General features: G+C 37.2%; 4 protein-coding genes across 5 annotated transcripts in view; 1 reads left to right on the top strand and 3 right to left on the bottom strand.

Moving 5' to 3' along the window:
• Nucleotides 1-5546, top strand: part of LOC121729085 (sorting nexin-25) — a 23159-nt gene extending 17613 nt beyond the window's left edge. Inside the window, exons 16-17 of the mRNA XM_042117472.1 lie at nucleotides 2129-2277; nucleotides 5089-5546. Of these exons, the coding sequence (XP_041973406.1) occupies nucleotides 2129-2277; nucleotides 5089-5145 (206 nt within the window). The 3' untranslated portion in view covers nucleotides 5146-5546. The remainder of the gene's footprint in view (nucleotides 1-2128; nucleotides 2278-5088) is intronic.
• Nucleotides 2606-4605, bottom strand: LOC121729164 (vesicle-associated membrane protein 7-like). Its single transcript, XM_042117588.1, has 4 exons — nucleotides 4356-4605; nucleotides 3817-3997; nucleotides 2931-2989; nucleotides 2606-2839 (listed from the first exon to the last, which is right to left on the bottom strand). The coding sequence occupies exons 1-4, from the start codon at nucleotides 4554-4556 to the stop codon at nucleotides 2657-2659; spliced, it is 624 nt and encodes a 207-aa protein (XP_041973522.1). The 5' UTR covers nucleotides 4557-4605; the 3' UTR covers nucleotides 2606-2656.
• Nucleotides 5547-13757: 8211 nt separating the features above from the next.
• Nucleotides 13758-50537, bottom strand: LOC121729162 (low-density lipoprotein receptor-related protein 4). Of its 2 annotated transcripts, XM_042117586.1 has the most exons (36): nucleotides 50404-50537; nucleotides 41307-41465; nucleotides 40058-40222; nucleotides 39171-39280; nucleotides 38335-38539; nucleotides 37758-37887; nucleotides 32410-32516; nucleotides 31794-31953; nucleotides 31228-31378; nucleotides 30150-30460; nucleotides 29794-29980; nucleotides 29517-29670; nucleotides 29156-29365; nucleotides 28772-28953; nucleotides 27633-27796; nucleotides 26482-26619; nucleotides 25636-25741; nucleotides 24871-25021; nucleotides 24231-24392; nucleotides 23340-23555; nucleotides 22850-23039; nucleotides 22559-22649; nucleotides 21947-22109; nucleotides 20009-20142; nucleotides 19849-19936; nucleotides 19642-19747; nucleotides 19237-19540; nucleotides 18656-18984; nucleotides 18445-18568; nucleotides 18282-18376; nucleotides 17965-18208; nucleotides 17423-17681; nucleotides 16431-16546; nucleotides 16025-16100; nucleotides 15538-15698; nucleotides 13767-14834 (listed from the first exon to the last, which is right to left on the bottom strand). In XM_042117586.1, the coding sequence occupies exons 2-36, from the start codon at nucleotides 41389-41391 to the stop codon at nucleotides 14691-14693; spliced, it is 5718 nt and encodes a 1905-aa protein (XP_041973520.1). In that variant the 5' UTR covers nucleotides 41392-41465; nucleotides 50404-50537; the 3' UTR covers nucleotides 13767-14690. The 2 variants fall into 2 exon arrangements, with proteins under 2 accessions (XP_041973519.1, XP_041973520.1); XM_042117585.1 differs by lacking the exon at nucleotides 16025-16100 and having other exon boundaries at nucleotides 13758-14834; nucleotides 16355-16546.
• Nucleotides 50538-54106: 3569 nt separating this feature from the next.
• LOC121729163 (gamma-aminobutyric acid receptor subunit beta-like) lies at nucleotides 54107-70182 on the bottom strand. The gene is made up of 11 exons (XM_042117587.1): nucleotides 69987-70182; nucleotides 67414-67514; nucleotides 63904-63971; nucleotides 61942-62087; nucleotides 61334-61491; nucleotides 60746-60861; nucleotides 57286-57454; nucleotides 56687-56781; nucleotides 56165-56315; nucleotides 55088-55270; nucleotides 54107-54341 (listed from the first exon to the last, which is right to left on the bottom strand). The coding sequence occupies exons 1-11, from the start codon at nucleotides 70070-70072 to the stop codon at nucleotides 54163-54165; spliced, it is 1452 nt and encodes a 483-aa protein (XP_041973521.1). The 5' UTR covers nucleotides 70073-70182; the 3' UTR covers nucleotides 54107-54162.
• Between the last annotated feature and the right edge of the window lie 1907 nt (nucleotides 70183-72089).

Here is a 72089-nt window from a genome sequence, read left to right as displayed (position 1 = left end):
TCGTCTTGGACTGATTCATCGCTAATCCCACCTCGAGGCTTGCCTTGCTTAGGTCTTGAAGCATATTTTGCAACTCCAAGGCTGTAGGTGCGAAAAGGATTATGTCATCGGCAAACCGAAGGTTCGTCAGCCTCCTGTTTCCGACCACAACACCTCCCGCCTCCCATAGGTCTGCCAGATTTCGGAATACCTCTTCGAGGACACTTGTAAAGAGTTTGGGAGAGAGCGGGTCTCCTTGTTTAACCCCCTTGAGAACTAGGAATGCTGGACCAGTGTTATTTAATTTTATATTAGCGGAACTGTGATTGTAAATTATTTTTAAAATATTTATATACGTAGTATCTATGTTCTGGTTGTGAAGGGCTTGAAATATGGCAGTGTGTTTAATATTGTCAAAAGCTTTGGTATAATCGATGAATGCCAGATATAGAGGTTTGTTGTATTCCGAGTATTTCTCAAGGAGTTGATTTATTGTTTGAAGGTGGTCTGTTGTGGAGAAACTGTGGCGAAATCCGGCTTGCTCTACTGGTTGGTGTTGGTCTAGTTTGTGATCTATGCGGTTGAGTATAACTTTTATAAAGGCTTTGTACAAGTGAGAGACTAAACTGATAGGGCGATAATTATTTATATTATTCTTTTCACCTTTTTTGTGTAGGAGTATTATATTGGAATGTAGCATTTTGTTGGGGAATTTTCCGGATCTAAGGATTGTATTGAAAAGATTAGTTATATTATATGGAAGCAGAGTGGGAGAACCAATTTTGAGCATTTCAGAACTGATACCGTCCTCTCCAGGGCTGCGGTTGTATGGCATACTACGTAAAACTATTTTCACTTCTGATTCTGTAATAGGAGGGATTGATTCTGAACATTCGTAGTTTAGTGGGCTGTATTCGGTTTCCGCGATATCAAAATAAAGCTGTTTGTAAAATGTTGTAGCTATTTCCATGATTTTGTTCCTGTTACTGTGTATTTTTCCTTTGCTGTCTTTAAGGCTATTTATCCAAGTTTTTCCTTTTGTGGTTCCCTGTTTTAGAATTCTCAATGATGAATTATTTTTTAATTGTTTTTGGACTACGTGGGTGTTAAGTTTCCTAAGGTCTTTTCTTATGCTACGCTTAACTTTTCTATCAAATTCCCTATATTCCTTGGATCCTGTTATCAGGGTGTCAGTTACGGAGTAGGGAAGCTACCTAACAAAAATTAATCGATAATTTAAAAATATCGAATCACTTCGTAAAGGAATTGCAATCGAAATTATCGATTTCGTCAGTACGAATGCAATGCCGGCACCACTGAAATGTCAGTACATTTCAGTGGTGCCGGCGCGGCGATTTAAGATGGCCGCTCTTTTTTATCGATTTGATTTCGATTCAACAGTGTCAATCTCTATTGACATAGGTTCCGTTTCATGCATCTGACATTTTTCAAATGTTTTCGTAACAATAATTTTATACTCCTATTTCACAGTTAATAATATAATTTTATACTAATAAGTTAGCATTTAGCAATTCATTTTTATTCATTTACAATTATAGGAAACATTTGTTTTTGTAGATGGAATATAATTTATTACATTTTGTTTTTTTTGTTTTCTCGTAAAAAAAACCGTAGCAAGGAATATGAGAACTGTCACCCATATATTTATTTACCTTCGTATTTAATTGCCCAATAAAAAGATGTTTGGAAGAAAATAAAATATTCACAACGCACTATATGAGACACGTAGACACCCAAAAGGTACCGTTGCGATCTTTGCCGCGGCTAACCGCGACTGACAAAAATTCAAATAAAATGCCACTTTCTGACACAGGCTATAAGGTCTCATTTTGCTTCACGCCACTAGCTTTTACGCCACAAGCGGCGGCAGCAAGGATCGCTTCACAATTATTAATGTCAGTAGAAAATGAAGCCTAATATTATAATAGAAAACGAAGGCCTATGTCATAAAGTCGCATTTTATTTGATTTTTTTTCCGGTCGCGGCTAGCCGCGGCAAAGATCGGAAAAACACTTTTAGTTGCGCGTTCATAAATCTAGCGAGCGTCGTGAATCTGTTGCGTATCCGCCGCAGTCAAACATCTTATAAACGGCATCGACAAATATGTTTAAACCCTTTTTTTGCGTAGAGCGTCGTCGCTTGGCGGCGGCGGCGGCGCTGCGGGAGGCGGTGTTAGCTGCGCTGGCGTCGCTGGTGGGGGCGCACGCGGCGGCGCGCGGCGCTCACAAGCTGCACGCCACGCTCATGAACACCACGCACAACAAGCAGCTGTGTTATGTGAGTACAGACCGGCCCCCTACAGGTTAGACTGCACTAAGCGACACTACGCGACACTTCATATTCTACGGAGGTAGGTTTGACGTTATATGTGGCGTAGCGTTGCTGCCGCATAGTGCGGCTTTACTTCATATAATTTCATACAAATATGTAGTATTTGGCCGTTGCGTGTCCCGTCGCTGTGTTGTAGTGTCGCTTAGTGCGAACTCACCTTTATAAACATTAACTTTTCAATATACAATTTAAAAAGTTCTAATGTCCTTCTAAAGTAAACTTTACAAACAGTTAAATAAAACAGACATAAAATAAACTTTTTATTTCGTTAATAAAAATATATTTACAGTCTTTCTATGATAAGTGATAACCAATCTATTAATTTCTATAGCAAATCTAATTTGATTATAAAATACAGTATCGTCAGGAGTACTATCGACAAGGGCAGTGGTGATTTCAAAATGCAGATGATTATTATTAATACGCTTAATACAACTATTATTTTAATATTAATTTTGTTTAGAGTTATGATTACTTTTTTCGGTGTCGAACTCGAATTTGAGATTATCTGAAAAAAAAACGGATTTTTATTGCATAAGTCTACAAGGGTACAAAACCTAGACATCAGAATAATAATATTAAAATGTTAAAATGCTTACCGGGTATTCTAAGGTATGTTTTGATTCTACGTATAAGATTTTTTCTCCGAGTATAACTTCTGTAAAAGGACAGAAAGATAGCTGGTTAAAAAATATATATATCTAATATGTAAGTAAAATTAGCTTGGCTTTGATCTAAACTCTAAAGTCTATGCCTTATTAGCTGCCTTTAAGAAATAAGACACTCACTATCCCATTTTTACTAATATATATAATTTAACATTTTTATGAATACATCCGATTATTATTTATCCAATCTTGCTGTCTCTTTTTGTTCGTTAAAAAAGTTGCTAACAGAGAGAGAGAGAGACGGACAGCGGATGTGTGTGGTGTTTATAAATAAAGGAGCTTAAGTAGGAAATTAGTATTATATAATAGTAGACTAATTTGTCATTGATCGTTTCGATATTTTGTAAATGAGTTGATTTTTTATGGGAATTTCTTCTTGCTTTCATACCTTCTCATCTAACTTCTTTCATGTCACGTCTGAGATGTGCAAGAGACACCGCACTCTTATACATTATTGTTTAGTTAACTTTAATATGGTAAAAGTAATGGTCCAAAAATGTATGAATCCAGAGTCGATTTTGACAAATCGGGTACCAATAGCTTTATTACAATGCACAATTTACCCCACCAAAAAATATGCCCATAACCAGGTTCAACATAAGTTCATTAAATCCCTAGTTATATTTGTTACTGTCCTATGATTACTATTATTATTTATATCGCTGTCGAAAAAACAAATGGTAATAATAACAATTTATTCATGAATTTTCCATATACACGTTAGCCTATAATAACTCTTATACCTCATGGATATGGGCATCATTTTTAGGTGGGGTAGATTGTGTATTATAATAAAGCTATCGATACTCAAACTTACCGCTCGGCGCAACTCCTATCGTGTTCAATTCGTCTAATTCTCCTTTTCTTATGACGATAGTGCTATAGTCCTCATTGTATCTGTACATCTCGCTCGCCAGTTCGCGGGTGAAATTTAAACAATTCCTATATTTTCGTTTTATTTCGTTCAGAAATAGGAATGCTCTTGAACGTTGACACGTCTGAAAGTTAAAGGTTTTTTTTTTATCTTCGTATACATCTGATACTTAAATTTAAATCAGACAATCTTTCTAGGCAGTGTCTGTAAGAATTCCCATGAATTCTATTAAGGACGTAGACGTAGAACAGAAAAAACTAAGTGTATAGTTTAGTTAAACTTTTGAGAAACACTGAAGTTTAAAGTTATTTAAGTTTTTTCTTGGTCTCCAAAATTCTTTATTTTAGTGTTATAAAACTGTTTTAATAAATCTACAAAGTAAAATGCTTGTCATACGTATACCTAATTCAAGTAACGAAAAAATATATTAAGTACTTACTAGAAAGTGTTAGAAAATAAAGTAAGTAGGTAATAAAACTTACGTTGTCCGTAATACAAATAAATAAATGTTTACTTCGCGACACACAGTGTATTAGATATCGGCCATGCGAGTAAGTCATTTTAACATCACCACTGACTTTTGATACCAAAGTTTCAGCTATCTCGACAAAATTGCCATCACAATTTGCATAACTGCACTCTATATTTTTGTTATAACCGACTGCACCGAATAGAATGGGCATTTTGTTCACATATTTTGCTCGAGTGTGAATCAACTGTCGCTATAACACTCTGCCCACTAAAATTCTTCCGTAAGCTTGCATGTGATCTAAAATTAGTTGTAATGCCGACGCTAGTCTTTCCGCCAAACCTGTCATTTCCGAAATCCAATTAATTTTGTCTTAGTAAATATAGCGCGCGTCGACGTGATCAAATGAACATAATTTTTTACGAGCTCTTCGCCATGTGTTTTATGATCGTTTAATTACTAGTTAATTAGTTTATTATTTAATTTAGAGTGTAATGGTATTTTGTGTTAAATATTATTTCGCAAATAACGTTATGTAGCTGCTATACATAAATTATATTTATTACTCCAGAATAAATGAATATATTAATATTTGTTTTTTTTTTAAATTAAGATGAATTATTTGTGATAACCGATAACTAAATATTGTTAGGAAGTGAGCTATTTATTTGTTACACGAAAAAAAATTTTTTTTTTATTTGAATTATATCGATCACTCAATATAAAAAATATATATTTTCTTTCAGGAGCTCTTCGAAATCGTCCTGTTGGAAGTATTTCCTGAACTGAAACGTTATCAATAAACTTTTGTAGCACGATTTACACTCGATCGGCCTGCAGAACCAAGGATGATTTTATCTTGCGACAGCAGAGCGACAGATGTTTACAGCAAATGTTGAGCAATATCTGCTGTTTACCCAAAATTTTCCTGTACCTAATTTTTGACAGACAGCAGATAAAATTATCGCCTGTTGTATTGCTGTTGCAAGATGGTAAGTGTGATAATTGGTCACAACTGTGCTTATTACAATAGTCTGTTTTTTAGCCAACGTTTCGCGGTTTCTAACGTTTTTTTAATTGAAGTTGATCTCTTAGACGTCAAAATATTAGCAAATCAACAATGATGTTGAATAAACTCTTGTCAAAAACCTTATAAACCGAGCATTAAATATTTTTTTTATAATTTTTATGTATGGTATATATTGTATGGGCCTACGTAGCCTGATTTAAATAAATAAATTAATTAATTAAAGACCACTTATACTCAATGTATAATAGCTCACTTTCTGCCGGTCGGACGAGTGTGATGGACGCATTAGATATGACAATAGATATACTTACAGGGACTCACCAATGATTTTGTTTCTTTGATCTCGCTTTAGAGGCTCCTTAGCTAATTATTTCTAAGGTACAGTAATGGTCTTTATTCAATATCCATGACAAAAATAAATAATATGCAATACAATAGTAAAAAATGTTGGAGCTTTTTAAAAATAGTTACTTATTATCTACATTATTTGTAGCCAATATACACATACTCTTACTAATAAAAAGATCCATACTCTGCATAGAGACCTTAATATAATTATACAATACGTGGGAGAGCCATGCTTCGGCACGAATGGGCCGGCTCGACCGGAGAAGTACCACGTTCTCACCGAAAACCGGCGTGAAAAAGCGCTTGCGCTGTTTCACGCCGAGTGAGTGAGTTTACCGGAAGCCCAATCCCCTACCCTATTCCCTTCCCTACCCTCCTCTATTCCCTTCCCTTCCCATCCCTACCCTCCCCTATTACCCTATTCCCTCTTAAAAGGCCGGCAACGCACCTGCGACGGAAGTTGCTTTCCACCAGGTGACCCGTTTGCTCGTTTGCCCCCTTCTTTCATATAAAAAAAAATGTTCTGGCTTTGTTTGACAAGATTAAATCACAATAATATTATTATCATAATATTATATTATACATACAGGCATTTAATATTTTTATTATCTGATACATATTATATTTAAAACATATCCATGACCCAGGAACATTATTGTGCTGTTGGTGGGATTCGAACTACCGACCCCCTTGACTCTTGAGCTACCACACGCTTAACCATTGAGCCACAGATGAAAGAGGCCGACAAAACACTGTGTAGCCATAACTGCATGCACAATGCAGATTGCACATGGATCTTTCTATAAGCAAGGGAGACAAAAAAAAATATTCGTAATCTAAGATGTATTACTGTACTGTGTATTTATTTGAGTTACTACTTAATAACATCTATTTATGATGTGATGTCATTCCATGTTTTGCATATTAAGGAGTAGTTTTTATTTTTCTTCCCCGTAATTTTATACTATATTAGCCCCCTTAAAAAATGAAAATATTTACAGTGACTAACTATAGTCTGCTTGTCTCTGTCTGCCGTTCTGGAAAAGTCGCATGACAGATAAAAACAGCGGACTTGACGTAGTTAAACGCTGCGAAATATCTTTATTAGGTAAAGGGAAATAGTATTACTATACGTCTGTTTATAGGGTATGGGTTGCATTGATTAATTTTTTAAATTATTGTTAAAATCTTGCGTTGTGAATTATGCTGTATTAATGTAAGGTTTGATAAAATCAAACAAGAATAATAAATAATTTAGGAATATGATCTGCTACATAATATGTAGAGTTGTCTCTAATTTTGTCAGTCTACAACAAAACTTTGTAGAGGATGATATTTTCGCCTATTTATCTCAATACAAGCAGTTGGTAAAGTTATGCCCAAGCTATATCAATTGATTTTACCAAACCTTTTAGATAATTGAAGACTTCAATGGATGAAGTGGCTAACCATCTGAAAATTTTCGTATTTTTGCCATAAATGGAGGTTTTAGGACCGGAAAATGATTTGAGAAAAAAGTGAATTTCATGTACTATCAGAGAAGTTGATTCCTATGCAGATGGCAGACCTAAGTAATTTGGTCGCGTTAAGTCATACCCATCCGACAGATCACAACTTATATTGAAATGACATATTCCGGCCAAATGACGTAGGTCCGTCAACTGCATAGGAATCAATTTCCTCGATGGTACTTATAGCCAGATGTATCAGGCAGGTGATGAAGAAGGTAAGTTACGAGGTTTTTTCAAATTATAAGGGAAGAAATGATTAAGTAATTGCCCTTATGTTATAAAATGTTAGTTATCCACTTTACCCACTGACGTCTTCAATTGCTGTTGAATATTGATGTGCCAACAAAAAGCTCTCTAAATGAAAATCTGACATTCCTCGATATATTCTTGTACCTGAACTGAAATTAATTGTGTATAAATTGACTTGACAAAATTATTAATATTGAAACAATTGCACAAAGAAAATTAGAATTGTATAAAATTGGTGACAAAAATCTATTAGTAAGTGTTTAATATAATTATCGAAACGATACGTATTTCTGTACACAATAAATAACATAAAAACGAAAGTTGTAAAAATGATCTTCTATATTTTTAAAACACATTTTACAAGATTTACCAGACAAAAGTGAATGTTAAAAAAAAATCAAATCATTTTTAAATTTTAAATTTATTTAAAATTTATGTTTTTATGTTTCAGTTGAAAGACTTTGTTAAAGATCTGAATCCCTCAGACTCTGGAGCAGTGATTTCCAAAGTGGGATAGGTTCCATGGCTTGTTGGGGTTCCGCAAAAATAATGTTTTTAGTAGTTTTATATTTTTAATGATAACGCTTTTTAAAGTAATGTTTTTTAAACTAGAAAGTTATTTTTATCGTATCTCTCTTTGTACATTCCATGTTAGGGTGGTACATTCCATGTTAGGAATACACACATTGAAAACTGTTCTAGGGTTCTTAAAGGTTTAGAAATCCCTGCTCTAAAGGGACTTTAATATAATTGTATATGTATGCGGCTTAAAATCTTATGGCTAATCCAGTGAAAACGCTTTAATTTTGTAGTTGAAAGCCCCCAGTTTGTATGGAGTCCTTTATCTGCTATGTTTCTTATTACCACCTATTAGGTACAGGTTAAGCCCCAATTTCACTAACGACTGTTAAAATTAACGCTCGAATTAGTATCACGTTACCACTTACCTCTTTCGTTTTTCTTATGAATGAAAGAGAAGACAGGACATCTTAACAAGCTGTTAACACTAACAGACGTTGGTGAAATTGGGGCCAAAGCTGGTACTGCAGCTATGTTTCATGAACATCGATTTTCGAACGGGGCCTAGACAAAATCTAGTCGAGACATATTATGTATTAGAATAAAGTTTCTTACTTAAATGTCGTGTAGAGATGTTGTTTTATGCCGCAGTAGGAAAATACTTGTATCAAGACTTAAGAGTCCGGGTGCCATCGTCACACAAACGTAATACCAAGATAATTTCCCATACGAGAATATTTACCATATTTGAGTTATTATTCAGCTTAAGATAGTAATTACCTAGGTTCCTGTACAAAGATTCACTGCAAAATATTTGATTTATTTCGATGGCACTCGGACTTTTTAATAATATATTACCTTTTACTTCTCTGGCCTAATGTATTTTATTTTTGTATGATTATTGAGAACTGTCCAGTAATTTATTTGATTGTAGCCTAATGATGTTACGTAGTGTTATTCACTAATTAAATTATTATTTTAAGTTAGATTATAATAGGACTATTTTAAAAAATATATTTCTCGGTACAGTGTGAAAAACCTTTTAATATTATTTTAGAAGTGCCATGTTGTTAAAGTTATGTTATTTTGTTACGTCTTGTTTTGTATAAGAATTAGGACTTCAAAGTTGCTTTTGAATGTGTACTTACATGTAAATAATGCTTATTTATTTGTATATTTTGCTTTGAATCGATGTTCATTACTGTAAACTTAGTTACGTAATATAATACAGAAGCTATTTTGTTACAAAATCTTAAAAATAGAACGACTAAAGTAGAAGAATGCCATCACCCTAGTATAGAATGTTCTGTAACTAAAATTATGAATAATCTTATTGTAATAATAGCAGACTCAAAAGTGCTGTAGAAAAATGCTACTAGTTTTGTATAGAACAATCAGATGCTACTTGATATGTAATTTAATTGCAAACATTTTGTATCACATAGAGCAGGGTTTCTCAAACTTTCGGCTCCACAAACCCCTGTTAAATTTGCAGGTGACAGCGAACCCTTTACTTATATTGAAATCCGCCCCCTCCTCTTTAGAAAGGGGAATTCACCGCTTTGCGTGAGAGTTCGAAATACTCTGCCTGTCTAGCTGCCCAAAAATCTATCAATGACATCCTTTTGAAATCAGTTTGAAGAGTTTCATTAACGGACATATCTAATAATGACTCCTGTTGCCACCATTACGTAAATCTTGTCGCGAACCCCCTGCCGTAGAATGGCGAACCCCTAGGGGTTCGCGTACCCCACTTTGAGCAACCCTGACATAGAGGAAGCTTTGGAAGTTTAATTTATAACCAAAGGGGTTCAAAAATATTGAAAATTGGTTGGGAACCTCTGCCCTTACTTATGTAGGCATAATATTATTGTCTGCATTAATAAGAAACAAATATGAGAAAATTAATTATTAAAAATAACAAAAATATGGAAATATTAAAAGTTATTATATTTCATTTTCTTCGTAATGAAATAAAACATAATAATATGATACATGGCAACATTAAAAAAACTGATATGAAAGTATAAAATACATTTTAAAATTGAAGAACGCACAAAATTTATAGAAAGCAATTTATTGAAGCAAATAGGTCGTCTAAAAACTTATAAAATCTGAAAGCACAATGTTATTATGTAGAACTTTTTATCTGTACTTTTCAATAAGGTACTGGGGCCAGACCAATTTCAAAACGCCGTTTCTCTTTGGTGTAGCCCCGGTATAATATAGCCGGTTCACTGAACGCGTAGAAATTCGGCCATTGACCTATCGCTACTTGTATCTTTTACTCGCGCATAATTTTAAGACACTTATGTAGATATTTTGTTGATTTTTTTCTTTATATATTTGTCTTGCGTGCAGAATAATTTATATACCTATTTCGTTCATTACCTATGTAGAATATAGGCACTTACATTATAAGAGAAATGTTTTATTTTATACTTTAGTACGTTGTACGTATAAGTGTTATATATTTAAAGTTATAAGTGTTAACTGGATGTATATTTCGTCTTGCGTAATCTATCTTATAACGCCGAAACTCTTGAATATAATAATATATACAACTGATTAACTTTTTTTTATTAAAAGTTATCCTTACGAGTTACGAACTATAAATAAATAGCTTGTTAAGACTTCGAAAAAGATTTAATTGAAGTTATCCAGAGTCTAGCTAAACTTTACTCCAGTAAGTCATCAGAAGTTAAGATGGATCAATTTTATCAAAATAGCTGTTGAGATTTACTTTAAAAAAGTTTTTTATCTAAGAGAGGAAGAAATAAAACTCCGATACATTCAAATAGTTTCTATTTTAAGTTATCAGTACAATAATAAAACGGACAACAGTTAGAACACCTTTAGGAGGAAAAAAGATGTAAAAACCGTTTATATTTATCTTACCGCTAGTATTATATCAAATAAAAATATCAAATCAATACTAACTTTTCCGATTTGGCACTCAAATATAATAATGCTTATAAAATAATATAATATGTGCGCGCTGAGCACCATATATTCGGCAAAATGAATAGTATCCGTCCTAGCAAACTCTATCACAGCACCCGTCCTCCTCTTACACACTACAAAACCATCCCACGAAATGAACAAGCCAATATTACATATTGTGTCCTATTTACACTTAAAATAAATTCATCTAGTGTATAGAAAATAAATATAAATCCTCCGCTATGTAAAAATCTGCCTTAGAACTAATATAAAACGTCTTAAAATGTCTAAAACGACCCTCTTTACTTCGCCCAGCAATGGAATCTTGTTTAAGGCGACACAAAATAAGTTTACCGAGGTAGACTACCACGAACATAAGCTACGAGACCCTCTCGAGACAAACTAGAACCAACCATACATACATGTTGTATTCAAAATGATCCTAGCTCGAAGATTTCAAGCGGGGCGGAAAATTACTATAAATCTATTATACCTACAACATTATGCCTATAGCAGGCCTGTCCCACTCGCGCCTTTAGGTATCGAACTGTAAGTACCCCTTTAAAGGGGCAGATCACAAGCGAGCGAGGACGCGCGCGCAAGATTTTTTTCGTCGCATATATCTACGTACTGATTTAACCGCTGTGACAGAATCATTATTAATCTGATAAATATGAACATTGAACAATTGAAAAAAGTCAAAGAAATATTTCAATAAAGTAATTTAAGACTTTAAAATACAAAAAAAGATAAAAAAAATACACAAACATAGCAAATAAACCAATTTGTTACAAACAAACCGCATACTACACATAAATAAACACAAGTTACTATGTTTAAGTTGTAAAAAATTCCTGACCAGCTCTTACACTATAATCGAATATAAAACTATTATAAAATATACGTTGGGTTACTAAAATTTGATTGTTACTATAAAAAAGTTTGCTATTAGTAGCTATAGTAATTAAAAGAAGATTATTTTATTTTCTAAAAGGTGACAATCTTGATTTCGTCAGAAAGGGTACCTCTTACGCGATAGAAAGAGAGCTATAATTGTAGGCACCTAGCACTGCGCGGTCGGAATTTGAACTTTATGGCATCGCAGCAAGAGTTGTTATTTTTTTAAACGGGTTTCACGAGTTGGACTTCTGTTGGTACTACTAATATACATATATTCTGTGCCTATAGTCCAAACGACGAGACAAGTAATTTCATATTCTATCATTTGTATGTGTCATGTGACTAGCCTCGTGATTTGGACTGTAGGTAAAATTTTAAATTGTGTAAATGAAATCTATTAAAAACTATTTTTTTTTTGAAAATTATAAAATATGGAATAATTTCATATACATATAAGTTTTTGTCAGTTAGAATGAAAACAATCATTGTTCAACGACGCATAAGGTATTTATGTAGGTAGGTATTTTGTAACTTCCTTAGGCCCGGCTCTATTTTTTTAATTTTATGAATGAAATAATATTATACTCATGTTTACTCGCAGAAAGTACTAATTTATGTGTCTTACAAAAACTATATAAGTACTAAGTACAAATTTTATATCGATGACGAAAAATACTATACTTTACTACCTAACTAAAATAACTTAAAAATAACGTGAGATCCAGCGATTTTCCGTCGATTCCTGACCTAACTCTACCTTAGATATACACCCTGTCTTAACGTTCATAGGAAAACAATTCTTGGACCAAACGAATAACAAATCCATAGATATATCAATAGAAGTAGTAACAATCACGTAACATTGAGATAACATTCAAATTAAGTGACCGATAAAATATATTACTTATTAGTTATACTTTGAATGACAGTGATATGAATATTGTCGAGATTTTCATATATTTTAGTAATATAAAGATTTTGAATGTCACTAACAAAAATAACTTTAGAATAAATACATTTTTATATTTCTGTGCGGACGAAAAGTAAATTTCGCAACGTTCGCTTCGCATAATTTTGTATATTTTTGTAAAATCGTAAAATCATTAGTGTAACAGATCAACAGTAGAAAAAAATATTTACATTGCAGATGACACGATTACAACTAATTATTTACACTTGATATTTTATTGTCACCATACAATGGTGAGTTACGACTAGGTGAGACTAAGAAAAAATAGTTCACACTTCAGAACATACAATCTTCCATCGACAGAAGTAAAGAGGTAGGAACACCGTCCATACGAAATAAATATTACCGCGTAATTATTTCCGTGAATATAATATATTCTAACAACGGCTGGGCCCCCCGGTCGAGAGCCACGCCTGGAGGGCCAGCGATATACAAAAATAATACAAAGATATATCTTAACCCTACGGTGTTTGTTATTATCTGACTCTAGGACGCCCTAGACACCTCGTAACGACGAAAGCGAGTAACACTGACGGGCCCGCGGGGGGCCGATACGGCACAGGGACAGATGTATAAAATACATATATGTACAAATACGTTTCATCTATAGTCTATATCTATAACTTTACCTGTTGACTGATTTGATCGTTCCGGTCTATGAGTAGCTCAGTTGTAACTCATGTATGATATAGCGATACCCACTCAATTCGCGTTACGACCCGACGCTACGTTAGCATAAACTTTACCGCCCCGGCCAATTTTATCGGAAGTTTTGAAAACTATTCCCGGGGCTAGTTTTGGGACCGACGCGGATTTTCGTTCGAGTTCGTCCATTTCTACCATGATGTCCACCATCGTCACTCGTGATACCGACAAATTTTAAAATTACGACATCTATCTAAACAAACATATTTTCATCTTTTGGAATTGACTGAGTGTTGTCTTCGTCGCTCGCGTGCTATACCGGCCATACTTACCCCACTGCTCTAGTAGGGTTATTGGAGTTCGCTATGCGAGCAAATATTATGATGGTGCGATTTCAGTACTCGTAGACTTTTAGTCGAGTGCCTTGGGACATATCCGTATCGTAGACACTCGCGGTGTCGTGTCGGTAGCGTTTGCTATGCGCAGGTTCAGGGTCCGAAATGGTCGCTTTCCGTATTCTTATTATGAAACATCATATTTTAAATCTTAGAGAATATACTGATGTTGCATATTATGAATTGAACGAGTCCGAAATCGGCCGTTTCAGACCTGCCGGTCATTTATAGTGTCATTAGTCGATCTAATCTAAACGAAGACCTACTTTAGCTACCAGCGCTAAATAACGATTAATATTTGTTTGGAGACATCACGTCAGGCTAAATATAATGTGGTATATTCGACACGATAATTATTTCAACAATAATATTAGTATAACTTGTGCGCACCGAAAATTGTATCTAGAGTTATTCTATGCAAACAACACAACTGCACTCACTCAAAGTACATAATACCTTCTTGCAATCATTACCAGTTAATGAATAATTATATTCTCATACGATATTCGATAGGGAATGGGTTCTCTTCACAACAAAATATACTAAAACTATTAAATGCGATAGCGCGTAATTTTTTCATAAACATACTGAGATTCAATAATTACTTTTCAGATTCACACGAAAGTCAATCACTTAACTATTGCGAAGACCGGTATGCGTTGAGCAATTAATGTCAGACTATTATTAAATATCACGAACATGCTCTTTGATATAGTCTAATTAAAAATATAGCCCACATACACAATAACCATCTCCCACTCTAGCCGGGCGACCTATGTCGCGTCTACGCTTTTGCTCTCAGTTGTCTCGTAACAAATATTAACCAGTAGGTTCGAATTTAAGCGAACGGGTGTAGGGTCACAGCTTCGAAGTCGTCGTTCCTCGGGCGGGCGGGGGCGGATATAGTGACCCCGTGCGGCGGGGGCGGCGGCGGGGGCAGCAGGCTGGTGCCCTCCTGCATGTACACGTTCGTTACCCGACCCTGCAAAAATTTAGTAGGTACTATCAGTCATCAGAGAAGTTGATTCCTAGGCAGATGCCGGACGTGATCGACTAAGAGCTGACGATCAAATCGGTCATGTGGCTTCAGCTGTATTGAAACTCCGTTAGCTACTTCCCTGAACAACTCTTTCTGATAATCTGCGTGCTGGCAGACCGTGGGCGGTGGGTGTGGGTGTAGTGGGGTGGGGAAAAAAGTGGCTGTGACATACGGACGGACAGACAGACAGACATGACGAATCTATAAGGGTTCCGTTTTTTGCCATTTGGCTACGGAACCCTAAAAATGGAATTGTAAACATGTAGTAAGTCAATGAAAAAAACACTTTGAAATCTAGAATCTAGATGCTAGATTCTCGTATTAGTTGACTGTGAACTTTCGTTGACTAGCAACGCTGATAGAGTAACTTTTTAAATTTTTGTGTACTTAAATCAAGTTCGTCAATGACGTCGGGGCGCGTGCCCATACAAGACAAAAAAAAAACTCTTTCAGTGCTGCTTCTTTCACACACCCTAAAGTTTTGCTACACCCTGTATTCTTTCTTTTATAAAATAAGGGGGCAAACCAGCAAACGGGTCGACTGATGGATGGCTACTACCGTCATCCATGTACACACGCAACGTTAGAAGAGCTGCAGGTGCGTTTGCAGGTCGTATTGGTCTAGACAGGACGAAGGGAGTCCTACCTGGCTCTTGTCGTATTTGAATATCCCCTGGAAGCGCGGTCTGCGCTCGTCCTGTCCCGCGGCGCACGTGTAGTTGGGGTTGTGGAACGATATGTGTCCCTCGCGCTCCAGCTCGTAGTCCTCATTCTTTAGCGCTCCGCCGGTGCCCTTGCGCATTTTCACTGGGAAATACACGTAGAGTCAGGTGAAGTTTAAATAGCTGTTTATTATGGCTTTGGGCAGAGATTAAATAAGCTCTAGGCTAAGTTACACAGGCAAGAGCTATTATGTAAAGATACATTTCGCATCACAACCGCCATAACACTTAGCGATGCGTCATGACGAATCCCTAGGGCTATAACATCTAACTTCGACGACGACGGTGGACGTGCTGACGAGTGTAATGAGGCTGGAGATGCCGCCGTGTGTGGGGAAGGTGGGCGCGGGCGGCGCATCTGAACCTACGTTACCACTTACCAGGTTTGAAAACAGATGATGAGATACTCACGGCAGCACAACACGATGACGGCGGCGGCGACTACGATGGCGGTGGACACGCTGACGAGGATGATGACGCTGGAGATGTTGCTGTGCGTGGGGAAGGTGATGAGATACTCACGGCAGCACAACACGATGACGGTGGCGGCTACGACGGCGGTGGACACGTTGACGAGGATGATGAGGCTGGAGATGCCGCTGTGTGTGGGGAAGGTGATGAGATACTCACGGCAGCACAACACGATGACGGTGGCGGCGACTACGATGGCGATGGACACGCTGACGAGTATGATGAGGCTGGAGATGCCGCTGTGTGTGGGGAAGGTGATGAGATACTCACGGCAGCACAACACGATGACGGTGGCGGCGACTACAATGGCGGTGGACACGCTGACGAGGATGATGACGCTGGAGATGTTGCGGTGCGTGGGGAAGGTGGGCGCGGGCGGCGGCGGCGTCACGTCGCTGTCCGCGTAGTCGTAGAACGACGGATAGTGAGGCGGCATCTGGAGGTCCACTTGGAGTTTCGGTGCTGGAAGAGACGTTGTATTAGTCGTGGCAATTATGGGATGAGGGGTCCAGACCATTAAAACTCTTATCTTGTAGATTGGAGGTATTAATGCTCTGAATGCTACCCTATCGTCCGCTTTAAGGACGCTATCACAAAAATTACGACAAAAATTAGCAGGTCAGTACGAATATCGACGTTAAGGACATTAAAATAACATTCAATATCAGCGTGCCTTGTACAGTGGCGGTTGCGACGCTCGCCGCTTTCTTGATAGGTCGAAAACGTACGAAGAAATTTGAGAGCGTTTCTCATTTTTCTTATAAATGGAAATGTTATTTATTTTTACATAAAATATTTAGCTCTTCGTATAGGGGACTAAATAAGCAACAATTTTTTTGTATATTTATTTTCCTTAGTTCAGTGTATTTAGCTATAATGGTACCTAATCAAACCCAATTTTTTTAATCTTTTGCGATTATTGTGATGGTTAAAACGTATTTATGTGAAAATTTTGTATGCGGCTATAAATTTTTTATGGTATAGACGTGGAGATGAATATATTATCTTTCATTTGAAACCAAAATATCCTTGCAGTGTGACTCCTAATTCTTTAAAATGGTACCTGAAAATCGCTGATATTTTTGAAAAAATGTGATAGCATCCTTAAGAATCCCAATAAGTTATACTTATTACAATTTTCATCATATTTTGGGCTCTTGTTCACCACGCTATCTGCTTGCTGACTTTTAACACTTAAAACAAGAACAGCCGTGCCAAAAGCAATGCAATAGGACGATTTGATATTGAAGAATACCGTTTTTACGTTGAATTTGTAAAGATTTAAAAGAATAGAACGGTCTTTAAAAGGTACTTAGTCTTCAGGGTTTAAACACTTACATTTTGAGCAAACTTTATCATCCTGGACGTCTGGACATTCGCAGACGTAGTCGTGTCCCCGGAACAGACATAGATGCGAGCATCCCCCGTTGTCCTCCTTGCACGGGTTCCATCCGTGCTGCTTCTCCGCTGACACAGCCTTGATCTCCATAGCCATCTCCAGGTCCGTTCGAATAGCCGTCACATTCTTCCCCGTTCTCTTATCGGCTCGCATCACTGACTTCTTGTACCAGTCCGTCCAGTAGATGTAATCTTTGAACTGTGAATGACAGATTTTTTTAGAATTCTCACAAAACTTTTTTTGTGTCTGGTCACCTAAGACACAGAAATTTTGCGTTTGATCTTTCGCTTCTTTCCTTTTTCACTTGCGCGCGAATAGGTATCTCACTTCCACATGTTTGTGGCAGAAGTGCATATTAAAGCGATATGAAGCTATGTAGGTAGTTAAGGTAAATGATTGATAGTTTACAGTTCGGTGACGTTATAATTTCATTATGTGCAGTATAAAATATTCTTTCAATGTTCCATATTTCTAAACTTACCTGCGTCATACCAAATGGATTCTTAGCATCAGGTACCAGTTGGACTCTATGTTGTCCGTTGAGGTCTGCAGTGTCAATTCTGTCCTTTAGTGCGTCAGTCCAGTAAAGTCGGCGATCTTTGTAGTCGATGGTGATTCCGTTGGGGAAGCCCAGATCGTGGTCAACGATTATTTTTCGGTTTCCTCCGTCAAGCGTAGCGCGCTCGATGTTTGGACTTTCTCCCCAATCGCTCCAGTAAAGGTATCTGCATGAAATGATTTGGTTAGAAATTATCTCAGCAACAATTATTTCTTATACTACACAAAGATATAACTTACGCTTTCGCCGGGAACAGCGCTAATGCTCTTGGCTCAGAGAGACCTGATATCAACGTTTTTCTACAAGATCCATCTAAGCGTGCCACTTCAACCACCTGTGAAAACAAGGGACTTAGTAAGCAGGCCGATACAGCAGTGCTATAACATAAAAAATTAAACATGCCTTAAATTCGTTGTCAGTCCAGTAAATATTGTTCGCGATCCAGTCCACGCCCAAGCCGTTTGGAGTGTCGAGCCTATGGTTCATGATCACTTTGGTTTCAGTCATATTCTCCATATTAATTGACCTGAAATTACAAGGCTCACATGAATAAAATTCTTCATAGTATTTAATCAAATATTACTCTTTACACCATGCATGCTTTAGGGTCTACCTTATTTCGTTATTATTGACGTCCGTGAAGAATATCAACTTGCGCTCCCAATGGTAATCAACGGCAATGGAGTTTTGGATGTTTTTCAAAGGCAGCGTGATATCCCACTGCTCCGGAGTATCGAGGGAGATCATCGCTACGCTTCCCTTAGTGGCAAAAACTAGGAAGTTGTCCGGATGTTTCTTACAGATTTTAGGGTGAGGTTCCGTTTGGTTCTCGAATAGGAGTCCAGTTGGGCACGCGCACGTGTAGCCGCGAGGGGAGCGCAAACAAAGGTGGGAGCATCCGCCATTGTTTTTACTGCACACCCCTTCCAGATATTGATCACCCTATTCAAACAAGGTATAAACATTACTTTCTGTTTGTCTAATTCACTTTAAAATATATGAAGTAAAAACATCCAATTATTGTCACTTTAAGACTTCCTATTATAATAGGAAGTCTTATCAATCATTAGCAAGATCAAGAGATTAGATAGATCAAGTCATTAGCATTCATAGTATTTTCAATAAAAAATCTAAGGTGCCAAAGATAGGATGACTGCCAATGATGGGATAGTTTCCTCTACGATATATAAATACCTGAATTGCCCGTATGTCCATCAGTCCTTCGAGATTTTCTCGTATCACCAGCTGATCCTTGCCATTCGTCTTGTCCGCTCTGTGCAGCGCCTTCGTCTTCCAATCAGTCCAGTAAATATGCTGGCCAACGATCACAATTCCGTACGGGTACGGAACTTGGCTGAGGATCGTCTGACGGTCGTGACCGTTGAAATCCGAACTCTCTATCGTCAGAACCTTAGCATCATTCCAATACAGACGATCTTTGATCCGGTCTATTGCTAGTCCGTTCGGCCATTTTATATTGGTGTCGACTATAATTCGCCTATAACATTAAAATAATATGAATTGTACTTACAAATCTAATAAGTCATTCAGGTCCTCTGTTCATTACCGCATTAACAGATATTCAAATTGTTTCGTTACCTGTTCTGTCCATCCATATCAGCTCTTTCAATCTTGGCTGACGTGCCCCAGTCCGACCAAAACATATACCCATGCTCGTAATGCAGCGCAATGGCTCGAGGAGAATCTAAAAAAATAATAAACCGGTATAAATACCTCTAATTCTCTATTTCTACAAATAATATAATATGTTTATTAAAATAAGATTTGTAATTTTGAAAAGTGTACCTAGTCCAGTCCAAACTAAAACTTTTCTGTTGGAACCATCCAACTCGGCAACCTCTATGCTGTTACGTCCTCCATCCGTCCAGTAGATCTAAAGAAGAAATATTAATTATTTAAAATTACTTTTCGAGTGTCTGATAAAAATCCTTTGCAGAAATCGTACCTTTCTTCCAGCTGAATCTATGACAAGTCCATCGGCCGTGTGAAGACCTTTTCCTATTATTGTCTCAATGTTCTTGCCGTCCTTAGTCGCTCGTTGAATCTTCCTTTCGCCGGTATCCGTCCAGTAGATGAGACCTGTAATTAGGACAAGTTTAGACTTGATGCTAGCAATATATATATTTTTTTATGAAATAAGGGAGCAAACGAGCACGACCTGATGGAAAGCAACATCCGTCGCCTATTTATTTATTTATTTATTTATTAAAGATATACCAACAACACATTGCGGCAACATTCATAATTAAAATCTACTACAGCTATGATAAGATCTAACGCAATAGTCTATTACAGGTATATACAGCTTGAACAAAGATTCTCCGTATTTAAGATAAAAGAAAATTAAAAACTTAAGAGTAAATTCATGCTTAAAAAATTAACCCTATTAATACGATTAGTTTACAATCAGTTTATATAAAGATAATAACAATTGGTCAATGATAAAAGTTAATAATTCTAATAAAAAGTCATAGGATAAAAATGAGTTTTAACATGATAGCAAATAATTTAAATCAAATCAAATTAAATTAATTTAGATTAAAATTAAATTAAGTCAAATGAAATCAAATTAAATTAAATCAAATTAAGTTAAATACATAATTGGGATAGTCAAGCGTTACAATTTTTTTTTTTTTTTTTTTTTTTTTTTATTATAAAATTGGGGCCGTCTATAGACTGTTCGTCCATATCCTTTTTTTGTTATTTTATTATTTAGATTTTTCGCACCAAGGATAATTGAAATAATATTATGAATTTTAATTAATTGTGGTCCATCACGCCATGGACACTTTTTTTTTTTTTTTTATATATATATATGTGTATATGTATATTTAATAGAATAGAGTATAATATGTTATACATATAATAAATAAATATATACATTTATTGTTTTATAAATTGCATAATAATAATATTAATGTTTTGAACGGTGAGGTCCCAGTCGGTGTGGCGGCCAGTAGATCCGACATTTTCCGATTTCCTTAGATTTTATGCTGCTCCACCCTTTGCCTTTAGATGTTGTGACATTGGCTTGGTGGAGAGGGGTCACTCAAGCTGGGTGGAGTTTCTAGGTTGTTAAAAAGACATCGTTCTGTGTCGAATCTACCCGCCATGTGGCTTAGGACTTTATCGTTCCTGTCTTTTATAGCCATTTTTATATTATAATCTCTTATGTGTTCGGTTGACACCTCCGTGGCTCTTTTTATGAAGCTTGCCACAGCGTCTCCATCAGTGTCAGTGTAATAGACACAGGTGTTAGTGTGCCGGGATATGGCTACAACTGCATGAGGAACGCTGTCATGGATTGCCAGCTTTCGGGACTTGGTCTGTATGATGATCACCGAGGGACTCGTTAATCCCTGAGCTTCATGGATTGTGAGGACGCGAGAGTCCGTTCCCGATCCATAGCGTTACAATTATTAGAGGACAACGTACATTTAACATTATTACTAAACTTTACAACTAGATGACAAACTACATTTAACTTAAACATATGTACAAATAATTATTAATAATCACAAAACTCAAAACCTATGGACACTCGCAGCATCAGAAGAGCTGCAAGTGCGTTGCCGGCCTTTTAAGAGGGAATAGGGTAATAGGAGAGGGAAGGGAAGGGAATAGGGGAGGACAGGGAAGGGAATAGAATAGGGGATTGGGCCTCCGGTAAACTCACTCACTCGGCGAAACACAGCGCAAGCGCTGTTTCACGACGGTTTTCTGTGAGAACGTGGTATTTCTCCGGTCGAGCCGACCCATTCGTGCCGAAGCATGGCTCTCCCGCGTATAAATATATATTACAGCGCTACCAATATGTTCAGTTCTTCTTTCCATGCATTTCATATTCAGTTACTATCTTTAAAATATATGGTTTATTTGGTACCTGTTCTTTGGTCGACGTCTACTCCGAGAGCATTTTTCAACGACGGCAGAGGTAAAACCACGTCAACAAGGTATGGGACGTCCAATGACACTATTCGGATGTCGATGCGATGAGCGAATATTAGGAAGTTTACCGGACCGTTAGCACATGTTTTTCCATCCTTCTGCAAAGGCAAATTATGTGTAATATATTTTAAAAAGTACAAGTAAAAAAACGCTTAAAAGCCAACAAACACAATAAAAACTCAGATCACAAGAAAAAACATCCGAATAATTAATTCATAGGTATAATATGGCAGACATACGTTTTGTTAGATTAGGTTATGTTAGTCAAGTCAATGTTATTCGTGATCTGTTGGACTGTTCTTGGGTTTGGCATAACTTAACCGAAATACGTAGGACCGCCATCACATGAATCAACTTCGCTAGTAGTACAAAAAATTGGAGTGAAACCTAATATAACAAAACAAAAATTTTGAAAATCGGTTCACAAACGGCGGAGTAATCGTTGAACATACATAAAAAAAAATATCCACAGCCGAACGCATAACCTCCTCGTTTTTGGAAGTCGGTTAAAAAATGAGCTTTAATTAAAACCATTCGATTTACTTACTCCTAGTTTTATTCCGATAGGACACGCGCAGGTTCTGCCATTAGGCTTCAGAAGACAAAGATGAGAACACCCACCGTTGTTGTTACTACATCTGTAAATCATTTGAATTATTATTGACCAAGCTGAAGATCATAGGGCTAATTTCTAACAACAATGAGGCTGTTCATTTTAAAATTTACTTATGTGTTCTAATGATTTTCTAAGATTTCGCCAATAGGGATTTTTTTCGCGAATCACTTTGATAACTTTGCGAAAAATCCATCAGTGTCAAAATCAAAAAATGCTACCTACCGATTACTTCCGCCTTTTCTCTCTCTGTGGAAGACCCTGACGTCCATCAGACCTTCCACCCCCGCGCCAAGAGTTCTCCGGTTCTTGCCTGTGTGCTTATTAGCTGCCTGGATGGAGAGGCCATCCCAGTCCGTCCAGAAAACTTCATCCCCGTATAGATCCAGGCCAAATGGATGCGGTAAGTGTTGATCTGATAAAGTATGAATAATGTTTTAAGGAAAGTTGTCTATTAATGACCTTGAAGACTTATTCGTGCTTTGGACCCAAGCCCAACTGCAATATTTACAACTAGAGAAAAGACATGAAATGAAGAAGAGTTCACTAGTATGTTAAAAAGTAATTCAAAATTATACAGTTCCAAACTAACTTTAAATTTCGAAGCGAAACTCGTGTCATTTTGTTTCAAAATTCGAAAAAGGAATGTTTATCTCATAACTTGTTCTTTTTACGCTGTAGTCAATTATTTTAATTCGTCTTCTCTATTGCCTACCTATCAGAACGGTTCGTCCAGTTCCATCTAAGTTTGCGTATTCAATAGTTCTGTTTCCTCCATCGGTCCAATAGATGCGGTTGTTGGCCAGGTCCAGGGCAAGTCCATTAGGCCAGACCATGTCTCCGAAGAGAAGCTTCTTCCTGTTGCCTCCGTCCATGTCAGCGCGCTCGATGCACGGAGACGCTCCCCAGTCGGACCAATACATTAGACCACCTGTATGAAATAATAGGATAAGTAACTAAGGGGCTGTTTAAGTAAGTGTTGTAACTTGTAAGGGGCAGATAGAGTATGGAGTATCTGTCAGATAAATTGTGGATAGCCTATCCGGAACTTATCAGTAAGTGGCGAAACAGGCCCTGCAGGTATTGGTAAAATTTGCTACACAGTAGTATAATGTGTGTCGTAACCAAGATAAAGAGCCTCAATAGCACAATATTAAAATGGGTAAGGTTATCTTCATACTAGTCGCCCGCATGCGTGTGTGATTTCAGATAACTTGAGAGAGAAAACAATTCTTTATATTATACCACATCGAGCGTCAGTGCCGAATTTACTTTTTCTTATGAGTGTAGGCCACTTTATTTTCGCCGAACCATGTACGAAATCTGCTGGCCTCCTAGGAGGCTGCCGCCCCCCCTTAGGATGCTGCCGTCCCTAGGCTGCGTCCTATACGGTCTATTTACAAATCCAGGGCTGTCGAGCGTGTAAAACTTACTTTTAAACACCGAGCGAGTTTGATTTCAAGGACACTCGGTACTCTACTGTATCTACATATTTATAGTTTCACTATTTTATTGTTATATTGTATTTACCTTACGTAAATATCTCATTATTTATTGGAACTCGCGCACTGTATCGGGTAAACAAAATTGTAAGTCATGTCTGTACCTTTAGGATCGACGACGATGTCCCTCGGTTTGTCGATGTTGTCCCATGCCAGTAGCGTCCTCATGGAGCCGTCGACGTTGGCCACCTCAATCCTGTTGGTGCCAGCATCAGTCCAGTAGAGTTTATTCGTCAGCCAGTCGTAAGCCAGACCAGCTGGGGATACTGTGACAAAAAAAATGTTCATATAATTATATTTCGGACACACATGACCATTAAAAATACAAACCTAATGTAACACGATGCATTGAATTTATAATTTCAAAAGGAAAGAGCAAAAAATGACGCCTAATATTATAGTTACGGGGCGGAATAAAAAACAAGAATTGAATTTTGCTGAGGGTAGTGGGTACAGAAGACACCTTTTTACTATTTCGGGAAGAGGTATAGATGATAGTAGGTATAGATGTAGTAGCTAGCTAGGCGATCTGCTTGTCTAATATGCTATAATCATATTTATCGTGTCACAGTGTTTGTTGCTAAACTTCTCCGAAACGGCTGTACCAATTTGATGTGTGTGCTTATCGGGTGGGACCGGCAAGCAAATATTTTTCGTATTTTCCGAATAAACGTATCTGGCAAAACAACGTTGCCGGATCAGTTAGCATCCTAAAACTTACGAGTACTAAACCAAAATGCATACTTAAGTTGGAGCTGATGATGACTCGTTCTTCGGAACCATTGAGGAAAGCTCTGTTGATGGTATCCTTCTCCACGTCAGTCCAGAATATGGAGTTGGAGTTGTGGTCCCAGTCCAAAGCGACCGCTGATTTTATATTCTCAACGGGAATCACCTGAAACGTACAATAAATTCAAAGAAATGCTTGAATATCTCGAGAAGAAGCTACTGCATGCCTTAGTGCCTTATCGCACTGGCGATTAGCGAGCGATTTGAAAGCGACGCGACTGCGCAGCGCACACGCCGCGATTGCGCGGCGTGCACGTCGCGACAGCGCAGCGTCGTCGCGGCGTGGCGTGGACGCCATTTTGTACACTCGTCTACACAGATTATTATTATATATAGTAGACTCGTCTAGGGAGTGACGTCAGAATCCATTTTGCCGCTGAGTGTCCAAAACGCCGAAGGCAAGCTGCATGCACGCCGCGCAATCGCGGCGTCATCGCGGCGTGTGCGCTGCGCAGTCGCGTCGCTTTCTAATCACCAGTGTGATAAGGCCCTTAAGGCTTTCCGCGTATCCGCGATCTCAGAAATCGTTCAAGTGTTTTCAAGAAACAATACAAATTGATTTCGAGTAAATACATGCACGTACGATTTACTATAATTTTTGTATTTTTCTTTAGTTGTATTTTGTATTTCGCAAATATGTGAACCGATCTCTAGAATTAGTCAACCTAGAACCTAATAAGTAGAGCGTACTTTTATAGACAAGAGCAACCAGGTACTTACCATATCGAGAGAATCCATTTGATTTCTTGCGTGCAGTTGCTTCAATCGAATGTCTTTTCTCCTTGCATACAGCAGAAGTTTCTCTGGGGTTTCTTCGCATGAGTGTCTAAACCAATGAAAAATACATTACTATTTGAGGTGCACTTACTATTGTTGCGGTATTCAGCTTCATTTGGACCATTTGGACACTAAACCTACAACTTTGTCTGAAATTAGATAGATATACATCAACACCTATAATAATAATCATAGTTCTTATATCAATCCAGAGATAACACACGTTGTAGGTATTATACTTTTATCATGTCATTAGACTGCACTATTTCAAGTCCTCTCATATCCCCCGGCTAAGCACACATAAGTATGACACGGGACACCCCTCACTTACTAAACTATACTAACGAGACCATTACTGCAACAAGCTCTTCTAAAACATGCATAGTCATTATGTCTTGTGTTATTCATATACACGTTCTTTTGCAGATTCAACAACTGGGCTTTTAGGATTTCCCTTCCTTGTTTACATCATAATCAAATAATTTATTGTTTTTTTTTTGATAATGGATACTAATTGTATTTATTCTCATGGTAACTTTTCATCCCAATTGGGCCAAACACTTATTTTATTAGAGGCAAAATCTTCAAGACTCAATATCATTTTAAATATTAATTCTTAATTATGCTTTCTTAGCATTAGCCTGTGGACTTATTCTTGAATCTAATTTGAATACATCGACATTGGAATTTGACTATTTCTTACTCTTGTAAACAACGCTGGCGTCAAATTGTTTTGAAATTGGTTGTGAGGTCTTAAGTTTTACATCATAACTGAGCTAAGTAACTTACCCGTCTGGTAACAGGTTGAAGCCAACAGGGCATCGGCAGCTATAGCCGTTCGCGTTGGGAAGGCAGAGGTGAGCGCAGCCGCCGTTGTTGCGGCCGCAACGGTTTTGATACGTGCGAAGCTGTCGAAGCGGGTGGTAGCTGGAGGAAATGTGACGTCATCATTATCAATAACTAACTTCATCTGTATTATCATTAAAAGTGATCGCGTTTTTGTGACCACTCATGCGCCGTACGCACCGCATTTTAGAATTTGTGGTATGAAATGATGTGAAGCCTCGCACATTCGCCCGAACCCTAAGCGCCGCATTTCGTGAACTATGCGGCGCGTAAAATCATAATATTCTGTATTTTCATTGTCAATAACAACATCTGTATTATTATCATACTTACAAATCTTACAAATCTTACAAATCATTAAAAGTTCATAACATTACTATATGTCACTGCATTTCTGGAACACAAATGCTGCTAAGTCAATAGTAAATTTATTGTCACCATTGTCGACATTATAATCTTTACCAAAGTAGTTTTTTGTAATGAACGTGATTATTGAATAACCCACCGATTTGAGCACGTTATTAATTAAATTATAAGAATATCATATATCACTTTATATGACAAGTACTTTCAATGAAATACACGTCATGATGTATTTATATCGTCATAACATTTTAATGTAATACCTTACCCCATATATGTTATTGCTTACTGAATACAAAATTAATCTTTTCAAACGGCTATAGATGTAGCGATTCCTATGTTAATGTGCTATTTTTGTCCCGAGTATTTTCCATGAAAGACATTTTATGTGCTCGCAAATATTTATTTACGGATATCTATAACGTTACGAATACAATCTACGTACATGATATTAATAGTAATAAGAGAATCTTATACCTGCTGGTACCTTCAAAGGTTAGATACTAGGTAATATATTTTGTTTATTTTTTTTAACTACTTAAAAGAGTTTTAGATATTCATATAGTTGTACATAAGCTTTTAACACCTCCATTGTGGGTCTCGCAGACACAATAGATTTTTAATTGTTATGCGGCAGCCGGCTGCCGCTTGGGGATTAAAGGGGTTAGTATGCATATCAATGTAAATTATGAGCGGAGCAATCGGAACGCGCAGAATGACAGGTTCCTCACCTCTGTATGTCCATAGGCACATGGGCGCTAGCGTGGACAGTCTGCATGCCCATGCCGTTGTATTTGTTGACGCTTGAGATGCTCTTCGTGTGCCAGTCGGTCCAGTAGACGGCGTCCTCGAACAGCGTGAGCGCGAACGGGTGCGGGAGACCCTTGTTGGTCACCTGTGTGAGTAAGTATGTAAGTGTGTGAGTAAGTAAGTAAGTATGTATGCAAGTAAGTATGTAAGTTAGTGTGTAGTAAAATATAAGTGAGAGATGCCCTCATCTTGGAATGCGCTAAATACCGCTGGAAATATAAATATATGGCTGGTACGATAACCTACCGAGGTAGCCTATTACCCTTCCTTGCGATGTGTATTATGTTTTCGACAAATTTTATAAGAATTCGTCCAACAGTTTATTACAGAATATTTTTCTATTTTCCTAATATTCTTTACCAATTCCTTGAAGTGCAAAGAGTGAACTTTAAATAGTTGAAGCTGTATAAATTGCATCAAAGTAAAAATTAAAAGCTTTCATGTTTCATGGATATTTTTACTTTGACGACGCAACGTTTGAAAGCTTTCAGGCTGCACTGTGTAACTGAATTTCAAAGGTCACTTTAAATAAAACCTATACAATAGTTCTATATCGAGATCAAATTAACTGGTCGCCCACTTCACATTGACCTTTCAATTTAAATTTCATATTCAGCGATCAAAGGTCAATTTTACAACAAAGTTAAAACTGCCTTTGACGCATAGGCCATCGGGTAGTTCCATAATTAATGTTGTTATAGCCATAGTCACAACATGTTCCAAGTCTTTCTGATCAGGACTTGGAACATGTTGTGATTCTCCATGACCTATGGCTGATCATATTAAATTATAATCTTCGTCCTTGTGGCAAGGACTTGGTGAAAGTCAACAGTCAACACGTTGCGGCTATAATAATTGTCTCTGAATTAATTTGATGGTTGCATATCGTTCCAGTGGAAACCAGTTTAGTATTCAGCACTTGATCATGAATAATATGATCACAACAATGTTAGAAACCTAAAAAATTCTACATGATAGCGTCAAATAATATTTTGTGTAATATTTGATTTGTAACTTCTCTGTCGAAATTATCGAATGCAAGTCAGTGTTTAGTACTTACCCGTTCCCGATGGCTCCCATCGAAGGTGGCCTTCTCGATGACATGATGCTTGGCATCTGCCCAGTATATCTTGGACTCTATGTAGTCGATGGTCAGGCCGTTGGGCCAGAATATCTGATTGACGATGACACTCTTCCGCCTGCTGCCGTCCATGTCTGCACGCTCTATTTTCGGATTTGGACCTATTTCCAACAAAATTCTATCAAAATTGCATGTTTAAATGTAATATTTATTCGACAAAAATCGTCCTGTTTCGGATTTAGTTGAAAGATTTGGCTTACTGACATAGCGCAAATGAAAGGCATTTTGTCCTATTAAGGCCTACTAAGTAAAGTAAGCTGGTAATCCGAAGTTCAAATCAACGTTTAGCAAGCAATAACGTACCCCAATCCGTCCAAAACACCAAAGCGTCGCCGGGGTGCACAGCTATAGCGCGAGGTCTGTCAACATCAGATGCTGCTATGACTGCCCTTCGAAATCCGTCCAAGGATGCGACCTCCACACGACGAGTGCCAGAGTCAGTCCAGAACAGAAGGTTGTGGATCCAGTCCACGGCTAGACCGCTGGGTGATTCTAGGCCCCATTTGATGACATCTAAAAGGATTTTACAATCGGTCCTGATTCTTTCGATTCACCGTTAAATATACGATAAACCCATGTGTTGTCGTCATTCCGAAATAACACATCCACTTCTTTGAAAATCATATATCGCTACATCATTAGACTCTTAAGTAACCTACTTTACCTGTCATATTGTTGTTCTCCAAGTGTGCCACTCTGATCACCTTCATGTTGTTCTCAGTCCAAAACACTAAATTCTTCTCGTAATGGTAATCCAAGGCCATCGCGTTGTGAAGCCCTTTTAGGATGGGTACGTAGTTGTCTCCGGTCAACCACACCTAAAATGGTTGATAGAAGTTAGTCATTAAGATTCTAATTTCGAACCTCATTGCTTGCACTTGCCATTGAATGCCTATAATAATTTGACCAATAAAGGACTGATTCTACAATTTCAAAAATACCTGTCGTATCCCAATGCGGTTAGAGAACAATAGCGTTGGGGATTCTCCGGTAGCCTTGCAGGATCTGCCGTCAGGTCGGAGAACATACCCCGTCATACAACCACAGCGGAAGCTACCGTTTGTGTTAGAACAGGTTTGGGAGCAGACCGGGTCTTGCTCGTACATACACTCGTCTATGTCTTTGCAGCTAAAAGAAAAAGGGTTATGAAGGTGGTGTTTGACTAACTTTCCGGGTAATAGTGAAAGGACAAAGAATTCAAAGCAATTAAACCAACAAAGAAATGTAGCTCGTATTGATAGTAACTGTTTCTGATTCACAATTGATTCAAGTTAATGACTATAACTTTGGTACATACCTGATACCATCATCGTCCAGTAAAAAGCCAAGCGGACAAGAGCAAGCAGGTAGTCCATCATGCGTAGTAATACACTGCTCTTTGCACTTATCCTCGTGGGTGCACTTGCGTTTAGTGGGGCAATTCTCCTCATCGTCGCCCTGAGGACAGTCGTTCATGCCGTCGCAGACGTGTTTCCTATTAACGCAGTTCCTGAACGCGTTCGTCAGTTGTGACCTACACATGTACTGGTCTTCCTCGCATTTCACTACGCAGTTGGTTTCGTCTTCTCCATTCGTACAGTCTTTCACGCCGTCGCATAGCCAGGTTTTCTACGAGGGGCAAAAATCTTATAGTTTACCTTTTTGAAAGGTTTTACTTACGTAATACTTCTACGTCACTAAAAAGGGATCATGTTTTCAAAATAAAGCTATCTTATTTATAAATACGATATATCATGAAGATAACCCAGTTAACTTTAACCTCGATCTACGCATCTTTGTTACGATGTAATAAATCCTTCACACGAGAAGCGTGTCAACTGCAGTGTAGTAAATAGTTATGAACCACAATCGCTCAAGTCTCAACGTTAACTGGCAGGTGTGTTAAGCTGTAAACGTCCATTCAGTGCATCAGCCCCATCACGACAGTTTGACACATTTCCCGATAAACTGCTCAATAACTGTCGAGACAGGTGTGTAAGGGAGCGACGTATATTATGTCCTCTATTCAGTTGCTTACTGTGTATCGCATGTTATGCTGTTAATGTTGCGATACCCTTATAGGATTAAATTGAGCACATTGCAAAATAATAGCAAGAGTTTATCCCTATAACTGCAGTAATGAGGAAGCGCGAACTTCAATTTTTAGTTCTATTGGTAGATCATTGATCACAAAGGTCGTAATTCGGAGACAGGGTATTTGCAGGTATCACTGGCAGATTTTTTACTAATGAGCCAATTATTTATTCTGCAGTTTCGCTTAACGTTCTTATATTTTTGCGCAAACGTAACAGGATGACCGATTGCGCGATGTGTCATAAAAATAGTATCCCGCTGCTCACCGTCTCAAAGTTCGCGAAGCTTTAGAGAGCACTTACCGATATGCATCGCTTGTCGAGGCAGGTGTACTCGTCGCTGGTGCAGTTCCTCATGCCGTGAGCCTCGCAGTTGAGTTCGTCGTCGCCGTCGGAGCAGTCGCGCTCCACGTCGCATCGCCAGCGGTCAGGGATGCATTTGCCATCGCTGCACCTAATGGGCGATTCAGGACTTAGCCACACTTTACGCTTCTTTATAGATGTAAGGAATTGATGTAATCAACGCTGTCAAAGTGTGTCTATTTGTCTGTTACTCCTTCACCCATAAGCCACTCAACCTTGAAGTTAAAGAAGGTTCCCTTCATACCCTTCAAAACCTTTATACTAAAATAGTTTGAAGATTCAAGATACAGCCGCCGCAACTTCAATAATTAGTTACAGAAAAAGGCAAAGGATAGTTTTTATCCCACAAAATTTGGGGCTGTCACGCGATAAACGATTTTTAATGCAACGAAGTTCCAGGCAACTCTACAATTTCAACTCTACAAATTCCAACTCTACAAAGCCAACTTCAGAAAATGCCACTTAAACTCTGCTCACTTAAACTAAATAAGTTTTACTCTACTTACTTGAACTCGGCGGAGTTGCAGCTGCCCGGCACGATGGGACACGAGTCCTCGTCCGTCCAGTCGCCGCAGTCGTTGTCCCCGTCGCATTGGAAGTCCTTTCGCACGCACTTCTTGTTGTTACACTGTATCTCGTTCTCGCCGCATCGTATTAGGTCCACAGCTAAATAAACGTCATTTAGGTCAGTAACTTCTATGAATAATGTTTTCTTCCTTATCAATAAACGAGGAATAAGACTTATTGCTATCTTTTTTATACGATGGGAAAGCCATTTGATAGATAACGACTGCCCTATGAATGTTAAGGGTGAAGCCTAACGAGCTTAATTTTGTGAGTCGTGAGTCGCAGAATTTCTGCCGCATAAATATCTTTTTATACAAATCATGACTTTTGTATAAAACTGAATGCAGCAGAATTTCTGCCAGCTGAAATTCTGCGACTCACAACTCACAAATTACGCTCGTTTGGCTTCACCCTAAATGTTAGTCCTTATAAGGTAAATTACTGAGACTCTATTTTAATTTTATGCAGCATTAGTCTGCTTAAGTGATCCTCTACCTCCAACTCTTATAGTTTAAAGTGATGACAAAAGGTCAGGATGTATTTAGCAGAACTTACGACATTCAGCCTCGTCGGAGCTGTCTCGACAGTCTTCCTCCTTGTCGCATTTCCAGTGAAGCGCCAGGCATTCGCCAGAAGCGCAGGCAAATTGGTTGTCGCGGCATCTACAAAATATGGTTTTGTCACTCTATCATACTAATTACTGTTATTATTTATGGTAAACTCTAAAGTTTGTGAGTATATTTGTCACTTCTTCGTTCAACAACTATTAACGATTTCGAAAAAAAAATTTTTATTAGTGTCACTAAAACTCGAGAATGGCTGTACCGATTTGGCTACTTTTAGTTTTGAACTATTCGTGGAGGTCCAGGGAAGGTAAATATTAGGAGGGAAGTGATACGAAATTCACCGGGTCGTCTAGTATTTTTTTTTATGAAATAAGGGGGCAAACGAGCAAACGGGTCACCTGATGGAAAGCAACTTCCGTCGCCCATGGACACTCGCAGCATCGGAAGAGCTGCAGGTGCGTTGCCGGCCTTTTTAGAGGGAATAGGGTAATAGTGGAGGGTAGGGAAGGGAAGGGAAGGAAATAGGGGAGGGAAGGGAATAGGGGAGGGTAGGGAAGGGGATAGGGTAGGGGATTGGGCCTCCGGTAAACTCACTCACTCGGCGAAACACAGCGCAAGCTGTTTCACGCCGGTTTTCTGCGAGTCCGTGGTATTTCTCCGGTCGAGCCGACCCATTCGTGCCGAAGCATGGCTCTCCCACGTCCAATAGCCAATTGTATAAAAACACATTTTTTATTTGATGGGAAAGTACTTTGATATACTTCATAAATAATTGGAGGCTTCTTTGGAGTATTACATGGACTCGCATAAAAACTGCGTAAGAACACGTTCGTCGTTTCCGAAGTAAGCTGCATTACCAGAAATAGTGAATTTTGTGAAAAGCTGCTATAACAATAAGAGAAAAACATCCGGAAGAAATTTAAAGTAGGAAAAAGTAATTAGTGTTTTTATAACAGTTTTAGGCTAGGAGTCAAACAAAAGTACCTAACAGTTTATAACCTATGCAAAAAATCAAGATATTTCCATCAATTAATCGTCTTAAGAGTTCATCTTTTCCGTAAAATTGTTAAATATTTAACGAGCTATTTATAAAAGTATTCGCACATTGGTCATTAACTGAAATAAATTTCGTCCTCTACGGGAGGCGCGCGTGGGCGCGTTGCTATGGCCACGTGACCCCCTCCCCGCCGCGCCGCCCGCCCCCCGCTCACGCCTGCGTATTGATCCGCGCGGTTTCGGCGCGTCCCGTTTGCGACGAGCCCGACTGTACAGTTGCAACTTCTAATCGTTTTCAAATTACCCAACTCTAAAAAGGGGATTATGCTATCACCCGACTACCACGAGGCCTTTAAAGTAGTCTTAAGGTATTTGAAGCCTTCAAATCACTCGTCGCGAGGCCATAAAGAGGGAACGATTTTCTATCCATGAATGTATGCAGTTTCCACTGGACGGTATAGCTACTTAACAACTGGTTCGAATTTTTCGTTAATTCATGTTAATAGATCCGTAAAATGATAATAATAGGTACCATGCTCTCGGAAAAGACATCCAGGGATAATTTTTATTCCCGAACAATGAGTGGTTTTTGTACAGCTTGTTTCGGGCTTTGGCGCAACTAAGTGCCGGACAACATCTAAACAGGTAGTTACGTAGTGATTATATTCCCTATTTGGTCTAGTCAATAGTGGAAAATTAAATTTAAATATTAGTGTCAAGCTACGAATAATAAAAATCAAGTCTCTTCTCATTACCGTACACACACACAAACACATGGGCACACACGCCAAACATCTCTCATTGGTTGGAACCTGGAATCAGGAGGAAAGTTTTAAAAAAGAAAACTTTTTACGTCTGAAATTTTATTTAAATTAAAATAACACAAAAATTGTGTTGTCGCGCCGAGGTTCAAAGCTATTCTAACTTATTTATTGCAAAACGAAAAGAAAGGAAACGAAAACTGATGATTCTATGATATATTGCACAAGCGTAAGACCGCTTGCTTAGCTTTTCACATTGAGTATGATAACCGTAGAAATAATATCATAACAGTACCCTAACAGCTCTACTTCCACTTCCTTTTGCATGTTGTGTGAGGATCTTCTGAAATACTCGTACAGGATACCCTAGCTTAGGCTCAAGTTCACACATCCCTCAACTTTCTTATCAATATTGAACAAATGTTATGTTGCTTTTGCATGTTGAAAAAAAAAACATGAGTGCTATTTCACATTGTACCATATTATCGTCAATATAATGTTTTCGCAAATAAACGTTCTTATTCTTAACATTATGTTCCTTTTGCATGTTGTGTGATGATGCGATCATTTCCACAAACGGCATTGGGTAATAGGCTAGATGACTATTTTTTTTTCTTATTGGTAATTGAAAGACCCTTAAAAAATAGGAACATCGCTGAAAGAATGACTCTGATAGCTTAAAAATTCACCAAGATATGACAATTCAAACATCTCATAAAATAGACCTGCCCGTAACGCTCCATACAAATTACTACGAAAGACTGACGTCAGTCTTTCGTAGTTTGTACGCATGGGGAGACAACTTTGTTCGACAGGTATATTAAATATTGCGTTTATGAAAGTGGTTTCGTAACAAAAGTTGCTTTTAATTGCATAAGTTATCGATTGGTATACAAATAATAAGAAATTTAATTGAAAAAAAAATCGACTTGATTATCTAACTTTGGAGGCGCATAACATAAAAAATAAAAATGCTATCGAGCTGTAATTTTGGGAACACTTATTTTTCACCGTGATTTCTTTATTTTATTAACAAAATTAGCTAATCTTTGACCTTGTCATCATCCCTATTGCAACGTGCTTCGCTGAAGTACCCTCTCGGTGTTGCACGTGACAATACATTACATAAACAAAACAGGAAGGGTGATGACCAATTTGAGTAATTGCCTCTTATTCGCGCTTCATATTCTATGCATAGTGGTTGCTAGTTGCTATACAAAGTAAATAACAATTTACATGTCCGGAAATCGATCGACGGTAGGAATACTTATATGAAGCGAAATCCAGGTTCATAAACAGCTTTTATTCGAGAAAGTTATAAGAGAGAAACAGGGCCGGTTTTAGCACTACCGGCGCCCTGGGCGAGATTTCTTCGGCGCCCAGGGTGCTGATAGTGCTGAAAAAATTCGGCGCCTCTTTTGTTTGCCTTCAGCGCCCCTTTTTATCGCCCCCCCCTGACGCCGCTACTGGAGAGCAAGAGCACCAAACCATAAACAGTCTGGCAATTGGCTAACTGAGGTTCATCATCCTTCCACCCTTCACCTTCAGCATATCAGCAAAACTACCTAGAATTTTCGGCTAATTGACCCTTAAAAGTCTATCTCATTACTAATACAGTTCCCGATGGATACGTTATTTTCCCTACGTGATTTTCCTTATGAGTCACTCAGCAGAATACCTGGAATAGTCCCCTCGCATTACTTAATCCGAAGGAGCCATCATCAATTTACGCAATTGATTCCACTCATATTTTCCTGGCGATTGTCAACGGGTTTGGCTTAACATATGAATTGTTCTATTTTAACCATATGGCCTAATTAATTGAGTGCACTTAAAGAGATTGGTTTAGCAGCAGTGAACGTTTTAATCTCAGCTTACACTCAACAGCTGTTTGGATTAATTGACATTTACGTCTTTAGTAAAACTTGTCTGTTTTTATTTCGGGAAACTTTGCATTCTATGTTCCCTTTTTTGTGATCGTTTAATATCTTAAAGTACGGTAATATGTCCTGTATGAATAGTTCTACTTTTGTCATAAGTCCTTAATTAATTGAGTGCGCTTACAGTGATTGTTTTAACAGCAGTGAAAGTTTTTAATCTCTTAGCTTACAACAGCTGTTTGAAATAATTAATTGACTATTCACTATTACGTTTTTAGTCTAACTCTTACATTTATGTTTCAGTACATTTTGCATTCCATGTTAACAAAGGTCGTTTTAAAATGTAGGTATTATGTTAGCATCAACATAATCTTAAGGGGCTGGGTGCCATCGAAATTCTCATACATATCTACGTAATACCAAAATTATTTTCTCATATGAAAATATTTAACATGTTTGAGTTATTTTTTAACTTAAAATAGAAATTACCTAGGTTCCTGCACAAAAATAAATATTTAAAATATTTAAACACTAAAAATATTTTTTAGTGTTCAAATATTTTGTAGTAAATTTACTACTCAATATTTGAACACTAAAAATATACTAAAACACTAAAAAATATATAAATAAATAGCAAATTTACTACAGAATATTTAAGTACCTAGTTAAGATTATGTTGATTCGAACATATTTTTAAGAGCCTATGCTATCCCACTGCTGGGCAAAAGCCTCCCCTAAATTCTTCCATTCATCCCGATCCAACGCCACCGTCGGCCAACCTAGCTTGTATGAGTCAAGTTCATCGCGCTATCTTTTTCGAGGTCGGCCACGGCGGCGTCGTCCATCATCATTCATCAGGTACCCAGTCTGTGGTGATCTTTACCCAGCGGTCGGGATGCATGCGGCTAATATGTCCCGCCCAATCCCATTTCAGTTTGGCAGCCTTTATGCCTATGCCTGTTATACCAGTTTTGGAGCGCAGCGTGCTATTTCTTATTCTATCTGTTAATCTTACTTCCAAATGCTGTGCTCTCTACTACTTATAATACTTATAATTAAAGTGGTCATGAGAAAACCAACTGTAGATATTATTTTATGGAGCAAATGAGTGGCACTATCAGTAGCAGTATAAATATTCAACGCCACTTTTCACCCTTGTCTAGACTCAAGTGTACTCCAAACACCATGGAAAATGATGATTATTATTTGCTTGCACGAGTCGAAATATGAATGCAAGCAACCCTTCTTTAGCAGTGGGATAGAAATACGAAGAATCTATGTTTGTTGCCGTGCTATTCCATTGATTCCGGATTGTGGCTGCGAATTGCGATGCGCGAATGCGTCTAGTACTTTTATGGGCAGTCCGGTTCTAGAAGATGACAACGATAGGGAAAAAAAGACGAGCCTTTATGTTACTGACTTTTTTTTCCAGCAGGTTTATTTTTAATTTTTTGTACTTATTACATCGGTGAGTAGATAATTAATTTTACTACATAATATACTTTTAGCTCATAGGGATAAGATATAAAAGGTGAATTATAAACCTCAGTACGTGGCCTTAAGTTTTTGTGTCTTTTGAAAACTTTGTGTTGTCAAAAAAATCGTGGCTCGTCTTATGACTTGACTCTTGAGCTACAAAACACAACCAATAATAGACTTGAGCTACTACATATAGTATAATATCTTTTGTTGTCACTTACTTGCCCTTAGGACAGTCGTGTTCGTCGGAGTTGTCCCTGCAGTCGTTGTCACCGTCGCAGACCCACTCCTTGTGCACGCACAGGCCGTTAGCGCACTGGAACTGCTCAGGCGAGCAAGCCACAGAGCCGCCTGGTGACAAAAATATTACCGTCAGCTTGTTGCATGCTTCAAACATGTAACCAGCATGGTAATGTCTGGTCACCAGAAACAGAAGTGCTAAATCTACATTAACGTGTCAACTGTTGAGATTCGAAGGAAGCGCTAGAAGTGGCTAAGCAGAGACTTGCAAAGCAGAGCTTCTGATAACAGTAAAATTAGACAAGATTATAGGAAGTATCCTACTGCTTCATTTGCTTTTTTTGTAAGTGGTTGTCTCCCTCATAACGAGCAACGAATTTGAAAGTACTCTGCTAGTTCATCTCCTCAAGATTAAAAAGAGGCAACACAATAGTTGTCCTGATCTGCTCATGAAACGCATATTTTTCCAGTTTCTACATTCAAAAGATTAAAGAAGGAGGCTCGAAGGATGCAACCACAAGAATTGCTCTGCTCGTCTCTTCTATGTTGTCCACTTACCGCAGTGGGTTTCGTCGGAGAAGTCGCCGCAGTCGTTGTCGCCGTCGCAGAGCCACTCGAGCGCGATGCAGACGCTGGTGCCGTGGCAGATGGTGCGGTTGTCGTGTTCGTCGCAGGACGGTGTGCAGCCGGCCTCGTCTTCCGCGTTCATGCAGTCGACGGCGCCGTCGCAGCGTTTCTCGATCGGTATGCATTTGCATGCGTCCTGCGTGAATACATTGTTATTTATTGTCAGTGGCGCTATGCACATTGCGAGGCCCCGGGCGGAAGGTCTTTGTGAGGCACTGGGCGACAGGTTTTAGCGAGGTACTGGGCGACAGGTCTTTGCCCCGGGCAATTGCCTTGTTCGCCATCCCGTAGGGCCGCCACTGTTTATTGTACCATCAGATAAATTAACTCATAGGTAGACGGCGGACCTACTTACTTGATACACTCATGTTATTTTAAGCCCAGCTGTCAGATCATAACTAAACATTGACTTGGCTAAATAACGTCTAATATCCTCCGAAGTCAGAATGCAAGTAAATCAATTTTACGGCATAATAGGGTTCAATCAGCTGGTACAATAGTGGAATAGAACAAAACACAGTTGTTTTTATTTACGAGTAAAAAATGTATATTGTCAAGTTATATTGTGCGTCCATGTTATATTATGTACTATCAGAAAGGTTGATTGATAGGCAGATGGGGGACCTAAGTAGTTTGGTCGCTTTACGTCAAACCCAGCCGACAGATCACAATTAACATTCAATTGACATGATCCGAGCAAATTACGTTGGTCTGTCAACTGCCTAGGAATCAATTTCCTCGATGGTACTATGGTTTACAGCAATTACCTGACAGGAGAAGAATTCTTTAGAGCACGATATGTGGCATCCCGGATCACCCTCCTCTTCCAAGGTCTCAGCCACGACGCGAGCTCCGTAAGGTTGGAGTCGGCTGTTATCTGAGAACAAAGTCGTGGATCATCACATCGACCATGGGCTAAGGCTATCTTTGTTCTATCTATTAATTAGTCCAGGGGTTCCCAAACTTTTTTTTCTCATAGACCACTTTAAACATTTTGATGGATCCGGTGGACCCCCCACAGCTACCCCTAAGTTCAAGGCCGGTCTAAAAAGCGTATTCATCCAACAGTTGGACCTTTACTTTTTTGTATTCTAAGTTTGACTCACAAGTCACAGTACAAGGAACCAATAAGCTTCCATTTCGGAGTGGTAAAAAGTAAAAGCAAATATTTTCTTGTTTTGTGTTTTGAAGTTATTTAATACAAAAATTACCACACTTTTACTTATTTCTAAATCTCCTCGCTCTGGAATATTTAATCTACTATTAATATAATATTGTCTGCCTATATTCATAGAAGTCAAATCGGGTCACCTAATTTTTATAGACCCCCGCTAACGACTCCTGGACCCCCATTTTTTTTCCATGCAAGCGTAGACCCCTATCGGGCTCCCGTGGACCCTTGGGTCCACCTGGATCACTTTGGGAATCAATGAATTAGTCAATTGATTGGTGTCAATGTCGTTTTTGGTCCTAGGTGTTTCAAGACCAGCCAAAGTCCATCCGTCATTTGTTGTGTAATATCAGAAAGTCTGAGACCAGGCACAGTATAAGTAGATTTTAAGTGGTCACATTTTGACTACAACTACTATAGCATGTATCCATGCTCCCGTTGCTCACGGAGTTGTGCTGGCGCTTTTTAGGTTGCGTCACTTACGATGCCAGGCGTCAACCCGGGTATTGGGGGGTCTGAAGCCGGGTACAGGTATGGGGCCGAGGACCCCCGCGGCGGGGGGCTGGTAGGGCGGCACCCGGCCCAGCGCTGACCGCGTGTCGGGCGGCTCGGCTGTCGCGTTCGCTCGGGAGGCCTCTTCCGCGTTCACTGCAACAATTTTTTACCGTTATGCCTCTGTAAGATAAAGATCAGGCAAACTCTGACCTTGTCATCAACGGTGACATGGATTTGAAAGTTGGGTTTTGTCTATCCGTAGTACACTAGCTGTTGCCCGCGACTTCGTCCGCGTCAACATAGTATAATGACAAAGATGGATAGTCCGCTAACAAATATGAAAAAAGTAATATATAACCTCCTCCTTTTCAGAAGTCGGGTGAAAAGTAGCCTAAGGTGTAACTTACTACATCGGCTATCTACCAAAAAAAGTCCCGGCAAAATAGTTCCAGCCGTTTCAGAGACTAGCCGGAACAAACAGACAGACATACAGACAAAAATTGTAAAAATGTTGTTTAGGTGTATGTATCGTATATAGATTCATATGCATGTAGTAAAAAACGGTTCTTTCAATATTACAAACAGACACTCCAATTTTATTCATATGTATAGATGTATAGAAAATTATATCGTTGTTTAAAAAGTACATATACGTGGGAGAGCCATGCTTCGGCACGAATGGGCCGGCTCGACCGGATAAATACCACGTTCTCACAGAAAACCGGCGTGAAACAGCGCTTGCGCTGTGTTTCGCCGAGTGAGTGAGTTTACCGGAGGCCCAATACCCTAACCCCTACCCTCAACTATTCCCTTCCCTTCCCTTCCCTACCCTCCCCTATTACCCTATTCCCTCTTAAAAGGCCGGCAACGCACTTGCAGCTCTTCTGATGCTGCGAGTGTCCATGGGCGACGGAAGTTGCTTTCCATCAGGTGACCCGTTTGCTCGTTTGCCCCCTTATTTCATAAAAAAAAAAAATAAAAAAAAAAAAACATTGTTATTTTTTTTTCTTTGACACTTCCTCGTCAGTCGTCACCCTAAATCATAAAGTTAACATACCTAGCTATATTAACTTTATGCCCTAAATACCTTTAAGCAAAATATTTCACGGCAATGCAAAACTATGCGTTTTGTTTTGGTTTTGACTATAATAGTTTTTGTGACGCCTAAAGTTTTCACCTCCAAGTCATGGCTTATATCACCCGATTAAAAGGCCTTCGCCACTAAAAGGAAACTCACCACATATCCACAACAGAGTATAAAAAGCGGCGTAGACCGCTAGCGGCGCCGGCATCTCTACAGCTATGCACTGCGCGTCCGACATCTAGGTTACTTGCGACGCCGGGTGCCTGCTCTTTGGGGGTCTTAGCATGGCGAGGGAGGCCTCCTGTCTGACACCTGGGAAAGAGGTACATATTTAAATACATGCATACTTCCCTATACAGGGAAAACTTACTTTTGACTTATACTTTTTATGAGAAATGTCCCGACGCGCGACTTCATAGTTTTTTCTATACAAAAATTACACTCTATATATTACCTATGGACAAACTTGCTCGACAAAGCATGCGTTGAAAAGCCATCGAAACACACGCACACATGCTATCATACTTCATACTATACTAATATTATATTATAATTGCGAAAGTATGTCTGTCTGTCTGTCTATTACCTCTTCACGCCCAAACCGCTGAACCGATTTTGCTGTATACGGCGATACTTAGAGTCCTGGGAAAGGACAATAAGCTACTTTTTATTCCGGGAAAATGTACGGTTCCCGCAAGATAAACAAAATTTTAGGGCAACGGAATTGCGCGCGTTATCTACGTATAATATTATTAGTAATTATTTGGTAAATATTAGCTCTATACTTTATTTCTTCAATATAATTATAAGGGGCTGTTTCTCCACTTCCTGATAGCTGGTGTCGAATAGGCTGTGAATAGCCTATTCAGCACTTTATCAGAAAGTGGTGAAACAGGCCCTAAGTAAAATATAGAAAAGCTCTTACAAAAATAAGTGTGGAAATCGAACTCTATTTCTAATACATTCATTGTTACGAAATAATATGGTATTCTGATTTCCATTATCATACGTTAGTAATTTTATGACGTTTTGAGAAGTATGAATCCTTTTGGATTAGTAAAATGTAAATTTATGATACAATGAATTCGGACGTTGAGAAATTTAGCAGTTTAAGGGTCTGGCACACAAAAACGCAGCGATGCTTATTCGCATCGTAAAATCACAATAATAATATGGTATTTAGTGACGCTATTGGATATTTCATCACATCATATTCAACGTCAACAATAGCACAGTGCATATAACTCACAAAAGACACTTATAGGTCTACCAACAGGTCTACCAGAATCTGATGGCAAACTTTGACGGCAGATTTTCAGAAAATATCCTTGATCGTTGAATATTTTTTTTATATTTTTGTTTCACACACAGAATAAGCCGCTATAAGGAAAAAAAAGATCAAAATGTTTTATTCCAATGGGGATTGTCCATTTTTTTTAATTTTGCTCATTACAAAAACATTTCGAGGAATAAGGTCAGTGATCGTTTTTCTGTATATAAACGAAAAAAATACCCATTAGTTACTTACATTTTTGAACAAATACGTTTAACCTTTGTTTGACCTTCAATGGCGTTAAATTAGCAATAAATTCGACCAACATTACGTTTCGAACTTTTGGTAAGCTTCTCGTATCAGCTTTCACATAATCAGAACTTGCATTTGACGAACCAGCCATTATAAATAAGATTGAAAGGAAATTTAAAACATATGCAGAGGTCAATTGGCGGCCGATGATGACGTCAGAGCGAAACTTTAAAAATTTATTGAGAAAAAACTAGCCAATGAATTACAAAATTATTTAATTTATATTCTTAAAATACCCCATTTTAACGAAAAAAAATATAAAAAGTACATGTGATTTTTTTTGGACAATGCCCATTACCCCGGCATTGCTAGAGTCAATTTAATTTCTCACTTTTTGCCAGCAGATTCTGGTACACCTATAGTTCGGTCTACTCTGATATAACTAAGATATTTTTGACGTAATAACTATCTAATCAGGCGATCTATCTTACCATTTGGTGGTTGTTTAGGATTAAAAATAAATAATTTTATTCGGTCTTTTTGCCTGACGATTCTAAGCCATCGTATTGGTTGTAGGACTTGTAGGATAATAATTCGGAAAATGTAATTTTCAAATCAATATGCATATAAAACATACTTAAACCTCAAGTTCCACACAAGTAAAGCCACGGGTGAATAGAAGCTATTATTAGAAGTGACTACGTAACAGAATTATGGCACAGTATAGCAATATTCATATTGCTATACTGTGATTATGGTAATGAGTGTTAATCGAGCTAAAAATAGCCGTATTACCATCGTATTTTAATAGCCAGTTCTCCATCGATTATACAATCTTCAGCGATCAGTCACTCGTCCTACGTAGGCGCTACATACACGTTCCTATAGTACAGGGATGGCGAACCTTTTCGTATTAATGTGCCATTTTATGAAATCTTTTAATTTAAGTCATAAACGTGCCATTCATTTTTTTTGTGATCCTATGCGTACTTAAAAATTTACCTAATTTGGTGCCAACTGTGCAGAGAAGGATCTATAACCTTCATTGGTGGTTAAAATAATTTCGATACTAGTTTTGTGACCAGTGGCGTGCTCTATGGCCACTGGTGGGTGGCACACGTGCCATTGGTTCGCCATCCCTGCTATAGAATATTATACTATGTACAGTACAAGAAGTTCCGTAGACTCCTAGTTCTATCGTAGAGTCTACGATCCGTCGTAGACTACCTCTACGACGCCTACGTCATCTAAAAGATTAAACCAATCCATACTTATATTATAAATTAGTCTGTCTCTCTGTCCGCCTCTCTGTTGTCAGACCGATTTTGCTGTAACTTGGCATGGAGATACTTCGAGTTCCGGGAAAGGACATAGGATATTTTTTATCCTGGAAATATTTATGGTTCTTGCGTGACTACAAATTTTTGACAACAAATGACAACAAACAAATTTTCGCTCAACGTATTTGCGGGCATCATCTAGTTTGGATCATGTTTTAGGGTTCCGTACCCAAAGGGTAAAAAACGGGACCCTTTTACTAGTAAGACTTCGATCCGTCTGTCTGTTCGTCTGTCTGTCCATCTGTCTGTCCGTCTGTCTTTCTGTCTGTCCGTCTGTCTGTCCGTCTGTCTGTCCGTCTGTCTGTCCGTCTGTCTGTCCGTCTGTCTATCCGTCTGTCTGTCCATCTGTCTGTCTGTCTCCAGGCTATATCTCAAGAACCGCTATAGCTAGATTTTCATACATTGTGTGCATCTGTTGCCGCTATAACAACAAATACTAAAAACAAAATAAATTAAATATTTAAGGGGTCCCATATTATAACAGACGTATTTTTTTTTTGCTATTTTTTGCTCGATATTAATTATTATTATGACAATAGGTATGCACTTGAAATGTTCACAAAATACTCAGTTTTATTTTTACTTTAATAATTAATAATAAAATGTAAATAAAATAAATCATTAACCATTAAAAAAAACACATTTTTACCAATTTTTGCTCTATAATGGTACGGAACCCTTCGTGCGCGAGTCCAACTCGCACTAGGTCGATTTTTTATTTCATTATATTAACATTTATCATTGATGTTACGCCCTATAAACTTGCTCCTGCACACGTCCCACGCAACGCGTGTAATTTTAGTATATACACCTACACATCATTAGCCCACTGACTAGTCACATTTTAATTAACATGTAATTATTTTTAACGATTATTATATTATTATTAATTTACAATTTCCGAATAACGAAAAACAATAAAATTATTGTTTTCCGTTAACCGTCTTTGTTAATAATTACATATTTACAAAAAAAGTTTAGGGTTCGTCCGTCCACTGTCTATATTTCCTATAATCTCATAAATAATTATAGTTACTTACAATTTTTTTCCTCTGTAGATAAAACACCTATTTGTCTTGTCGCTATATCTAAATATTACCTCAATCGTGGGAATCGCAGACACAATAGATTTTTAATTGTTATGCGACAGCCGGGTGCCACTTGGGGATTGATGGGATATGGGATATACCAAATACCAATCAAAGGTAGAATTATTATACACAGTAAAACGCTCTCCGTACACATATTAAATAACAATAATTTACAAGCGCACGCATGGACTAATGAGATCTTCTCTAGATTTTCATCGCTTTACAAAGTAAAAGAAAGCACTTACATGAAGTAATATTGAATTGTTTACACTGTTTTAAAGACACTACAGTCACTAGTCATACAATATTTTGTCAGAAACGATACATCGCTAGTCGCTACAAAAATATGGAAAAATATCCTATACAGTATCCTACGTATGTTTTTAAGAAATATTTGACTACGCTCATTCTACATTCAGTGCTCTGCAATGTGGGTGGGTGTTTCTGACTCAGTTGTAACATGTAAAGGGATATTTAAGTCCGCCATGATGTAAAATCAGTAATTTGGATTAAGCTGGGGGCGCATGCGCGCGTCGCTACTTGTTGAGCGCGCTTTCATTCACGCAACTCGCGCACTCTACAGTCCCAATGTCGAAAAACCGTGCTTATTATGACATGACATGATCACATTGAGAACTAGAGCCTTACTAGAAGGAAATCTAAAAATCTATAATCTACTTATATAAAAATAAGTCGGGTTTTCCTTCCTGACGCTATAACTCCAGAACGCCCTTACCGATTTCCACGGTTGTGCATTCGTTGGAAAGGTCTCGGGCTCCGTGAGGTCTATAGTATGACGACCTCCTTGGCTCAATGGTTAGTGTGTGGCAACTCAAGCCGCGGGTTCGAATCCCGAAGACGGAACAAAAAGTTTTTCAATGTTCCTGGGATATGTATTAAATATGTGTATGATATAATAAAAATATTAAATATATATGTATAAAAATAATAAATATAATACTTTGTATAAAAGTATTAAATATATTATTTCCTTTGTCTGGTACCAGTAACACAAATCCTTCAGGTACTTAGCATGGGGCCAGACTGACGTGGTGTGAAGCGTCCATAGATATTATTATTATTAAGTATAGAAAAAAAATCAGAAAAAACTTCAAGAGAAAAGCAGGAAAACAGGGAAAATCATTTTATGGCAAAACAACTTTTGCCGGGACAGCTAGTCCTTAATAATAATAAATGCGAAAGCATTGTCTGTCTGCCTATGATCTCTTCATACTTCGAAATGGTGCATTATTGAAACCCAAGTTTCCGTTTCCACACAATAAACGAATTTACACGCAGGGAGATGTCGGGCGGGTGCACCATAAGTCCCAAGCATGTCACAAGGGTATTGGATAGTTCAGTACTAGGAACGATTAATTTCTACTAAATTCGTTACTAGAACAAATTGTAGCAAAACTCTAGTTTTTTTAAAGAATAGAAAACCCTTTTTAGGATTCCGTAGCCAAATCGCAAAAAACGGAACCCTTATAGATTTGTCATATTGTCTGTCTGTCTGTCTGTCCATCCGTATGTCACAGCCACTTTTCTCCGAAACTATAAGAGATATACTACTGAAACTTGGTAAATACTAGATAGTACTAGGTAGTCTGTGAACCGCATTAAGATTTTGATACAAAAACTGAAACAAAATGGATAGGTCTTCAAAAATCATAAATTTAGGTTTCTAGTATCATTTTTTTCTAACCTGAATAGTTTGCGAGAGAGACTCTTCCAAAGTGGTAAAATGTGTGTCTCACCCCCCCCCTCTAACTTATAAAGTAGGGGCATAATAAGTCTAAACAAAATATATTATGTACATTACTATAAAAACTACCAATGAAAATTGATTTGGTCATAAAATATAGTACACCTTAATCTACTCACGTCTTCAATCAGTCTTTAGTATAGGAAAATAATTAAAAACGTAATTACAAATCACTCTCATCACTACATAGGTACTTATTATAAAACAAAGTCCCTTTTTTTAGTCATGTCCCTTTGTTCCCTTTAATCTTTAAAACTACGCAATGGATTTTGATGCGGTTTTCTTTAATAGATAAAGTGATTCAAGAGGAAGGTTTATAAGTATAATAAGTAATAACATTCATTAAATAGTGGAGAAATACTGTTATTGTTGGGGTTTCTGATGTGATGTCGTAAATAATTAGTATTACATTTTTTTCCGCTTACATTGTAAACGCAGGCTGAATCCTACGAGATTTATCAAAATAATGTACCAAGTATTCTACACATTGGAAAGGTCTACAGAAAAGTCCGCGATGGTATAATATGTCTATTTCTTATGGATATCCCACAATAACATTTTTTTGTCATTTACTTTTTACGACAAATGATGGCCAATTTTCGAAGCAATTTCAATAAATACAGCATTAATCCTTATCCAATTAAATAATTGCTTAAATACATTGTTGATTTAAGAGGGCGACTAACCCAAAAAATCAAACATCGTCCTTCTCTCTTCACACTCAGGCCCGTCTTTCATATGCCAGGTGAAAAAGGACGACGCGGATTCATCGCCAAATTAGTTTTTTCTCAATAACTCGATAAATATACAACATTTTAAAAATCCGCTAGATCGATCTCTCAATGATAGAATTTTATACAATGTGTTAAACTATTAACTTAGTTCAATGCACGGTTATGGCAATAAATGAAAAATTCGTGAAAATTAGATGCATCTTTGTGATTTTTTTCTATCGAGAAAATTTTAAAATATCGTGTTTTTGCTCAGATCGAATTCTCGGAAATATAATATAGTATCTAATTTTAGAAAATGAAACAATTCAGGGCTTATTTTCAAGTATAAAAATGAATTATAAACCGACACTTTAGGGTTAGTCGAGATCTATATAAATGGCCCTTTACAGCATATGATTTAAATGAATATTTTCAAAGATATTACAGATTTAAAATTGCGGGAAGTAGCTTCTGCGGCGGTACCGGCTATTAAGAGGATTCCACACCGCCATTTTTTCCATACAAACATTGTCCCCTGTTTCCTCCCTGGATAATGCTAGTAGAGTTATAATTTTTTCCTGAATATCTACGGCCACTAATACAATGTCCCTATGTTTTCTTTTTTTTTCATAATTTAATTATTAAATAAGATATGAACGTTCAAAAACCCAAAAAAATGGCCAAATTTTCCACTGTGTTCAAACGTCCAGAAAACAGATTTGGATAGATTATACAAAAAAAGCAAAACATAGGAACACAGCTCAAGCCTTTTTTTAATCTTTAATGAAAAAAGTACTTAAATCGGTTAAGTTTTGGAGAAGGAATCAGGGGACAACGAATCGTTGATTTTCTGGATTTTCTGCAGTTGTCTCTATCGCGTTCTGCGGTATAGGCTTGAGGTAAGGGAGACAGCTATAGATATTACACGTACTTTTTTTTCATTTCTCTAGCCGCTGTGGTATCCTCTTAATGCGGGCCACGGGTAGTAATGAATATAAATCAAGACTACTGAATCAATTTTAATCATTTTTTCAGTGAGTAACCGGGACGGGTCGCATGTTATTTATAAATATTTTATTGAACTAATTTATTTGGATTAATATAAAGTCAACTTTGGATTTATAATATACAATAGTTTACTTGTACTGAATATACAAGACATAATCCAGAAGTTGACATTAATGTATGAGGAGATCCTTCTGATTTATACTACAAGCTCACAGAAAACTGGTTATATAAGTAGCTTTTGTGTTTTGCCAAGCGTTGCCAAAAACGTGGCAACACTTAACACTTTAAACACTTTAAAGTTAAAACTTGAAATAACTAGAGGCCTATTACTAGAGAGTAGAGGCCAAACCTAGGGTCGGTATAAATAGTCAGTACTCAAGATGCATCTCGGTTTCAAGACACGGTTCAGGCTCTGTGATTGGTTGGCTGTCAAAATTTGGACCAATCACAGAGCCGAATCGCGTCTTGAGACCGGGTCGCATCTTGAGTACTGACTATTTATACCGGCCTAAGTTTAGTAGAAATCAAGTACCTCTTACTTGAGTGCAGGTTAAGAACTAGAAACGCCATTTGCAATATACCTACAGGCAGCTCTGGATTTATGTATAGGCAGTACAAGCCATGGTGGCAGCGTCCTAAGGGGCGGCAGAGTTCGTACATTGGGGCGGCAAAACTAAGGTGGCCTATACTCATAAAAAATATCCACAGTCGATCATATAATCTCCTTCTTTTTGGAAGTCGGTTAAAAATATATGTAAATCCGGCCCTGCCTACACGACTTGTAACTCAGTTTTCATCTTTTGATCCGTGTGCTCGTTTCCTTGTTAATTCACCACAAAAAAATGCATAGCTTGACCAAATTAATTAAGAACATCTGTTATGGATTAATATTATGGTATGATAGTGGAATACCATAGTTCTATAGAGGTACAATTCGAAAAAAAAGTTAATTTTTGAAACATGCGCAGAATTTTGCTTCGTGGCAATATCAGGTCTACAGTTTGATGCCACGGATTTGAATAAGTTTTGAATGCCTATTTTACTGGACTGCAATTTTACACTGTTACCCTCTTGTGAGCATGTAACAATAATATGGCATTGCATATTTTGCAATTTTTTTTAATATTTTCCGAAGCGCATCTCATTTTTTTTTGTAATTTTTACTGTTTATTTTAATAACTATAAAGTATGTCATGAAATTCACGAATAAAAAAAATAATCAGGTAAAATATTGTCTTTAAAAGTAAAATTAAAAATAGGAACGCGAAAGTAATAAGTACAATTTTCTCTACATAAAAAACTTTTATTACTTACTTACCCAGAAATATGGTGTTAAAAATTATAAAAAAAATCTTACCGGTCTACACTGCAGCTTTATTTATGAAACTGTATGAATATAGAGTAATAATATTTACGTTTTTGGGTAAAGAAAATGTGGCGATCAATACAGGGTGGTGCGCGGGTGCGGTGCGCGGCGCCGCCGCCCACGAATTGACCATGAAAAAATTTTATGACCATCACCCTGTATACACCTACGCGTTATATAAACGTGCATAACGATTTTTCAAGTTTATTAACATATTGAAGGGCGAAATATTGCCTGGAATTTTGTGTTTTTTAATTTATTTTTTGGACGTGTTTTTTTTTACATAATATAATTGTGATATTATTATTATTATTTTTCCATAAGGACATGAGATTTTTATTTAAATTGTTACCACCACCTCTATTATATTCGTATGTTATTGTAATTAATTTAAGTACAGAAATAGATTCTTGAGTGAGTACTTATTCACTACATTCCTTACCTTTCTTACTGCACGTTATCCGCAACAACAAAACGCACTCACTCACAAAAAATCCTTTTTTAAAATCACAATTCGAATTCGGAATGTTTACGCGTTGTTCGGCGCGGGGTCCAGGAGGTACTAGGTTATCTGGAACCTGCGCCTCCCCCCTCCGCGCCGCGGCCCGCGCAGTCTGCGCTTCGTCGATGAATGGACCACCCCCCCTAACCCCACCGACCCCCCGCGTTCGCCCGAGCCAGTTCCTCTCCGAATCCCTGAGAATAACATCCGATGGAAATAGATGTCAATGCTTATAAATATAATATACTTACCTTGAAATAAATCAAATAAAACATGAGATAACTTTTTCGACAAAACAGTTTTATCTCACGCAATATCTCTGTTTTATTTGCTGTGAATAAAATTATATAGTTCACTAGTCATTATTAATTACGACGAATCTTTTTCGTACTTAACAGCTTTTACTTTTTTAATCTAAATATTATGTACTTATGTGACTACATATTTAACTTGTGAGTTGTAACAAAAGAATTAAGTACTTAATAGGTTGAAGTAATGATAATTAATCGATTGATTCGATTAAATTTTGCTCCACTTTGAATCGTCCTTCAGGCTTCAGCGCAAAAGGATTAATTAGGGGAACATTTTTCGCCGTCTAAGGTCAAGTAGTCGATATAAATATAGGCTTTAAATCCTAAGGTTAATATATAAACTATAAGTCCCTCCAGTTAATTTTGCTTTCATCGAAGAATCTCATTTTTATTTAGATAAATCGGGAAACGGATGTGAAACGTCGAAGGCCGGAAGTGCATCTATTTCTTGATATCCTGCCGTTGCAGCTTTCAATTTTCCTCGTGATTTCTTGTATGGGGATATTTTTACTATTAAATAAAATTGAAAGTTTTATTTCGTTACTTTCTCAGACGAAAATAAACGTTTTATTTTCATCTTAATATGCTACATGATTTAAAAGTCAAAGAGAATGCTTGACCTCTTGAAACCCACCGGCACCACATCGAGCCATTTTAACGAGAGGCTCGATATGGTGTCGGTAGGTTTCAAGAGGTTAATATAATATTAAAATCTAAATTGTTTTTTTTGTGTCCGAAGATAGGTCTTTAGAGCCCTGACTCAGCAAGTCTTTAGAGTCACTGCGACCCAAACGCATCTGACTCCTTCCCATTAGAGTGTCATAGTCAAGGAGAAGGTAAAATATAATATGTCACACCCTTTTCTTTACATTATCTGCTAGTCGCTATATCAGCGCCTAGTGCCTACTCTGTTAAGGTACTTTTTAAGCTTGCAAAGGCCTAGACACGATATGGCGTTACTTAGAAGCATTTTTCTGTCGACGTGACTCGTGCATCATTTTATAAGTTTCTTAATTACTATGATAATAAAATAATAGCATAGCTGAAAAGTAAAAATACAACTTTCTTCCTGGCAAGTTATAATTTCTTTCAGATAAAAGTACTACTTTCCCGATTTTCTCGCCCTTATGCTGTTGATTTTCATGAATAATGATACTTTGCTAAGCTAATGAACCTACAAAAACGAAGCCTAAAAACGTAACTGCCAACTTTACAATACTAAACAGAGATGGCGTTGCAAGTCTTATTTATAAAAATTGACATTAGCGCCACCTTAAGGGAAGTAACAGAACTATTTATACTTCACAAGAGGAGAAGCAAAGCCAGCATTGCGATTTTCAGATGCTTTGAATCACTGGCTAAACATAGGTTCGAAAGTTTAATTTGTAGATTTGTATAGAACCAATAGATGACTCAGCAATATTTAAAGTACTTTATGACGCAAAAAATGAAAAAAAAAATCTTTGAGTGTTTGAATATTATGTAACAATATACATATTACAATTTACATAGTATTATTTCGTGATTATCTAACAGACTGATTATTCAACAAGGTTGAGTACGATGTATGATCGACAGCAAATAAACGTACTCGGCTAGTGCATCCACCGATTCCACCGTACTTACGTAAAAATAATTTCTCTTATTAATTACATTTAAAAAAATCTATTATAATATTTAGATTCAGATGAATTTTATACAAAATATATTTTTCTGAACGTCTACAACAAAATAGACATAATTCTGTCTACAGTAATCACCGGTTCGGGAACTGCCGCCCTTTTTGCTGAAATGCAATCTTTTATTCGTATCAAATCTTTTTACTGCTATTTTGACCTTTAAGATAGGTACTTACCTACAGTGTGTTATGTGTATTTGAAAGAAAACATTCTTATTAATATTAAACTTTATTTCCACTGTTTCCTTTAAACAATGTTTATCACCTACACAGACATAGCTAAATACATAACATGCGCAAATTATTTATAAAATCTATATACAATTACACGCATCCAGCAAGTTTTTTATCTATCACCTTAGGATTAGAGGAAGATCTTTTACCTAAATAAAAATCTTAAAGATTTCCCGCGAAGTAAATTTGCACAGATATAATAATATATCATTGGTCTTCGATATAAATAATAATTATAATAACCTTACATAAACCTTAAATAACCTTACATAATTATTCTCTTAGCACATTTTTCCAAATTCAACATGCATATTATTAACCTTTAATATATTATTATAAAGCTAGCTATAATACAGACTGATGTAAAGAATGTATTTGATTGTTCTTCAAAGTTTTCTATTATCACGGATATTTTATCAGTGACTAATTACTTATCAGTTATCAGCAGTGGCGGATTTACAAATTTGCCGCCTGTAGGCTATTCAATTTTAGCCGCCCCTATAACTGTCCATTGAAATTCAATACGTTAGTTTAGTTAACAATCATATAATATCCCACCGAAAACATTTATTGAAACTTTTTGCTTAGACGACCACACAATGTTTCTCATGGTTTCACCTTGTGCGGTAGCGAAACGGCGAAGACTTACATATTAACTGGTATAAGTAGAATTTGTTTAAGTTAGGGTCAGTAGAGTTAGGCTGTGTAGATTCAGAAGTTGACTCTACATGAGATCTCATATCTTTTTCACAGGATATACCGTAAACCTAATATGTGGTCCTCTCGGCAATATGTACAAGAAATGTTTTTGGTGGGATTTTTTATTTCTGTAAGGGAGATCGCAGTTGACAGACTTTTTGTGCGATCTCCCTAAGATAAAAAAAATGGGGCTAAATTTGCCGCCCCTCTAAATCTGCCGCCCTAGGCTCCAGCCTACTTAGCCTATTGGTAAATCCACTACTACTTATCTATTCACATATATGGCGCACTACGAGTATTATGGTTATTTTATTGATGCTTGCACTACATTTTGTTGACTAAAAGTTATTTTTTCCAAATGTTTTGATTTAAAATTGTACAACACTCTGTATTTTAGAGATTTTCAATTTTATTTATTATTTTTTCAATTTTATTTATTATATTTCTATTTAATATATTCTCTATAATCTTAAATAACTTCTGAAGTGTTAACGCACAGTAAACTCTGTTTAAGCTTAAACACAAAAGTAATATTTAGATTATTAGCAACAACAAAATTTGGCAGTTTTTAATTTTTTACCGCAGTAATCATAAAGACAACAATATGGTAACTTTATATATTCCTTTCGTACTTTTTATTATTATTATAAGTCTCTTTCTTAAATAACTCTTTTATAAATAAACATATTTTACTAATCATCGTTATCGTTATGTTATCGATTTAATAATATTTACAATAAACATGATAATATTTTTGGCACGTGCATTTCAGCAATCCTAATCGAAGACATAGAACGTCCAATAGACGGCGTTGAAAACGGCGAAGCAGATCGGGAAGATGACTCGGGAGTAAGTGTCGATGACGTTGACATCTCTTATCTTGGGCATAGAGGCTTTAATGACGGTCGCCCCTCGACGCAGGGCGTGAATGACCTTGGGCTTTCCCACTGAACTGGCTGGAAAGGAAAAGACAATTATGCTGTGATCAATTTATTCGAACGAAGTTCCTTATCGCGCGTTGCGTAATTTTGCTAGGCGGAAAAAGTTGTAACGACATAATTATGACACAAAAGTGTCGGTTACAACTAATAATTAATGATTGAGTCAGAACCCATTTTCATAATGTGGCTGGTTGTTCTCTGAAAAAACTAATTTGGCAATGAATCCGCGTCGTCCTTTTTCACCTGGCATATGAAAGACGGGCGTGAGTGTGAAGAGAGAAGGACGATGTTTGATATTTTGGGTTAGTCGCCCTCGCAATAACGATTTTTGTAGTAAAAAAGAGCGTACTGGTTGCAATATTGCAACGCATATGTCATCCAAAAAAGGCGGTTGAAAACTAATTGAAATTTTAATCATGCCCGTTTATAGGTCCTACGAAAAAGTGGCTGTGACATACGTACGGAGAGACAGATAGACTGAGATGATGGGTCTACAGAGTGTAACAAAATGTAAGTAATAATACTTTATGGTGTGTACGTGTTCTTTGTAGAGAGTTCATCGTGAAAGAAGCAGAGCTAAAAGACCAAATTTTTTTCCACTTTTGTATGGGGAAACTCGTGACCCTGGGGCGCTTGCCCATACTTACAGGAACACGTGCACACCCTAAAGTGTTATTATACTTAGTTTTTTACACCCTGCATAAGGGTTCCGTTTTTTGCGGCTACGGAACCCTACACAGTATGACGTGGGTAACGCTTACTCCTTGATGTGCGGGACTGCGGTCGGGTTCTGTAGCGGATGTTAGTGGGTTCTCGCTGCAGGCGCAGCGAGGGCGCGCCGGCCGTGGTCTGTAGCGGCCGAGTGCGTAGACTTGGCAGCGGGGACACGCGACCGCTGTTCACACACTCCTTGAGGGCTATGATCTCCTCGGGCGAACGGCTGCCTGTAATGGGATATTTTTATTTTTGTTTTTTTTTTTAACATTTGAAGTATAATTATAGTCAAAATAACGAGACTGGGCATAGAATTTCATACTCGATTCGTTGTTTGGTTTTTAAGAGACAGAAAGCCAAATTATCTATCTTCAAAGTTCTCAAGAATAAAAGTGGGAAAAATAATAAATTACATTTCACGACTTAAATTCTTTGTTTTTAAGTAAATCGAAAAAAAAAACATCTGCTTTTCATTAGTCAATAAAGAATTCTATAAATCATAATCCAAATACCAATTAAATTTAATTGATTCATTAGAAATGTCCAAAGAATTATTGAATCAGTCTCTTGATTCATGAAAAAATGGAATTGGACCCTCGTCAAAATGCCGCTTTATATGCTTTCATTTGTCCAGTATTTGGATGAATTAATTGGCTTTACGGTTATTTCAAAGCAATAATGCCAAGATAAACTTTAATTTTGGATTGATCAGTGATTATGTAACAACTAGTACAAGACAAACTAGTAAAGACAAACTAGGTACTTTTACACCATCTGTTAGAAATAGCACTAGAGTTGTATTGTTTACAACTTTAAATGTCTGTAACAGACACTAAGTAACATTAAATGATTACATAACTATTATTTAATGATTATTTTGAGAAAAAAATTGTGGAGTTTATGTCAAACTCTTCATAACATTAAATTTAATGAATAATAATTAAATCTTTTGGTGTACGGTTATTTGTGATACAACATTTTATGGCTAGACAAATATATATTTGAACACGATAGGTCTTAAGGTGTGATCTACTTCGAGGCTCAGAGGCTTTGCAAGTGCCTCAAGTGATCATCAGTATCAGTTTGCCGGTTATTCAAAATACTTAAGCTATTTCTACACTCACCACAGGAGCTCTTAATATCCTTCTCTACGCTCGTACTAGCGGACATCTGGTTTTTTAACTTGGCTCGTTTCCGCGCCCGCGCGCCCCAGTACGTGTAGTTTACGGCGGCGTATTCCAGCAGCGCCGCGAACACGAATATGAAGCACATCACCTACAATAAGTTTGTTAATGTTGATAAGTAACTGAGGCAATGACACGTCCCTAACACAAATAATAATTATTCCATCAATAATGGGGATGCCTTATGATTAAGGTCATCGCAAATTATATCGACTCGACCGATAGGATGGAAATGTGAGCTATAGGGCAGGCTCACACCTCATGGACAGCCAGTTGGTGACTAGTCGTCAACCAGTGGTTCGCAAGTTAGTAACTCCCATATAAGTCATCACACTACATAAAGCTAAAAATTCAATGCCAAACTGTGAGTTGGGTTGGCATCGAGTCGGTGTAATGTGCGATGACATTCATGCTGTATTTCATATTTTGAGAATTGAGAAACAAGGATATTATTATGATCACCAGGTATATGTCGATCGCCTTCACGTAGGAGATGCGCGGGAGGCTGCTGCGGACGCCCGTGCTGATTGTCGTCATCGTCAGCACAGTGGTTATACCTGCATATAAGATGTTAAATAATGGTAAGAAACTAATAAATTTTGAGGAAGTTAACGGATTAAACTGCAATGCAACTAGTACTTAATGTTTATTTTGCTAAGTAAAATATATTACTTAATTATAAAACCTCAAGAAACAATACCTTTTACTTATTTTCAATTTAATACCAAAATCAAGTAAGTAATAAAAATAAGAAGGCTTATTGTTTATATATTTTTTAATTCCGAGTAATAATTATTTCGGCTAATAACTTAGTACCCATTAGAAATTTGAATAATCTTGGATTTTTCTAATTCTTAATTCTCAGGCTACGTCCCATGCATTCTCACGGCAGCTAGTGAAAACTTTAACAAATACTTTCCCCAACAGAATAGAAGTGCAAATAGTGGTTTGTAAAATATATTAATGCTATGCCGCGTCAAATTTAATAATATTAATACTACCCTGCGATCTATCACAGACCACCTGGCCAAGTAATTTTCATGATATTTAGAGGTTATTACCTAAAGCGACTCTCGCAGACGTGGCTTCATGGTTGATCCAGAAGGACACCCAGGACAGCATCACGATCAGTATACTCGGCAGGTAGGTCTGGAACACGAAGTAGCCGATGTTGCGACGAAGCTTGAAGCTCAGAGACAACCGCTGGTAGACCCCTGTTGCTAATTTCTCCTGTAACATAACATTACAATATAATTAATATACTTAAGATGAATAAATAGTAATTACTTGGTACAAACTATTTAACACATATATAAATAAGTCTATGATTTAACACATAAGAAAAGAACAGAATATAGGCGAAAAGCCCACATACGGCTTAAGTTAGAAGCTTTTTAAAATTATTATCTTTAACAAAAAATTAAAACCGACTTCCAAGGTAAAAACAATAATAATATGAACTAAAAAGTATTAGATAACTCTTACTTTAAAATAGTGCCTTTTTCAAAATTCGTCTAAATCTCAACTATTTCTGTACATACTACAGTCTTCATTATTTGAAGTCGGTACCAGCTAATTTTATCGTGAGTTCAGTCGATGTCAGAATATCTGAAGCTTTTGGGACTGGTACCGACTTCAAAGTAATGAAGACTTTAATATGTACAGAAATAGTTAAGATTTAGACGAATTCTGAAAAAGGCACTATTATAGAGTAAGAGTTATATTTTAATACTTTTTAGTTCAATTATTATTGTTTTTACCTTGGAAGTCGGTTTTAATTTTTTGTTAAAAATAATAATTTCACTCTTTTTAGTTATCCACAAGATAAGGCTTTATGCGTAAATAACCACTACGAATGTTTACTTTTCACATTATGTTACTGTAAGCGAAATTGTGGTAAATGCTTGCAGTTATCTAAGCGATGCTGCAATTTAAAAACTTTTATCTTTAAAGGTTCAGGAGTTCTGTTCAGTGCCTTTGGACCAAGAGACACCTTCGTATGAACTTTCTCTTATTCGTAACATATGCTTAAGTTACTAGAAACAGCATTTTAACCACTACGAGTCTTTTGATAAATTTCAAGGATTTCCCTCGATTGCTCATAGATCCCATCATCAGCTCACCACTTTCGTAATTATTATGCAAAATCAAGATTATATCCTATACAACAACACAAGAATTTTGAAAATCGGTCCTCAAACAGCGAAATAATCATCAAAAACATCTGCTTCGATGCAAAATATCACGAAAAGCATCAATAATTGGGTTATAATGTGATGACCCATGGCATAATTATGATTTTGATGATGATGATCAAATAAATTGATGTGTTGGCTTATGCTTTCAGTCGTTTAAACAACGCCGAAATCCCCGAACCTGTATCTATAAGGATTCAAAAGTTCTGTTGGGTACCTTCGGATCCAGGGTATAACCTGGTACGAAATCTTACTTTTTGGTAGCATTTACCTCGAATGCTTCAGAAAAAATTAAAATCACTATATGTTTCCATACAAATTTCAAGGAGTCCCCTCGATTCCTCCAGAATCCCATCATCAGATCACCACTTTTGTGAACATGGTACCAAATTCGAGTTAAACCCTATACAACACAAAAATAATTTTGAAAATCGGATCACAAATGGCTGAGTTATCGTTGAACATACAAAAAAAGATACATACAGCCGAACGCATAACCTCCTCCTTTTTGGAAGTCGGTAAAACAGTAGTGCTTACAGCGGAGGGTGCGCGTGAAAATGTTGGTAATATGCTGAAAATTTTAATATTGTCTACAATGTTAAAGTTGTGAACCACCAGTAGTAATGACGTTCAGAAAATATTTGATTCAAAATAAAGAAATAAAACAAAAAAAATAGTTTGTTTGCATACAAATACAGTGCCCTATTGCGTGAATAAAACATGGCCTACTGGTGGAAAAGCAACAACCTGTATTTCGACGATAAATTGCGAAGTTAATTGAATACTTACGTGAAATAGTTCGCTAAGTACCAACTTAGTAGTTTGACTTTCACGAGTTTGGAATACTTAGAGTACTTACGAATATTAAATTATATACCTACCATACTAGCAGAGTAGACAGACTAGTTTGTAAACGTTATTTAGTTAATGCATCAAATAAAGAAAGTATTCCTATTATAAGAAAATGTGTATGCTACGCACCTCGTAGCATTGCGTAGCGTGCTACGAATTACCTACGTAGCGGAGTGCTACAAGATGCATAGGTACGCAGCGAGATATTTCAGAGGGCCCAGACACAATAGACATAACTAGACAAGTGTCAAGCGATTATCGCTTCGCTAGCGAATATGTCAAATCGAATACATTTTGTTGGTGACTTACGATAATAAATAAAATAAAAAATAAAGTATATTTTTATTCAAAATAGGTACCATAAATACTCTTTTTGAACGTCGTAGGTATAATCGTTTGCCACTTGTCTAGTAGGGCCGAATATTATACTGCGGGGCTAAAATGGTCGCTTTGGAGAATCATATTATGAATCATAATATGATTCATTTTTTTTAATCGCAAAATGATCACTCTGCTTGCAATTCATGTCTATTTCGTATTCATGTAATTCGTATTTCGTATTAATTTGACATTCATCAGTTTGACAATTAATTTGCTGAATTGATTGAGAGGAATTGCTAAATGTGACTATTTTAGCCCCGCTGTAATCGGCGCAATATGGCGGTAGCGGTCATTGACTCCGTCTAAAACTTGTAATTTTCTATATAAACCGCGATTAACAATGAAGTGTCAGACGTTCCTAGTCCATTATCAATCGCGGTTTATGAAAGAAGTAAATGTCAAGTTTTTGACAGGGAGTCAATGACCGCTACCGCCATGTTTCACCGAGTACGGTATAGCTGATCCAGTAAACGTTATTTTGCTATTGCCAAGTGAAATTGTACGATTTTTTGTCAACGCCAGCATGAAAAATAAAAACAAAATTCTGGCCCAAAAACAAAAGTTCACTGGGGACTATCCTTAATATTTAAAAGTTAAAAAAAAAAAGATTATTCTGGCCATTTTGAAAAATGAACGTATTGTCAATGCAAACCTTTAGAGCCCCCGCGGACTACAGACTTAATTGGCCGATAGTTTAGTTTGGCTCTTGATCAGAATGAAGCTGTATGGAAGTACCCATATTACAACGATACCGAGTGTGCCGATGATAATGGGCCTTTTGCCGATTGCCTTCAAACTTAACCATCGGTAAACTGTCGGCCGATGCTAAGTCAGTTCGACGTTCTTTACGCTCGCACCCGACGCCGATTGTTTGGTCGGCCGACTCGGCAGAAATCCAAATCTTGTATCCATTCAGTTATCTATCGTTGTGAATGGAACCTTGCGAGAAGAATCGGCCCAATGTGGGTTGGTGTGCGTGCCCACCACCAAACCGACTGTTTAGTTGGCGTAGTGTGCGCGCTGCCAGTCCAACCTGATCAAACTATCGGCCGATTGAAAGTCTGCGGGGGCTCTGAGTTATTCAGCTTCTGACCTTTCTGTCGTTAGTAATGTGGCCCATGATGGTGAACTGGGGTAGCTCGGCGTCCTCCACCCCCCGCACCGGAGTCTCCTTCCAGTACATCACCACGTCCGACACCGTGTAGCCATCTGCATGATTATGTCATTGTTAGCATACTGAATTATATTATGTTATGTGCAAGTAGTAATTAATTGTCAATCGTTGGCAAGGCAGAAACGAGCAAGATGTTTTAAAATTTAAGCATGAGCAAAATTATTACATAAGTATCAAAACAAACAAACAAATTATCAAAAAGTCAAAATAATTGTTTTAATAAATGAAATATTTACCCATGCTAGTATTTTTATATTACGGATTTTATTTACACCTGTGTGCGATCAAATAAAGTGATTCATGGGCAGATGGCGGACCTGTTATTTGGTCAAATTAACCGTGTGACGCCTGGGCTTCACAATATCCGACCAAATTACGTAGTCACGCTACATATGAATTCATTTCTCTGATAATAATTGATAAAACTTGGCGATAAAAGTGAAGAGTTTTGCGAGAAAAAACAGTGCTCAATAAACGCAAGCACTAGGATCGAGTATAGAGTCACACAGCTTTCAATCTCGACGGTGCAGTTCTGGCTGTCGAGCGGGTAGTAGTGGAGGTCCATCATGCAGGCCAGCGTCGCCGTGAACCGCATCCCGTATGTGATGCGTCCGTCACCGCCCAGACGCACCAGCTTGTTCCGCTCCGTCACGTCGTGGAGGAAGCTGGAACAATACGTCACAACTTCAGCGTGAGAAAACGTGATAAACTGGATGAGATTTATTTATATTTGCCCAACCACACCGGCTTGTTCTGTTTTGTCACGTCGCAAGAAGCTGGAACTTCTGCGTGATGGTGGGTGACGAATAGTATGATCCCATCCTTTATATCACACCCGTTCCCACCTAGCTGCACCATCTTGTTCTGTTTGGTTACATTGTTTAGGAAACTGCAATTATATGTCGCATTCTTATTGTTTGACAAACGTTATGTGCTTCATGTGTCACGTGATTGTCCTACACACCAGCCTCTTTCATCATCACATTCAGGAAAGTGAAATATTTGTCATGTTGTCTCATGTTAGTTAAAATTTTCGAGACCAACGGGTAAATCCCATCAAATCAACACTTATCGCGTAAACAAATAAGCAATTTTTAATAACAAAAAAAACGTACCTATTCTTATCATTAGCGAAGAACGTGTCCGGAACCCAAATTTTATCGGCGAAGTCTCCAGAGAGGGTAAGCACCTCATCCCGGAATCCAAAGGCTAGCCTCTCATCCTTCCAATACTGATTCAGGTATAGAGTTATTGTGTAGTCCTGCAAGGGATGATTCAATAACACTCAAACGTGTCCTTTACGTAACACTTTTACCTGACAATGTATTCAAAGAGAGTCCTTTTATGCTATTTTATTGTATTTATTAGACGTTATAATGTTATATCCGTACAGTTATATTGTATTTGCATTTGAAATCTGCGTTTTAACTTTTAAATAGATAATTTGAAGGTGCGTTAACTTTGTAATATTTATTTTGCTTCGAAAGGTTATAATGCTTTTTGAAAAATAAAAAATCAGATAAAATAACTCTGTATTCAATTGACTAGGTGAGGTATTTGTCTACACCACAAAATACTTTGTCGACTAAATGCATCTGCTACGAGAATTCCTGAAGGAGCTCACTCATGAACGGAAAGTTATGCTGAAGGCAGGCAACATATTCAAAGGACTGTGTTCTAAAGTCTTGACATACATCGAATTCTATTGTAGCAGTTGCTTATAGTTACAGCAATTTAAATCATGATTTTTTTTAAAACTAAACTAGCTGAGTCCCGCGGTTTATTAAGGAAAATAAATTGTGATACAAAGTAACAAACTTTCGCATATGTACTAATTATTTATATTTTTTTTATTTTATATTTTTTTATAATTTTTAACATGATATTTATTATTATTTGCTGCATTAATTAATTTTCTTTTTTAAGAATGGGATTTGGTACATGCACTTTCAAACTCAAACTCAAACTTTTTCGTTCGTTCGTTCTCTGAACGTCTACACGATGCCTACCACCGGTTCGGGAACTAACCCGGCGAGAAGAACCGGCGTAAGAAACTCGCACGGGGCCCACTTTTTTACCAAAAAAAGTGAGAAAAAATTTATCTTTTAAAATAAGGTTTACAATGTTCAATTATACCATAATTTTATGCTATAGCTTAGATATTACATTTATTTAAGCTATGTTGACGATCATGATTACCGATATCAAACGAAGCTTAAACTTCATAGTTAACTTTCCATCAATGATGATGATGATCAGTAACTAAAATTGTGAAGGTATTGACTATTGAGTGATCGATCAGCTGAGTCAGCGGTCAGATATTATGTGTCAAGTGCCGGCCTTGCTCTATTAAAAGCTTAAAGATTTCAGCATCCCTGTTTGCCTCAAAAGCGGTCTTCAGATGCTGTGAAGTGTTGATGATACTCAACTTATTTGAGAATATCAGACTTGAGAAATGTTTGCTTTTTTATTCGCACCGAAATAATGTTTGAGGGATTTTGTACACACGGGTACCTACTACTTAATGTTATTAAATAAATAAATATATGTTTACTCTGCCACCATTAAATGTTACACATAATATTATGACATAATATAATATACATGATTATTACTTATTAGATGTTATTACTGAACAATTAGATAATGTTATGCACTAAGAGCGAACATACGTGTAGCACTCGGGGAAAGCTATGGCATAGATTTTTTTTATCAACGCACGCAATTACAATTCACATACGTCTAGTCGCACCCACACAAACACCGTGCCAAAGTCTGTCAACGCGTGTACGCTTACACGCTGACATAAATTAATGATTACTTTAATTTAATAAAGCGGGTGACAAAAAATGTGAATGTCAAAATCTACAATTGAATAAAATTAACTAATAATTAAAGTCTTTAACTGCCGCACTCAGAGTGGAACATGAATTACTGAAATGTAATTAATTCAAGATTTTGACATAAGCCCCATACATTATCTGTCAAACTCTTCATTAAATTGAAGGTTAATCGTAATTAAATGTCTCTGAGTACGGCGGTAAGTGTGTAAGATACATTGTTCGTATTTAACTTACCATATTAACTTCTGAGATGGCATCAAAGCTAGCGATCGTGAGGTCCATGCCCACAAACAAAGGCTCACCTGTAACAAATTCCACGTTGAGATTCACTCAAGTCTCAATATAAAGCGGATATCGCAATATCTCTCAATTTCTGTGCCGGCTCAGCAGAATCCATATAAGCTTGTAAGCAGTTTCTCTACGTCAAAACGTTATATTACTTTGAGGACGAATGTTCGTATTATATTAAGTTTGCTTAGAAATGATATGAACATCAAGTTAGGTTTGCATTTATTTCTGAGCCACCAGCAGTGTATTAATCCTTCGATCGTGGATTCTTGGAAATCTATTGTTACTCTATTGTGTCTCGCTCACCGGTGAGCTTATGGGGCTTGATGGGCTAATTTAAAGATTTTATCTAATATATCTAATTATTCATAGATATATTTAAATAACCATTAAGTACTAAAGCTATACGTAGTCAGAGGGTTTGAAGCTAGTTTGGAATCCAGTCTACCAGACTGATGTTCTGATTGCTTTCCAATTACTTTAATTGGGCTGGTAACAGTCATGGGTACTCAAAAACTTTCTGTAGAGATGAGTCACTTAGATTTTTTCCAGTTGCCAATTAACTAACAAAGAGCGTAGTCTTTGCTTGGTCTTTGCCTAAAAACTTACCGATTTGAAACACAAAAATATACCTTAATATGGAAAATTATAATGTCTAGTAATAAAGGGCCTATAATGACTTAGATGCTTAAGAAATAACTAGGTATGTGTCTCATCAGGATTTTATGTTTGAAATGTTAATTTTAGCTTAAATTTATTTCTTACGAGTGAAAACTTGTTATTGGCATATCGTCGCTGCGCGTGCGATACCGCGTATGAGCAGTTGGTAAATACCGCGTATCTGCTTTTTGATGATTTTACAGGAGGAAGAAAAAACTGAATATCTCAGCTATTTCGACTCCTATTACCGACTGAACTTAACAGCTAGTTCTTTGTACTTTCCTTTAGTAGTTAGTAACGTAAATTTATTCGCAATTGGCTTAGGTTTTGTGTAAAGTCAAGTCAAAAACACTTACGCGTTTTTGTATTAAGTAGTTACAAAATAAGTAGGCTTTATATTAAAGATACGCGGTTTTGAAATCAAACAATTTAGTAAAAGGTTGCATTTTTTTATTAGAAAAATCAAATATTTTTTATTTTGTTCCACTGTAGCTTAGCAAAAATATGACGTGTTAATTACCAAAATCATTTAACAATATTATCTCTTCTTATTTTTAATTGATATCCCAATTTTTCATACATTTTTAACTTTATCTGACAGATATCATAATAATCATTTAAAATAAAAATAAAAATATAGATATATTACATAAGCACACACTGAAGCCCTGCTCTTCCATGGACCTGAAGAAAAGCACCCCCACCCGGAGCACTTGTTATCAGAGGGTCGAAGGTCAAAATGAGTCCGACGCTTAAATATAGGTACCACAGCAGCTATACTCTCCAGAGTATAGCCGCCAGAATCCAGTCTGTCGGAGCTTAGCTCTGTACGGTGGTTCAATATAGGCAGATTTCGTTACTAATTTCGTAGTAATAAGGCGGGCATTAGCCGGACGGCAACTACTCTTCGCAATGTAACAGTGAGGGTTACCAGGAGGTGCCGTACGGTCTCCTAGGCGGCAGCTACAGCCCTAGCGGTAGATCCATCGTGACAGCTGGTTGCGAAGGTCTTCGCCAAGTTGCTCATCTTCGTTCCAGAGAGGATGTCATGGCCTGCAGTGGGAGTTCCGGAAGGTTTAAAGGCAAGGAAAGCAGCCACGAGGCATACGATCGTTAGGCCATAGAGTAACAAAGATAATGAGCTATTCTCTGTTCCGCATCGGGAGTGGGGAAGCATCATTATGCGAACCTCCAAATTTCAATGCAACTGGGGCTCCGGGTGAGGCTGGAAACCTACCCGGCTTAGCTGGTCCCGACGCCGAAGGGAACTCTACAATTTACCGAAGCGTTTCCTTACTTTTGTGGTAGTCTGCTCCCTTTTGGAGAAGACCTACCGGTCGTGAAAGGAGCCCTGTGTTTGACAAACCCAGAACATATCCTCCTATACCTCCGTATATGGCTAAAGGAAAATCGGTGAGGCTGGATTCTGGAACCTACCCGGCTTAGCTAGTCTCGACGCCGAAGGGAACGCTTCAATTTGCTGAAGCGTTCTCTTTCTTTGATGGTAGTGTGCTCCCGTTTGGAGAAGACCGTCTGGTCATGGAGGGAGCCCTGTGTTTGACAAATCCAGAACATCCCTCCGTATACGGCTGAAGGCAAATCGCAGGTGGTTTTAGTGGGTAGGGTTAGCACGACTAGTCGCCCATATCTCCGGGGTGCTTTAGCTTAACTGAGCTACTTTCCCAACCTGGTGATCATATTTAGTCGTGGCGATTGGTTGCCGCCTGTATTTTTAAGGTGAAGATATAATGATCACGTCATGTAACCTGCCTTGATCTTCAAAGCAATAGAAATGGTGGTAAATTAATTGAAACATTCTAGCATGAATACAATACAAATGAACAATATTAAAAAATAATTAAAATATACTTCTGGGTGGTTTATCTCAGAAAAATAGTTATTTCTGGGAGCACTTTACTATTTTAGATACATTTTTCTTGCCGCTGTAGTAAATACGCGGAATTGCTTCTAACCTCCGGCCGCCTACTGTTCCGCGGTATTGTTTCGATGGCAAAATGTACGTTTCTAATTGGATAATTTAAATTCTGTGAAGCCAATATGCGTTTCTAATCGGCTGGCACAATATCTCAATTTTGCGCATTTTGCTGTTACGCGGTATTTACCAGCTGCTCATACGCGGTATCGCACGCGCAACGACGATATTGTTATTTAATCTGTATTGTTATCATTATAATTATATGCTGTAAATTTTCCCAATAAAAATTAAATAAAATAAATATCCTACGCACAACTGAAACGGCTATTAGGTACATATAAATTATAGAGTGTACATTGTACTATCAGAGAAGTTGATTCCTAGGCAGATGGGGGACCTACGTAGTTTGGTCGCGTTACACACGGCGTTTACACACGGCGCGGCAGCGGCACCGCCACCGCGGCGGTGCAGTGTGTAAGGGCTCAAAATACAAGGATGAGTAAATTATGGAGCGGCACCGCCACGGTGGCGGTGCCGGTGCCGCTGCGGAGCGTGTGTAAACACCCTTACGTCAAATCTAGCGACAGTCGACAGATCACAATTAACATTGAATTGACATGATCCGACCAAATGACGTTGGTATGTCAACTGCCTAGAAATCAATTGCCTCGATGGTACATTATGTACTATTAATAACATGTAATAACTGTTGCCAGATCACGATAAGATAGTGATCTTATCGTGATCTGGCAGATCCATCTGATAACTGGTCTAACATCTAAACCTAGACCTAAAAATCGACCAATGCCCCTTCCTCTTCCCAATGGTCTTAAAGTTTTGCCCGGCCTATAGGTACTTACCACCGAAGTTGGGCCTCAATCGTATGTCATATCCGTCTAGTATCCTTGTAATGGTGTGTGTGACGTTCTCCAGCCTGTCCACTGCCATTGCACGATCGAGCCTGAAAAAAATACTATTATATTAGAAAGTTTGAAAAAAAGTACATTAAATTAAATTTTAAAATCTGGCAGGAAAAAGTAGATGCTTAACTAAATATTTAAACGTAATAATAATAAATATTATCAAATGGTAGTTTTTTCACCTCGTATTTTCACAGAATACTTTGCTTTTGTGCAATTTAAATATTACCATTTTTATTTTATCTAGGTTTTTAAACTTTTTTGTGATTTAAGGAATACGTTCGGCGTGTACTCTTTTATGCCAAGTCGTGAGCTTGAAAAATGACCACATTTCCGAGCTTGAAAAAAATGGCCATTACATTAGCGAGCTTGGAAAAATAGCCAACACAATCTGCTTTTTTTCGTACGTGAAAAAGGTATAAAATATGGACGATGTGTCAGTTGCGTCCACGTCCGAAGGTATTCCCCGTGGGCCGTAATAGATGAACTGTTATGTTTTATATCACACCGTCCACGAACGTGATCGAAAAACATTGCCTCCGTTGGAATGAAAACGTAACCACTAAACGTTAGTAAAACTTTTCTATAATATCATTAAATTATATATTATAGAATTCAAGTCCGAATTTTCATCTAGATCAAAACATTTTTTGATCGAGATAAAAAAGCGGACTTGAATTATTACAATATAAAGTCGTTTAATACCTCGATCGTGGGAATCGCAGACACAATAGATTTTAAATTTTGCGACAGCCGGGGATTGATGGATTAAAGCGTTTGGACTGTTTTGATATTTGCAAAGATTGAGTGATTAATATTTGCATATTATTCACTGCAAACTTACAAACATTTATCAAAAAAAACTAATATTGATTGGATATTTTGAACAGGGCTATAATAATATCTGTGCATTAAACAAAATCACAAATTGTTAAATGCACATAATATAATATCCACCTAACGCTAGCAGAGTATAGAATAAATCACCTACTGTTACAACTTAGCTGATAAATACAGCTAATACATATTTTCATATGGGTATAACCTTCGGATTGCGCTTCAAGGTGACATAATTTGAATTCCTATGAATGGTTACTCGTACAATTTCCTTTGGGCTTAAGCAGGATTGGCATTTAGCACAAGAATCCCCAAAATCCGTGCAAAATTAACTTACGACCCCATCTTACAGACGTTAGACACCCGGACTTACAACAGGTATTATATTATAGCTATTAAGTATACTCAAAGGTAATATTTGCTTCAAGAATTTTATTATCTAAAAAAAGAAAAAATTACATGCCATTTCATTTTTTTTTAGATTTCAGAGCGGAGGAAGGTGCGGATAGTATTACATTATATGAAATATATTTCTTATCAAAAAATATGAATGATTAAAGTACAAAATAAACTTCTTGAAGTACTTACTTGAAATGGGAAACAAAAAGTACCTACTTATAGAAAAGTTTTTAAAATTTGACGAAAATTTTTATATATTTATATATAAAATCTTTATATAATATAATATATATTTATATTTTATAATAAATTAGAAGTGAGTGTTATGATTATTTACCGGAGTTTTTAAAGTTTCTGTGAAGAAATTTTACGTTCCCGACGGACGACGATCGCAGTATTTCAGACTGCTTTGTTACGTAAAGTACCTATACATAATTTTTTTTAAAACTAACAAGTAATATAACCTAAAACACAAAGATAAACAGGAAAAGTGCTATTTGTATCTACTGTTGCATCTACTAAACTCTTGGTCAATGAATTATTAATAAATCTACTATTTGTTTTGTTAATTAATTTTGTTATTATGTTTCGTTTAGTATAATTTTGTATCCAAAAAAGGAAATCGTATGTTTTGTGCGATACAGTGCCCAGATAAACTGATCCGGTTTATGGCGCACTATTTTATGTTGAAAAAAAAACTGTATTTTTAATAATAAATAAATAATTTAAAAAAATACGTACGTAAGTATAAACTATCAAAAAGATAAGTTACCTCTACATATGATCATGTTTAAGTTATTTTAATTTTTTTTTTTCGTTACATAACGTCAACTGTAGAGGCGCGTAGCACTTTCGTAGCGATCTCGTAGCACCGTAGCTTATAATTAATGTAAGCGTAAATTAAAAAAAAACTAATTACTCTCATTTTGGTTAACTTTGAATTACGGTTTAACTTTGAACAATACATTAAGTATACAATAATGTATTGTTCAAAGTTAAACTGCAATTCAAAGTTACCCAAAATGACTGTACTTAACTAAGTTGAGTAGAGACTTAAGAAATACACTTCCAATTAAAATATGAAAAGTTCTAGCAATATTAATAATTGCTGTTGACTGTTATATAAACTTTATTTCTTTTTATAATCTCTATGACCGTGTTGACCGTGTGACCTAGAAAAGTTACCGTAAACATCGTCAAATAATTTTTGGTTGGTAACAAAGTTACTATGTATATAATATATACATTCCTATATAGTATATATCCTAAAAACTTACCGTGCAGGTGTCATAAGTAATAGGAAGATGAGCATAAAAGTCGCGCGGCGCGCTTGGAGTGAGCGCGCGCTCATCGCGGCGCGCATCGCCGCATCGCGTCACCGCACACGAAACTCGCGACACATCGTATCGAGTTTTATCGAGTCGTATCGAGTTTAACCGAGTCGCTGAGATCTCGAGGTGAGCGGCCGCGGCGGCGGCGGCGCGCGGAGTGCCGTCGCGCGTGCGCCGCGTCGACACAATCATAACTTCTTTCCAACTTTTAACTCGTCCGCTGAAAATCAGGCCCGCCCATTCTGACTTCCTGATATGTTTTATCAATTGTAGAGGCATCCTAAATCTAACGATCACAGGAGGCCTACAGTATTGCCTAAAGTATTCCGCAGTGATTTTTTTTTTCTCAAAGGAAATAATGATGTAAAAAAATGTATGTCTATCTTTTCACGCTTTAAAATATGCTTTCGCTTTACCCCTGAACCAAATCTATAGCAATTTGATATAGAAACATCATGGAAATATTTCCAAGTCTTAGAAAAGAACAAAAATAAAAAAAAACATGAAATGAAACACTATAATCACTTTACTACTTATCTATACTTTGGTTTACTCTATAATTATTAGTGTGATCTATTACCGCACTCATCTAGTTTGAGCAGTAAATTCGTTTTGATTTAGCCGTGGAATGTGGGGCGTGCAGTGTACACGGTGTGCGGAAATTGTTGCCGCCCGCCCAACGCGCCGCCCGCCCAACAGATTACACGAGATACACATCACTACGTGCTAGTTAACATTTACACCCGAAACTACTGCTCTCAAATACTTTGGTCGAAAATACTCGAATGATTGCAAATAACTGGAACTGAGTATGTTAAATAAGGCACTGATTTAAAGGGGCAGTTGTAAATTGCAGTTTTGGTAAGTTAAAAATTATAAATAGCATGTTTAATAACTAGTTTAGCAGTTAAAACTAAGCAGTAAAGTAAACAAAAATGAGTGGTAAAAATAATTAAATGGATCATTCAAAACATTATTGAACAGTAAAATAATTAAATGAGCGGTATAAAATTAATGAATGAGTGGTTACGTGTGGGAAATAACAAATCGGAATTCGTCAGTAAGAAATCTCATTCTAAGCAGTGCTTTAAACATTGAGGTGGTAAAATATAATAAAATCGACCAAGTGCAAGTCAAACTCGGCCATGAAGGGTTCCGTACCGTTATAAAGTAAGCAAGTAAGACGGTCTGAAGGTACAAAGTAGCGTAACCTCACAAAAATAACCTATAATGTTCATCTATACATCTATATACATATAAATACAATTGGAGTGTCTGTTTGTAATATTAAAATAACCGTTTTTTACTACATTCATATGAATATTTAGACGGTACTAACTAAATATAAATGTAAATAACAATTTTTAAAAATTTTGTCTGTCTGTATGTCTGTCTGTTTGTTCCGGCTAATCTCCGAAATGGCTGGACCGATTTTGACGGGACTTTCATTGGCAGATAGCTGATGTAATGAGGAGTAACTTGGGCTACTTTTTAACCGACTTCCAAAAAGGAGGAGGACATATTTTTACTTTTTTATTTTTTACCTATGTATTTTACATTTTGTTGACGCGGACGAAGTCGCGGGTAACAGCTAGTTAAAAATAAAATCAAGAAACTAGGTACAACTTTTCAAGTGCTCTTACATACAAACATGTTCAACAAACAAACTGGTTTTTATATTCTACAGTTACATGTTACTGCCGGTCCTTCACAAGCGTCTTTGAATTTTAAATTTTGCTAATTGCTTCCTAGTTGATACTCGTAAAACCCTAAAACCGAAATGTGGCTGGCGACGCACCTGCAGGTCTTGTTCACCTGACACCTTAAATACCCCATCAAAATCAGCGATTTGATATAATCTGGTCATTTACAGAGAGGACGCGCGTTACTCCTAAACTCTCTATTAACTTAACGACTACCGTTACACACGTCACTCCAGAGACAGAATTACCGGAGAGATAAAATTACTCTGGAGACAAAAATCAGGCAATGAGTTGTGTCACTAATACACTACGTGCTCAGTTTTTCAACTGTTACCGATCTCATAAA

This window comes from Aricia agestis, chromosome 7 (assembly GCF_905147365.1).
Source record: "Aricia agestis chromosome 7, ilAriAges1.1, whole genome shotgun sequence".
Classification (NCBI taxonomy): Eukaryota; Metazoa; Arthropoda; class Insecta; order Lepidoptera; family Lycaenidae; genus Aricia; species Aricia agestis.
Note: the sequence above shows the minus strand (reverse complement) of the source record. Positions and strands in the feature narration are given on the sequence as shown.

Bases quoted from the DNA above. Each gene is read 5' to 3' on its own strand.
- LOC121729163 (XM_042117587.1), bottom strand. From the start codon at position 70,072: ATGCGCGCCGCGATGAGCGCGCGCTCACTCCAAGCGCGCCGCGCGACT. The intron at 67,515-69,986 runs GTAAGTTTTTAG...TATTTTTTTCAG, and splicing joins TTACTTATGACACCTGCACG to GCTCGATCGTGCAATGGCAG. The intron at 61,492-61,941 runs GTACGTTTTTTT...GTATTGTTCCAG, and splicing joins TTCGCTAATGATAAGAATAG to CTTCCTCCACGACGTGACGG.
- LOC121729164 (XM_042117588.1), bottom strand. From the start codon at position 4,556: ATGCCCATTCTATTCGGTGCAGTCGGTTATAACAAAAATATAGAGTGC. The intron at 2,990-3,816 runs GTAAGTTTGAGT...GTCCTTTTACAG, and splicing joins GATAGGAGTTGCGCCGAGCG to AAGTTATACTCGGAGAAAAA. The intron at 2,840-2,930 runs GTAAGCATTTTA...TTTTTTTTTCAG, and splicing joins AACATACCTTAGAATACCCG to ATAATCTCAAATTCGAGTTC.
- LOC121729162 (XM_042117585.1), bottom strand. From the start codon at position 41,391: ATGTCGGACGCGCAGTGCATAGCTGTAGAGATGCCGGCGCCGCTAGCG. The intron at 32,517-37,757 runs GTAAGTGACAAC...CATATTTTGTAG, and splicing joins CACGACTGTCCTAAGGGCAA to ATGCCGCGACAACCAATTTG. The intron at 28,954-29,155 runs GTACGTTATTGC...TGTTGGAAATAG, and splicing joins GGTGTTTTGGACGGATTGGG to GTCCAAATCCGAAAATAGAG.